Here is a 72,089-nt window from a genome sequence, read left to right on the forward strand (position 1 = left end):
TTATTATAAGATGCTGAAAACACATTTGACAAAATCTAACACCACTTCATGGTAAAATTCTTGGAAAGATCAGGGATCTAAGGTGCATACTTAGTCATAATCAAAGGAATATACTGAAGGCAATAGCAAATATTAAATTAAATGTGGAAAAACTTAAAGAAATTCCACTAAACTCAGGGACATGATAATGCTACCCACTCTCTCGCTACATAATAATACAACACTTAAATTTCTATCTATAGCAATAAGTCAATTAAAACATACAAAGTGGAAACATATTGGAAAGAAAGGAGTCAAAATACCTTTATTTATGTGTTGTAAAAATATTATTTTAAAAGAAATATCATTGTCTTTTTTACCCCGCTGGGTCCTGCTACCTCGGTGCTCCAAGGTGCCTAGATACCTTGGCGGAAACACATTCCAGCCGCACACTTTCCTACACTCAAACCCTCACATAAAAGAACACACAACACAATAATCTTAGATCCAACTGATAAGATAAACTTGCCCACTTAAACATACAAAGCCCGGTACCATCCATCCCTTAGGAACATTGATAACAACCTGTAAATACACAGAACAGAATCTTAACGTCACCTGCCACATTGTCCTGCCACGGCTTCTCTGCCTCTTCTCCTCCTGTCACTCCTCTCTCCTAGACGAGACTAGGAGTCTCCTCCTCCTCCTTCAAACTTCTCTCCCGCCCATCCTTCCTTCTCCTCCAGTGACAGGCCTCCTTCTATCCTGTACCTGCCTCACCTGTGACATCATCCTACATTTCACCCTTTTTGTCTAATTAAAAAAAACTTTTCTCTCAAATATAAGCTGAGCACAACTATTATCATTTTGTAATTAAGAGCATAAAATATATCTAACACCTAGTCCAACACTCTATCAGTTGATCAGAACATTTAGTTATCCATTCCAGCTTAAGAAAGGCTTAAAATCTGTATTATATCTTGGCTAGCTTGTATATTACCTGATAACTATCAAATAAAATATGTATATTCAGAGTCAAACAGCCTGATAAGCTATGAGACTATAATGTATTCAACCCCGTCAGAAATCTGGGAATGACCAAATATCTATACACATAGGAAGCCACTAGCGCAGTCCCCTGTTAGCAACATGTGAGCGCAAGTCTTCAGCCTTCTGGCCCAAAATCAACTGACAGACTCTTGAAATGCAGATTTTGAAGGGCTGATCACCCTGTCTTGGCAGAGTTTATCAGTCAACTTTTCTGCATAATTTGTCCTTTTCTGGACAGTATTAGTCTGCAGATGTAACAAGCAGTTTTGTCCAGTGGCTGCCTAGCCACAAAGTATTGTCTCACCTGGAGGTAGAGATGTTCAAATCCTTCGTTAAATCCACCAAAGGGGAACTGTTAGGAGCAGATATGTCTCAACAAAAGATAAATAACTTTAAATCTCAAATTTTGTGGATTTCTGATGTTTTTGAAAATCATCTATCTATATAAGACAATCTGAACTGTTGTCTTTATATCTTAATAATATCTTGAAAGTTCTCACACAAAGTCAGTAATATGTTTGCTATTTGGCCCTTAATTCACATGTGTAATCAACTCAGAAGTTTGTAATGACATCAATAGAGGTACTGGCTCTAAACCTTGTACTTTTAAACTTTTAACAAATAAATTCTATATCAAAGCAAAGATATGATTTTAGCTTAGTTACCAAATGAGATTATGACTGTACAATTCAATCTAGCTAATTCCTCCCTGTTAAACTACAACCAATTTTAAATTCCTCATAAAAACAACTTTAGAATAACCACTTTCAACCCCCCAAAGTCCAGGGAATTGGGATGATGAGTCCTCCATAACTTCGTCAAGCTGTTCATGGGTGTTGAGATATCCTTGGGGGTAGGGGGTAGGAAGAATGAAGCAAATGTTGTAGCCGATGTGTCCTGACGACCCACCTGAAAGTCCTTGAGACCAGGATTCCAAGTAGGCACACTGTAAAATACAACTCTCAAGACGAAAGTTTAGAATCGAGATATCTTTTTGTTTGATTCTCCTGAATAAATTTTTCAGGCGGTCTACCTCTATCAAATCTGATCAGTATGACTCTGTGAGGTTTCCAGAGCCTAATCACACTTTTTAAAAACACAAAGACAAAATCTTTCTCCCAAAATACTGTGTTCCTTAATCTGTAACCAGAAAAGCTTCTATCTTGCACTCTCTCCCAGAGTAATAATATAACCATAAAACTCAGTCACACCCATTATGAAGATTAAACAATTTTTTAAAAAAGGAAGCAAGGTAAACACTGAGCCTGAAAGGCTTTTGTACTCTATGATAGCAGGAAATGAACCCAAAATTCCTATGGAGCCCATGTTAAGAGAATTCAAACTTCCTGTTGTGGTAAATATCAAAAGTAACCACAAACCCTCGCTAGCCAGTGTCAACGAGCCACATGGCCTTTAGCGGGGTAATTCATAAAACAAACCAAATACCTTCTATCAATTCCAATATCAATAAGCAACATATCAAACCAGGACTTTTGTCCAAAATATCTCAATCTGTTAAGCTCTCTACCCAGAGCCACAGATTTTTATTTAACCTCAATAACTTCTACAGTATATGCCTGCATTCACTCTCCCTGGTGTTACAGACATTCAATCACAACTCTCTACTTGGAGGTAGTGACTATTTTTTCCCTATCTAAGTTCTGAACCGTAGATGAAAATCCCCACCTGATTCAAGTAATCTCTTTACTTTCTTCTTTCTAAAAACAAACTTATTCACCTTTTAATAATACCTGTAATAAAGAAATAGCTCGTCTAACTAGGATTTCAACCCAAAATTCCCGTGGAGCCCACGTTAAAAAGAATATGAGTATCCTGAAAGACTTTCTAAACAACTTTCTTTAAAAAGCAGCTTTTAATCTCTAACTCTCTGAGCTGCCATTACTTATCACACAGTAGGGGACCTACAGCCTGTCAGTCCAGGCTACTTCCCCATTTCTTCGTTTGAATTCCCGCCCCTATAATATAACATGACTTAACATGGCGCTAGCCTCCTCTTAGAAAATAAAAACTTTCTCTCAACTCTTAAGATTACTAGTGGATTCTTGCCCATCATATTGGTTCACCATCTGTTGTTGTAAATATATTATTTTAAAAGAAGTATTGAAAGAATAAAAAATGCAGCTAAGAAGTCAGAAGTTTAAAAAAATGCTATCTCACCCCTAAGAAGCCCTAAATACCTCAAATTCCAGAACCTGAAAGTAGATAAAAGGTCACATTTCTTGAGTCTGCACTCCCAGGAACTAGATAAAAGGACTTAAGATAAGGCCCTTAGATATGCGATTCCTGACCTAGTAAAGATAATAGAAAGCTTCTCCCAGGAACTAGCTGACCATAAAGTTAAATTAGAATCTTATGAGAATGACCTAGAAAAGCAGGAAGCTTCTCCTAGGAACTTAAGGGAACACAAAGTTAAGCAATCTTGAGAGCTGGGAAGCTCCTCCTAGTGATTTTTCACTGGTATTCTCCACAACTTTCCAATGAAGCCATCCTTGCCCCCTCGCCCCCTCGGGTTGTGGTTTCTCCCTTTAAATACCCTTTCTCCCAGCCTCTCGGGGTCGAACTCCACTGCCCCTGCGTGGGATATGAGTCTCGACCCCAGTGCACTGGTTCCTAGCGATAAACCTCATGTGATTACAGCAAGGAGAGCCTTGTGTGAGTTTTTTTGGGGGGTCACGTCATCCTGTTCCTTGAGTGAGAGTCTCCCCGCTCTGGGGGTGTTTTATTATCATTGTCTTTTACCCCGCTGGGTCCTGCTACCGCTGTGCCCCAAGATATCTGCTAGATAACCTTGGCGGAAACACATCCCAGCCACACACATTCCTACACTCAAACCCTCACATAAAAGAACACACAATACAATAATCTTAGATCCAACTGATAAGATATACTTGCCCACTTAAACATATAAAGCCCGGTACCATCCATCCCTTAGGAACATCGATAACAACCTGTAAATACACAGAACAGAATCTTAACGTCACCTGCCACATTGTCCTGCCACGGATTCTCTGCCTCTCCTCCTCCTGTCTCTCCTCTCTCCTAGTCTCCTCCTCCTCCTTCAAACTTCTCTCCTGCTCATCCTTCCTTCTCCTCCAATGACAGGCCTCCTTCTATCCTGTACCTGCCTCGCCTGTGACATCATCCTACATTCATGGGTGATAAGATAGAAGATGTGAATGACCTCAAAGAATCTCCCAGAGAAATCCTACTGCTGATAGACATCTTCAGAAATGTGACGATAAAAAAAAATTGACTCAAAAATTAATAGCCCTCCTTCATACAAGTGATAAATGGGCTAGGAAAGAAATAAGGGAAACAGCACCCATTACTCTAACCACAAATAAAGAAAAATACCTTTGTTTAATTTTAACCAAGAAAGTGAAAGATCTGTATGACAAGAACTTCCATTCTCTGAAACAAGAAACTGAGAAAGATATTAGAAGATGGAAAGACCTCCCATGCTCAGGAATAGGTAGAGATAACACAATAAAAATGACCATCTTACCAAATGTAACCTACAGATTCAGTGCTAATTCCTATCAAAATTGCAACAGAAATTGCAACAGAAATTTTTTATAGATTTTGAAAGAGCAATTCTCAACTTCATAAGGAAAAACTAAAATCCCAAGATAGCTAAAACAATCCTGTATAGAGTAGCAAGTTCTGGAAATATCACCGTACCTGGCTTCATGCTATACTACAAAGTACCAGTAATACATTTACAGAGCACAATTCCTGAGTTCAAGATATACTTGGTCTTCCCATAAAAACAGACATGTTGGTTAACAAAGTAGAATTGAAGACCCAGAAATAAACTCAGACAACTATGAATTCTTGATTTTTGAAAACAAAGTAAAAAAATAACACAATGAAAAAAATCATCTTCAATAAATGGTACTGATCTTATTTGGATGTCTACATATAGAAGAATGGAAATAGAACCATATTCATCAACCTTGCACTAATCTCAAGTACAAGTAGAACAAAGACCTAAACATAAAGTAGATACATTAAACCTAATAGGAAAGAATTGGGGAATGCCTTTGAATAGGAGACAAATTAATGAACAGAACACAGTGGCTCAGGCACTAAGATCATCAATTAATAAATAGCATGTCATGAAACTGAACAGCTTTAGAAAGACTAATTATACCATCAACAGGAAAAAATGGCAGACTATGGAATGGGCAAAATCTTCACCAACTCTACATACAAAAGAAAACTAATATCCACAGTAATTTTAAAACTCAAGTAATTAGACACCATCAAAGCAAATAACCCAATTAAAAATGGAGTACAGAGCTAAGTAGAGAATTCCAAATAGAGAAATTGCCAAGAAACACTTAAAGAAATGTTCAAGATCCTTAGTCATCAGGGAATTGTAATTCAAAACAACTGTTTTATTCTACCTTCTACACATCAGAATGGCTAAGATCAAATACTCACATGCTAGCACTTGGTGGTAAGGACTTAAACAAGGGGAATACCCATCCATTGCTTGTAGGTGTGAAAACTTGTACAACCACTTTGAAAATCCACTTAATGATTATGAGAAAATGGTAATAGTAATAGGTAATACCCAAAACCTAGGTATACAACTCCTGGGCATATACCCAAAAGGTGCTTCAACATATAACAAGGGCTCTACTAGGTTCATATCAGACTTATTTATAATACTCAGAAGCTGAAAACAACTCAGATGTCCCTCAGTGGAAGAATGAATACAGAAAATGTACATCTACACAATGGAGAGTTACACAGTTATTAAAAATAAGGATACCATGGAATTTGCAGGTAAAATGGACAGAACTAGAAAATATTGTCCTGAACAAGGTCTCCCAGAACCCAGAAAAAATGCAGGGTATGCATTCACTTTCTAAGTGTAAATTAACCATAATCTATAGGATAACCATGTAACAAAACACAAATGATCCACAGACTCAAAGAAACTCTATAAGGAGTCTACGGATGGTACAGGGAGTGGTTTGTAGAGGTATAGGCCTAGTCTCTGAAACTGAAGCTAGGAAAAATATACAGAGAATTAAAAGTTTTTGAACATTTAACAGATAAAACAAAATCTGAAATGGAAGTAGGTACTTGAATTCTTTAGATAATAAATTTTTAGAATAATCTTTTCAGACTTTAAGATTGGTTGCATTATTTTAGGAATCATGGCCAACACTGCGTTGTCTGAGTAAAATGGATACTAAAGAGTTCATGGTTTATTGCAGCATTGACATGCCAAGTACAAGTAAGCATGCATTTTTTTTTCTTGTTTTGAGTGGAATAGATCATAACCATAGTGAGGTTAATGGAATTGATGCCAGAGTTAAGGTATATATCAAGGTTAACAAGCTTTTGACTGATGGAGATCTTGTTTCCCAGAACATGAATAACTCAAGCCTTCTGAGGATCCCAAGGAAAGTACCCAGTCAATAACCGAGTGTGTTCCAAAGGAGTATCGACTTGCACTTGCTTGTAAATGACAAGGACCTGAACCAATTCACAAGGACTTTTTGGGATCCAAAATTAGAAATATATGAAGGCTTATAACTTGTAGTACAGAGAGTTATGCCTCTTGCCATGTTCCTAGATTTGTTAGTCTAGTCTCTTTGACTGTATCTAGGAAAAGATTGAGCTACTTATGCTTCTAAGTTCATAATTAGGACTGATGCCATTAGACCTGACATTAAAGGTACAGTTGGATGTGACTAAGCAGTCTGTTGGGATTATGACAATCAAATGGACCTATAATCAAGCCCACAAAAAGACAAGAACATTTTCATGTATGTAGTCAGGAACACAGTTTAGCAAGGGTTTCACTTGTATGTAAACTGTTATATTTAAATATGTATCTTTGGTCTTGGACTCCATTAATGATTCCAAAACTTTTATTTGGGCTACAGAAATTCTAAAATGACACTTTTGTCTATGGATAGAAACAAATTATTGAGGGTTTAGGGTTTCTCTTATACCACTTTCTGACTATTATAATTATGGATTAAAATGATAGTTTGCCATGACTGAGCACCTGAAGCACAATAATTTGCCAAAGGTCAATTCATTGAAGTATATTCTAGGAGAAAACAAATTTGCCAAATTACTTTTAAGTTAATAAATTTTCTGTCCTGCACATTGGTACTTTATATGTCACTACAGAATGATATAGACTTTTCCTTTTGACTGTATTAGATAAGGAAAGCAAAAAGTAATCCTAAACCAGGTATCACTTGTTCTTTCATTCTGCAAGGAATTTTTTTTTAGTAAATTGCTTATCAGATAACTTTCATATGAAGCAACACAGAAAAAGAGAAATATTTATTATTGGGACAAATGATTAAAATACAATTTTTACAAAACTATATAAACAGTAAGCATGGGGAAGCTGTTGTGGACAATAGTACAAAATAAAGTAGGTTTCAACAAAAGAATAATAAGTATGATGAGAGAGTCAAGGTTTTAGTAAGACCTACAAAATTATAAATAATTAATATGTAGGCCTCAAAACCAATGACAAAAATTCTTTTGTACATTTCAATTACAGAAGTGTAAAATTTATTTCATAAAGCTGAAAATAAAGCCAACTAACAATGAGGAAGACTCACTTATTATCTAGCTAAAAGAACATTCATGATTGTGTTGCACCCACATCAGCAATCTAGGGTCAGTTCTCCATGTCAAAATCCTTAACGTGGTTATATCTGCAAAACCACTGAGGCCACATAGAGTCATACTCACATACTGAAGATTATAACAGGGATATTGCTGAAAGAGAGGTGTGTTTTAGTCTGCTGAATTTTTTTATACTGCTAGCATTTTAATATTACTGTGAAAAAAACTTTCCCAAAAGAAAATCTTAAAAAGTAGATCTTGCTGAATTTTATGAAATATTCATGAGGGGAAATCATCATCGTCACCAATCTTATGCAAAACTTTTAGCAAAATTGCAAAAAGAAAGCCAGAGTCTAAGTACTCATATAAGACCAGTATAATCTCGTTGTCCAAACTCAGAGACATTTAAACATACAATCATTTCAGACCAGTATCCTTCATTACTGTAAATACAATTCAAATACATATAAGAACATAGATGTAAAGACTTTAAGTCATAAATAATTAGGGATTTGCTTTTTGCATATCAGGTTGGTTCAACATTCAAAGGCCAATTATTTCAATAATTAATAATATTAATAGAACAAATACAAAATATATTCATTAAAATTAATGTTTAAATGTCTTTGAAATAGTAAAATATTCACTCAAGTCTAAACCTTTAGCAAGTTATAAATAGCATATAATGAAAAATACAATGCTTTCTATAAAATATTTGGAGAAAGAAATTTTGAGTAATATAATTTCTTGTAATAATATCCAAACAAAGGAAGAAAATTACATCAAATTTTTCACATTTGTATGATCCTAATGCAATCTACAAATACTGAAGGAAATGATGCAGTACTGTAGGGCATCTCTTGTCACCAAATGATGCTTCCAGTGTTGGGAATAAGTTTCACCCATTTGAGTTGTTGACCAAAAGAGTTCCAGGGAAATTCCCAAACAATCCAGACTATTGTCAAGACAATAGATTTTTTTCTACTTATTAGCTAAAAGGCCCCATTGCTAAAGATAACATCCACACAACTCAGTGAACATGTAGAAGTTGAGATGGAGCCAACAACATAAAATTTTACAGCCATATTCTAGTGTCTTTGGTACAAGAAGGTACTCTTCATGACAGGATGAGAGAAATCTAAACACCAAGCTAGTCACAAATCTTTGATCTACAATGGTGTCCTTTCTGCAGTATATGCTAGGGCAAACAGTGACACAAAGCAAATAACCAATATCTGAATTGACTTAATGTCCAAAAGATGGAGCCCATCCCTTACACTGCTTGGGTGATCCAGAATCAGAAGCAAGATAGTCTAGAAACCTAGGGTAAAACCAAATCCTACTGTGTGTGTGTGTGTGTGTGTGTGTGTGTGTGTGTGAGAGAGAGAGAGAGAGAGAGAGAGAGAGAGAGAGAGAGAGAGAGAGAGAGGAATAATAAAATGACTCAAAATATTCTGTTATACTAATAGACCAGTGCCTTTCTCAGTCTCCAACCATCATCAGAGAAGGTTGCTGCTTCTTCATGTAGCAGATGAGAACAAGTACAGAGACCCATACTCAGACATCACACACACACACACACACACACACACACACACACACACACACATGCCTATACATACATACACATAGAGACACAGGAAAGAGATAGGGGGAAGAGACGGGGGCGGGGAGAAAGGGGAGTATCTTGGAACACATTGAAATCTAAATGCGGTATCTCCAACAAATCCTTTCCTTCAAAGCTCAGTAAACTACATGGAAGAGGAAGGAGAAGAAATGAGATAAAGAGAGAACTATGGAATGGAGGACACTAGGAGAACAAGCCTCTCAAAAACAAATGAGCACTGCTCATATAAACTCAGAGAGGCTGAAACAGAAAGCACAAGGCCTACATGGGTCTGCACAAGATCCTCATGTATTTACTATATATTTCAGCTTAATGTTTTCATGGAACTCCTGAATGTATAAGCAAATGGATCTAAGATTCTTGTGCCTTCTCTTGAGCTGCCTCAGTTTTCAATTGGCTTGTCTTGTCCAATTTCTTTTTTTTTTTTTTTTTGGTTCTTTTTTTTTTCGGAGCTGGGGACCGAACACAGGGCCTTGTGCTTCCTAGGCAAGCGCTCTACCACTGAGATAAATCCCCAACCCCTTCTTGTCCAATTTCAATATGAATATTTCTGCTTTATCATATTATATCTTATTATGTCATTTCTTAGTTTTTGTTTGTTTTGTTATCTCTTAGAAACCTGTTGTTTTCTAATAGAAACAGAAAGGGAGTGGATGCGGAAGGGGAGAGGAAGGGGAGAGGAACTGGGAGGAGTAGATGAAGGAAAAACTAAATTCAGTTTCTATTGTATGATAAAAGAATTTTTTTTTATAAAATCAGGGATAAAGTAAAAAAGAGTAAACAAATGAGTAGCTATGTAGTTATTTTATGATAAATAATATTGAAAATACTTTGATTTACTAATTGAACCCTATATTTCTCCATGATAAGGTGCCTGATCTTATCTGTTGTACATTGTTTAAGAATACTGCTTTTTTGGCATGAAATAATCAAACTGAGGGTTGAAATCAATCAATTAGAATCAAAGAACAATACAAAGAAAGAATCAACAAAACCAAGATCTGGTTCTTTGAGAAATTTAAGAAGATAGACAAAGCCTTAGCCAAACTAATTAAATGTCAGAAAGACAGTGTCTAACTTAACAAAATCAGAAATTAAAACATACATAATAACAAACAAAAATTCAAAGAGCCATTAAGTCTTAAAAGCCTGTAATCCCCAAAATTGTAAAATCTTAATGAAATGGATGATTTTTCATGATGGATACCACTTACCACAAACTTAAGATCAGATAAACTAAACAGTCTTTAATCCTCAAATAAATAGAAGCAGTCATTAAAAATCTCCCATCCCAAAAAAGCCCTGGAAGAGAATGATTTAGGTGCAAATTCTACCAGACCTTTAAATAAGAGCTAATATCAATACTCCTCAAACTTAGAAGGAACACTGCCAAACACATTCTATGAGGCCTCAGTCATCCTGATACCTAAAACACACAAATACTCAACAAAGAAAGAGAAGTTCAGACCTATTTCCATTATAAATATTGATGTAAAATTACTCAATAAAATAGCAACAAACTGAATCTAAGAACAGATCAAAAATATCATTCACCATGATCATGTAGACATCATCCCAAGGTTGCAGGGATGGTTCAATATAAGAAAATCCATCAATATAATCTGCCATGTAAACAAACTGAAAAAATCCTATGATCATCTTATTAGATACTGAAAACACATTTGACAACATTCAATATCCCTTTCATATTAAAAGACTTGGAGGGATCAGGGATGCAAGGTACATATCTAAACACATTAAGAGCAATATATAACAAACCAATAGTCAACATCAAATTAGATGGAGAGAACCTTAAGATAATTCTACTAAACTCTGGGATAAGACAAAGCTATCTACTCTCTATCTATTCAATATAGTACTGAAAGTTCTAGCTAGAGCCATAATACAATTAACAGAGATCAAGGAGATATAAATTAGAAAACAAGAAGTCACACTGTCTCCACAGACGATAAAATAGTATATATGAACAATCTCCAAAATTCTACCAGAAAACTCCTACAGCTGATAAACACCTGCAGTAAATTGACTGGATACAAAATCAACTAGAAAAAAATTAGTAACCATCCATCATTTTTATAAATAATAAACATGCTGAGAAAGAAACTCGAGAAACAATCCCCTTCTTAATAGCCACAAATAATAGAAAATAATGTAGTATAACAAGTGAAAGACATATATGAAAAGAACTTCAAATCACTGAAGAAAGAAATCAAAGAAGATATCAGAAAATGTAAAGATTTCCCATGTTCATGGACAGTAGGGTTAACATAGTGAAAATGGCTTCTTGCTAAAAGCAATCTACAGATTTAATGTAATTCCCATCAAAATTCCAACACAACTTTCACAGACCTTTAAAGAGCAATTCTCAACTTCATGTGGAAAACAACAAACCCAGGATAGCTAAAATAATCCTGAACAACAAAAGAAACTCTGATGTTATAACTATCCCTTACTTCAATCTGTACCACAGAGTGTCCCCGCCAGCGGGGACCCAGTTATTCAGGGTCCCGAAGAGGCTTTCTACCTGTGGGCCAAAATGGGGGTGAAGAGAAGAAGGAGACCAAGCAAAAGTTCTGTTGTCAAGGCCTCGTTTATTGGGATGAACATTACAGCTTTTAAGGCTTTCAGGTAGGGGGAGTGACCTTTGTGAAACATGAAGGAGGGGGAGATGAGGGTATAGGCAGTGATAGCTGGAGGCAAAGAGGTCAGGCGATGAGGTCAGGTGGTGGAGACACCGGGTGTAGACTGAGGAGATAACTGGTATCTGTTCGAGCTGAGGCATCCCTTCAATGTTATCTTCCTGTGCTGTAAATTCATGGGAGAGGCTTTGTCCAACAATCTTAAGACTTATGGCAGTCATCTTAGGGGTGAGTCTCTGTGGCCAAACAGCCCAGAGTCACCTAGTCACTTTGAACCATGCAGTTCAAAAAGTGGCTAGGCCCAAATCCAATATGGCTCCATGCAACAGAGAAATAGTAATAAAAACTGCATGATATTGATATAGGAGCACATCAATTGGAATGATATCAAAGACCCAGAAATAAACTCACACACCTAGGGACACTTGACTTTTGACAAAGAAGCAAAAACTATCCAGTGGAAAAAGAATGCATTTTCAACAAATAGTGCTGGTCTAACTGGATGTCTATATGTTGAGGAATGCAAATATATCCATATTTATCACCCTGTATAAAACTCCAAGTTATATGGATCAAAGACCTCAACATAAACATTTCCCCAATATACCACAGTGATCCTTGTTCAACTATGCTTATATGAAGTTTATTTCTAATAGTCAGAAACTGGAAACAACCAGGGTGTAACCCAGCTGAAAAATCAGTAAAGAAAATGTGGTACATATGTATGATGGAATACCATTAAGCTATTAATAAAGCTATTAATAAAGTCACAATGAATTTTGCAGGCAAATGGGTGGAACTTAAGAAATGTCATCCTGAGTGAGTTAGCCCAGAGTCAGAATGGCACTTATGATAGTTACTTACTTATAAGTGGACATTTTCCATAAAGTGCAGAACATCTATGCTACAATCCACAGACCTAAAGAAACTGGGTAATAAATTGGGCCCAAGGGAAAATGTGCAAATCTCACTCAAGCTGAAACTAAATTGTCACTGGAGGTAGATAAAGAGAACTGGGTAGAAGAGCAGTTAAGAACAGCAAGCAGGATGCATGTCAGGTATAGGGAGGGGGAACAAGAGAGGGATGAGAGTGAGAGGAGAGAACTGATAGTAAAATTGGAAATTGCCAGCAGGGGCATCTCTGGAGATGAGCTGGAAGCTCTGGGAGTTGCCTACCTTAAATTCCTACCAGAGGGAGGTACAGAAGTTGAAGTGGCCACCTCCTGTAGCCAAGCAGTGCTTCCAAGGGAAGGAATGTACATCAATCCACCCACAAAACTTTCAACCCAAAGTAGGATCCAGCTCAAGGGGAGACCCCAAGACCTGACACCATTACTGAGGCTATGGGACGCTCACAAAATGGGACCTGTCATGACAGCCCTCCAAAAGACCCAACAAGCAGCTGAAGGTATCAGATGAAGACAACCAATGAACAGAAGCTGCTGACCCCTCTGTTGAATTAGGGAAAATCTGGAGGAAGCTGAGGAGGAAGGAAACCCTGTGAGGAGAACCATCAATCTCAATTAACCTGGACCACTGAGATCTCTCAGATACTAGATCACCAACCAGGCAGCATACATCAGATTATATGAGGCCACCAATACATATACAGCAGTGGACTTCCAGGTCTGGGTTCAGTCAGAGAAGATGCATCTAACCCTCAAGGGACTGGAGGCCCAGGAAGTTTAGAGGTCTGGTGAGGTGGGTGGAGTGGGGACATCTTCGTGTAGCCCTGGGTGTTGCAGGGATGTGAAACAGTCAGAGGGTGGACCTAGAGGGGGATAAAGTCTGGGGTGTAAAATAAATGTTTTTTTTTTTTTACAATTTTCACCTCAAAATATTTTCTTGCCTACAAAATTTGCAGATATAAGGATGGAACAGAGTCTGAAGAAGTCACCCAGTGACTGCTCATGAGTGCCAACTCATGGGAGAGAGCCAACCCTTGACACTATTAATAATATATGTTATTCTTGCACAAAGAAACCTAGCATAACTGTTTCCTGAGAGGCTTCTTCCAACAGCTGATGGACGTAGACAGAGATACCCAAACTAACTATCAAGAGGAGGTGGGGAATTCATGAGGAAGAGTTGGGGAGATAAGTGAGCAAGTCAAAGGGCTCAAGGATACCACAAGAAGACCCACAGTGTCAACTAACTTGGGACCATGGAGGGGGGATATTTACAGAGCCTAGGCCACCAACCAGGAGTTGGAGCAGGCCCTAGAACTTACACATTTGTACCAAATATGAGGCTTGGTCTTCATGTGGACCTCCTAACAAATGGAGGAGGGGCTGTCTTGGTTTCTGTTCCCTGCCACAGTATTACCTTCTCCCCTACTTGGACTACCTGGTTGGCCTCAGTACGAGAGGATATGGCTAGACCTACTGGGATTGCATGTTCCAAGGGGACCCAAGGAGGGTTTTGGTTTTCTGAGGAGAAGGGGAAGGAATGATGGTGGCTGTGATTAGGGTGGAAAGAGAATGAAAAGTTAAATTTTTTAAAAAATGGGGTACAGAGCAAAACAGAATTCTCAGTACAGGAACCTCGAATTTCTGAAAAAACATTCAAAGAAATGTTCAACATCCTTAATACTCAGAAAAATGCAAATCAAGATTGGCCCCTGAGATTTCATCTTACAACCATGAAAATGGCTTAAGACCAAAACCTTACGCAACAATACATTTGCTGGCAAGGATGTGGGGAAACACTGCTCCATTTCCAATGGAGATCAAACTTTGTACCACCCTCTGGAAATCAATCTGGTGATTTCTCAGAAAATGGAAAATAATTTTTCCTGAAGACCCAGCTATAGCGGTCCTGGAAATATACCAAAAGATACTCCAGCATACCACAATGGCACATTCTCCACTATGTTCATAGTAGATTTATTGGTAATAGCCAGAGAGTGGAAATAACCCAGATGTCCCTCAACTGAACAAATGGATCCAGAAAATGTGTTTTATTTACACAATGGAATACTACTCAGTTATTAAAAACAAGAATATTATGAATTTTGCAGGCAAATATATGGGACTAGAAAACATCATCCTGAGTGATGTAATCCAGACCCAAAAGGACTAATTGTATGTACTGACTTATAAGTGCATATTATCCATAAAAAACAGGATACCCAGGCAACACTACACAGAACCAAAGAAGCTAAACAAGAAATATGTTCCAAGAGAGGATGCTTGAATCTCGCTCACAAGGGTGAATAAAACAGTCATAGGAGGCAGATGGAGGGAAGCCACTAGTAAAGGAAGGGATAGCAAGGGACATGGGGGCGGGGGAGGCAATTCAGGTCAGGTGTAGGGAGAAACATTAGAGAGAGCTGGGGGCAGGAGAATCAATATAAATCTGAAGCTGGTAGGGGCAATTGGTGACATCTCAAAGAAGTGGCAGAGACCTCGGATGGGTCAGCCTCCTAAGAATCTTTGAAGATGGCCTTAGCTGAGACTCATAGCAGTGGGAATATGAAACCTGAAGAGTCCCCTTCTCTAGCCAGGGAGGAACTCTAGTAGAAGGATAAGGTCAACAACCTAACCTCAAAACTTTAGACCCCAAATTTTGATGTTTCTACAAGAAATGCAGCTCTAAAAATGGAGCAGAGATCAACAAATAACTGGCCCAATTTGAGACCCATCCCATAGGCAAGCACCAACCCTGATGTTGCAGTAAATATAAAAGCTGAGTGACCAGTTCCTGTACATACTGCTCCGTGCTTTTTTCCTGGGCTCCCTCTTACCTGGGCAGTAGCTCTCTCACTAGCTCTGGCTCCGTTGGGCCATAAGAACTAGCGTTAATTTATCTCAGAGGCTCCAAACTGCCCCCAAATACTTTCTGAACCAGTCATTCAATGGCATGTTCAGGCATGGCACCTTGCCACTTTAGTCTCTAGAGTTAGTTCTGGCACCCATGGGGCCAAATGGAACTAACCATAATTTATCTCTAATTAGTATCTCTCCTGGTGGCTCTCTGCTAGCAGCCAACTCTCTGCTTCCAGCTCCCCTGTAAAACCAGGACTCTAGAAGTCCAGCATGGATTTGCCTATCACAGCTCCCTGTCACTGACTCTGCTCACATTCCCAATAACCCAGTAAAATCATGACTCAATAAACTGTAATTTATCAATCAGATTTATATATTAAATTCCCAGTCCACAATACACCCTCACAATTAACTCACAATCAATTTAAAAGGATACATACTGCCTACCCAGATAAATTTGCCTACAGAAATCCATCCCAACTATCTTGGCAATTCATGACCACCCAGATCTGGGTAATCCTTCTCTGTCTACATCTTGATTCTCCTAGCTCCTTCTCTCCTGCTTCTCCATTTTCTTCCAAAAACTCTGTTCCCACCTCCCTTCTTTCTCATACAATGACAGGCCTCATTTTATCTTCTCTGCCTTCACCTGCATAAAGACATCAACCTACACTCTGACACTATTAATGGTCCTCTGTGATGCTTGAAGAAAGAAGTTTGAGAGCCTCCATCTAGTGGCTGACAGGAACAGATACAGAGACCCACAGCCAAACATCGCATGGAGCCTAGGAGTCATATGGATGAGTTGGGGAAGGATTGTGGGCCCAGAATGGGATAGGAACTCCACAGGAAGACTAGCAGAGTCAAATAACCTAGATCCTGGGAAACTCTGAGAGAGTAAATCACCAACCAATGAACATACAGGGGCTAGACATAGTTCTTCCTGCACATATGTAGCAGATGTGCAGCTTGACTTTCATTTGGGTTCTGAACAACTGGAACAAGGTATCCCAAAAGGTGTTGTCTGTATGTAGCATATGTTCTTCTAGCTGGCCTGCCTTGTCTGGCCTCACTGGGAGAAGGTGTGCCTAGCCTTGAAGAGAATTGCTGTGCCTGGATGGGAGTATATCCAGGGGGCCCACCACCTTCTCAGATGAGAAGGGGAAGTAGGCATGGGGAGGGACTGTGTGAAGGTGGACAAGGAAAAGAATGTAGCAATAGGAATGTAAAATGAATAAATAAGTTAATTAATGAGAAAAAAGAAAAGTGAAAAAATACTGCCTTTTCCTTTGCGTTCATTTCAAGGTTTATTAATATATGAATATATTTTATGTTTCATTCTAGATGGTTGCTTAATTTTTTTTTATAGTCACATTGCATCATACAGCAGACAATCAACAGAAAATGAGCTCAGTGGCATCTTTGAGGGTTTGTTTTTTGTTTGTTTTTTGTTTTTATATACTTTACAGGTCCTTTACATTATATTTATGTTCTGGTTTTGTGTTTGTATGGAATTTTTGTATGTATGAACATGTATGTCTCTGTGTCTGTATGTGTTTCTTGTGGATTTTCTTCGGCCCTTTATTTTTCTGATTGTTATTAGTGTTGTGTTTTATCTTATCATATTTTATTATTGTTCCTTAGATACCTGTTTATTTTCTAAAGAGAGAAGAAAGAAGGTAGGATTCTGAATAGAAGGGGAGATAGAAAGATGTTTTTTATCACTACATTGCACTTACTATAATGCATTGTTTTGTCAAAAATATTCTCAAATGAGCATTTTAAGAAGGGGAGGGGGAGGGATTAGGGGGATGATTGCCCGGAAACCGGGAAAAGGAATAACACTCGAAATGTAAATAAGAAATACTCAAGGTAATAAAACAAGATATTATTTGGAAAAGAAGTTGTAAATACTTTCAATTCAACAGCTTCATTTTTTGTTTTCCATTAAAATGTGTGGTAAATACATAGCCGTATGTAGAGTAGTATTTATCATATAATAAATCCTGCTGTATACATCAGACCTTCAGTGGGACTTTGGCACACAAAGCAAATCAGAATCTGATATTGAGAATTTTTCCAGTTTTTCCTCAAAAGCAAGATTTCAAATTATATTCATTTTGTGAATAATACCCAACTAGTAGCTACAAAGTGGTCCATTCATTGCAGTTAACTGTTAATTTGTTCATATCAATCAAAGGGCATGCTAGGCTGTTAGCCATCTTTTTGAAAATTCAATTGCCATGCATGTTATATAGACTATCAAGAATTATACTTAGAAATTTACCTTTTCCATACATTTTATACCACTCAGCATCATCTACCTGTGTTTTTTCTTTCTTCTCTTCTATTTTTTGTTTCTTTTCTTTGTTTCTTTGTTTTCAATTTATGGCCCTATCATACTTATGCCATAAGTGTTCTGGGAGACAACAATAAAATAAAATATATATGTTTATTTTGACTTTCAGGAAAAATGAGAGGACTTGCAGTGTTTGTGATATTTTTTTCAAGAAAATGAAGCTGAGCCACAAATCTAGTGGTCATTTAAAAATTCATATTCCAGAATAACCACCTGCCTTTGTTCCCTTATGTATGCTGACACTCCAGAATGATCAAGCAGAGGCAAAGTACTGGCAATTATCAGATGAAATAATTTTCTACATGCTCCATATATCAGTTTGTAAATTTAAAATAGCTATTTAAAATACCTATTGGGATAGAATATTAAAAGTTTTTGAATACCCAGAATAAAGAGAAACTTTGTGGTTGGAATGTTTTAGAATGGTACGAAGGTAATTCTCATTTAAACCAGATAAAGCAATAGCCCAGTTAATTATCTTACTAAATAAAAGATAGCCTAGAAGTGCACTAGAGTCTGTAACAGTATGGTAAGAATACAATGTGATGAAGAAGCTCATTTCTATATGCCTCTTCCTTCTACCTCTCTATCCTTCTAAGTCTGCTTGCTTGCTTTAATTATCACAAGCTGCCTAATGGTGACAATGAAGCCTACAGGTTTGGTAAATCACTTCCAGATGGAAGAAGCCCAGAAGATAAAGCAGCCTGAAATTACATTTTGAAAACAGTTAAAAGAAAATAATTTCTCCTATTAAATTCTTTATTTTCTGGCATCATAAAAAGAGACATTAAAATAAACAATTTTCCAATATTTGATGTCTTAAACTTTGCCTCCTAGGTATAATTCTCTTGAATTTAAGAATATGTTCAACAAAATTAAATGATACAACAAAAATACAGATGACTACTTGTACCCCACTATTTCCCCTCAAGTTATCTGATATGATTGGGAAATGTGACAATTTGGGGATATATAATTTGAAAGGGGAAGTCTAAAAATTAGAGAAGAAGGAAGGCAGAAGGCAAAAACAAAATGTGTATAAAAGAAAGATTAGATACATAACATATATATGCAAATTAAATTATCTCATCTTGTCTGGCAATGTACCCTCCAAGAGCCAAAGACCACTAAAACAGACCCCAAGACCAGATATTATTAAGTCTTCTTTTGAACTATTGATAGGGTTGTCAAACAGATTATGAAACCAAGAGTCTATTTCTATTTCCCTTGGTTACAAAGTTAGCCGTGTTTGCTGAAGACAGCATACACTTCAGAATCAGAGCTCAAAAGCCCCCAAGCAATAATGAACTGACCTGAATGCCTCATCTTTGAAGACTAACCTATACAGCTTCCAAGCCATATAAGCTTCCAAAGGAAGGAAGCCAGCAACAGTCATACTCAGTTATGGTGCCTATGAACCACAATTACCATCAGAATTGTATGATGGTTTTAAGGTGCAATGGTGGGAAGCATACATTGGTAATAACTCAACTACTCTCTAATTGGATTTTAGGCTATCTCAACAAAAAGGGAATCACACCTCATTTGGAAGCCTATCGAATTACGCAGGGCTGGAAAAGTCAGAAATCCTGAAAGAGGGCCTAAACCCACTGTTTTGCTAGATCGGTACCATCCCTACTGTCTAAATATTATTCTTTACACCCACAAATAAGTATTGTCCTCTTCTCATATCAAGGAAACCTCTCTTCAACAAATAGAGACCACTAGAGAAAAGCATAACCAATCAAAATGTATGGCTGTTAGCCTAGTACAAAAGGATACATCTACAAAACAACTCTACATTTAAGGCTTAGGAAACATTGTGAGATGCAAGGACTGGGGGAAAGATTGTAAGATTGAAAAACCTAGAGGAGTAGAGTTTGGTGTAAGACTGTGTCTCTTACTACTTTCAGAAGCAAAACCCATAAATTCTCACCGTGACTGCCAAAATATGAATTGAACAAGAAAAATAGCAATAGACATGACAAAGTGGATAGGTGAAAGACCGGAGGGCCACAGCCCTACACAGGCTACAGTCAATTAAGGAGTGCTAAAAGTGGGATAGTCTTCCCCAGAGAAGAGCAAACCAACTGCTTATGCAATACCAAGTGGTCATCCCTGAAAACCTATAAATGCAAGTAACATTATATAGACTGAGCAGGTTATATTTGGAAATGTATATGAATATGTATACATATATTATACATAATGTATCCATATATGCATGCAACAACATTTAATGAGAAAAGGTCATGAATTTTAAAGAGAGAAGGAAGGGGTATATGGTAGCATTTGGAGGGAGAGAAGAAAAGAAGAAATTATATAACTGTATTATAACATAAAACATAAAAAACATTTTCATAGTATGAGTGAAATTAGATAAAACAAAACAACATCAACAACAATAATAACAAAAACAAAATGGAAACGTCAGGGATTTTTACACTGGGAAAACATTAAAGTCCACATTGGTGTCTATGCAGGTATATAGCTATTTTGGAAGAAAACCAAACTTGAAATCATGAATATATGGGACTTTAATTTTTTTCCTGAATTTTCAAATAAACTACTTGCCTTCTTTGCATGGAGTCAGAAAGAAAGAACAAATATAGAACAGAAAAGAGATATCTGAGGACCTAGCCTACTCTGTCTGAATTTTGCAACAAATGGATTGAACTTGAAATTATCATCTTGAGTAAGGTAATCCAGCCCCCAAAAGACATGCATGGCATGTACTCACTTATAAGTGGATATTAGTCATAAAATACAGGTACCATATTATGTTGCACAGATCCAAAGAAACTAAACAAGAAGGAAGGCCCAAGTGAGGAAGCTTAAATCTCACTTAGAAGGGGGAAAATAGTCGTAAGAGGCAAATGGAGGGAGGAAACTGGGAAAGAGGGCAAGGGGGAGGGGAATGGAGAGTTCAGGATCAGGTATGGGGAAGGATAGGAGAGATGGCTAGATGGCCACAGAAATGAATGGAAATCTTTAATTGGTCAGGGTGAGGAGACTGGGGCATCTCCAGGAGGAAGCATAGCCTGGGACAAGGGGCGTGTCCAAGAATCAATTGGGGGTGACCAGAGTTTTGACTCACTTCATTAGTGATATGGAACCTGAAGAGGCCACTGATGTTTCTAGACAGGAATACCAGTAGTGCAACAGAGACATCAACCTACCCACAAAACTTTCAACCCAAATTTTATGCTGTCTACAAGAAGTACAGGCACAGGAAATGGAGCAGAGACTGAGGGAATTCCAATAACCAGCCCAACTTGAGACCCATCCCATATGCATTCAAAAATCCCTAACACTATCGATGATAACCTGTTATGCTTGCAGACAAGAACATGTTTTCCACTGATAGGCTCCACTTAGCAGCTGACTCAGACAGATACAGACTCCCACAGCCAAACAGTGGATTGAATTTCGGGCTTCTTATGGAAGAATAGGAGAAACGATTGAGGGCCCTGAAGGGGATAGAAACTCCACAGGAAGATCAACGATCAACAGAGTAAACTAACCTGGACACTTGGGGGCTCTCAGAGACTGAACACCAAAGCAAATAGTTTAAATGGGATGGACCTAGACCTTCCTATTCATATGTAGTAGATGGGCAACTTGAGTTTCATGTGTGTCCTAAACAACTGGACCAGGGCCTATCCCAAAAGCTGTTGCCTCTATGTGGAATATATTCTATTAGCTGGGCTCCCTTATCTTGCCTCAATGGGAGAGGAAGGGCCTAGCCTTGTATACACTTGAAGGGCCTGGGTGGAGGGATACCCAGGGAGTCTCCCACTTGCCCATAGAAGAAGAGGAGATATTGTGGGTAGGGATGGCTGTAGGGAGGTAGTGCATGGAATATAAAGTGAATAAATAAAAAAATAAGTTAAATTAAATTAAAAAATATAAAAGTAGACACAAAATATAAAAAGGAAAACCTCACTTCTCAATGGACATTCTACAACAAGTATCTTTCAGAGTCTGAGAGATCACAATTGCAATCCTAGATTTCTATATCTAGCAAATTTTTCAACCACCATAGATTAGATAGAGAAAACAAGATATTTGATTATAAAGTCAAATCCAAAGTAAACCCAATTTAAGAAGGTTAACTAGACACATGAAAAACTATACTCAGGAAACATTAATCTCACACCAGCCCCCCAACAAAGGAACACACACACACACACACACACACACACACACACACACACAAAACAGGAAATAACAATCACTGGTTATTGACATCTCTCAATATTGATGGACTAATTTTCTAATGGAGTACTATTCAGCTATCAAAAACAATGACCTCATGAAATTCATAGACCCAAAATCTCAAATTACCCAAGATATAATCCACAGACCACATAAAGCTCAAGAAGAAGGATGACTAATGTGTGGATGCTTTAGTCCTTCTTAAAAGGGGGAACAAAATTTTTCATAGGAGGGCATATGGAGGCAAAGTTTGGAGCAGGAATGAAGGAATAGGCATTGAGAGCCTGCCCCACCTGGCAATACAGCCCATTTATGTACAGCCATCAAAACTAGATAAGATTGAGGAAGCAAAGAAATGCATGCTGACAGGAGCCTGATATAGCAGTCTCCCGAAAGGCTCAGCCAGAGCATGACAAATATAGAGGCAAAGGCTAGCAGCAAACCATTGAACTGAGAAAGGGGTCCCCATGGGAGAAATTAGAGAAAGGATTGAAGGAGCTGAAGTTGCTTGTAACCCCATAAGAACAACAATACCAACCAACCAAAGCTCCCAGGGACTAAACCACTACCCAAAGAGTACACATGGACAGACCCATGGCTCCAGCTGCATATGTAGCAGAGGATAGCCTGTTGGGCACCAATGGAAGGAGTAGCCCTTGATCCTGCCTAGGCTGGAACCCCCAGTGCTGGGTAATATCAGGGGGAGAAGGGTAGGTGGGTGGTTTGGGAGGGGGAACACCCTCATAGAAGAAGGGAAAGGGAATAGGATAGGGGGCTTATGGCCGGGAATCTGAGACAGGGAATAAAATTTGAAATGTAAATAAAAATGTCCAATTAAAAAAATTAAATTAAATTTAAAAAAAGACATAGACTAACAGAATGAATGTGGAAACAGAATCCACCCTTCTTTTCTCAGACACTCATAGTTGGAGTGTTGAATACCCTACTGTCATCAATGGCCTGATTGTTCAGACAAAAACTTAATAGCAAAAGACTGGAGCTAACAATCATAAATCAAATGGACACAATGTATATCAACAAAACCCAAACACTAAAGAATATTCCTCCTTCTTGAAACACTCCTCCAATCACTGGTGGGATTGCACGCTGGTTCAACCACTGTGGAAATCAGTCTGGCAGTTCCTCAGATAATTGGACAAAGTATTAACTGAGGACCCAGCTATACCATTCCTGTGCATACACCCAAAACATGCTCCAACATATAACAAGGACACATCCTCTACTATGTTTATAGCAGGCTTATTTATAATAGCCAGAAGCTGGAAAGAATCCAGATGTCATACAACAGAGGAATGGAAAATGTGATACTTTACACAATGGAGTACTACTCAGCTATTAAAAACAATGACTTCATGAAATTCATAGGCAAATGGATGGAACTAGAAAATATCATCCTGAGTGAGGTAACCCAATCACAGAAAAACACACATGGTATGCATTCATTGAAAAGTCCAAATTATCCAAGGTACAACCCACAGACCACATGAAGCTCAAGAAGAAGGATGACCAAAGTACAGATGCTTCAGTCCTTAGAAGGGGAAACAAACATATTGATAGGAGGAGATATGGAGACAAACTTTGGAGCAGAGACTGAAGCAATGGCCATCCAGAGACTTCCACACCTGGGTATCCATACTGTATATATACAGCCACCAAACGCTGTCACTATTGCAGATGCCAAAAAGTGCGTGCTGACAGGAGCCTGATATAGCTGTCTCCTGTTGGGCCTTGCCAGCGCCTGACAAATACAGAGGTGGATGCTCACAGCCAACCATTGGACTGAGAACAGGGTCCCCAATGTAGGAGAATGCCAGGGTGAGGAGGCAGGAGTGAGTGAGTGGGTTGGTGAGGGAGCACCCTCATAGAAGCAGGGAGATGGGGGATGGGATAGGGGATTTTCAGGAAAGTGGATAACATTTGAATTATAAATAAAGAAAAATTAATAAAAAGTTAAAAGAAGAAAGAAAATATGAATGGTAAGAGCAGCATTTAGGATAGGATTTTTTTTAAACACAGCCTTTTGGTGAGTAATGAGCTGTGGGATTCTCAGTTGCTGGAGAATGTAAAATATGTGCCATTATGCATACTCTTCACACACTTTTGAAAACTTCTGTTCTGTTGTGTAACAATCAAATCTTTCTGCACATGCTATGACTTGTTAGGTAATGTATACAATTGTCCTAAGTTTAGAATTACTAAGTTAACATATACAGGAATTATTCAGACACCTGTTATTCTAATTTTACATATATATAATTAGGAAAATGTTTCATAGAACTTTCTATAATGTGTGTAAGGACAAATAAAGTAACACCTTATTCTGAAAAAAAAAAAGAATATTCCTCCTTCTCAACAACTCAGGGAACTTGATTCAAAATTGTTCACATACTGAGTCACAAACCAAATTTCAACAAATACAAGAAATTGAAATAACACCTTGTATCCCTATTAGAGTACATTGAATTAATGCTAGACACCAGAAATAGGTTGCTGAAGACATTAGAAGATGGAGAGATCTCCAGTACTTATGGTTCAGTAGTACTAATATAGTAAAAAAAAATCACCATTGTACCAAAGGCAATCTATAGATTTAATGAAATTCCCACCAAAATTCCAACATGATTTTTGCAGATTCTGAAAGAACAATACTCAACTTCATATGGAAAAAAAGAAAATTGCTAAAAAAAAACTCTATACTTCTATAGGTAACAACATCCCTGATCTCAAGAACTACTACAGACCCATAGTAATAAAATCACAAGGTGTTGGAAAAACCAAAAAACAGACCGGTTGATCAATAAAATTTAGTAAAGGACATAAATCTAAACACATATGGACAGTTGATTTTTTATAAAGAATTCATAATACAATGGTAAAAATAAAGCATTTTCCACAAATAATGCTGGTCTAACTGGATGTTGGCATGTAGAAAAATGCAAGTAGATCTGTATCTATCAATCTGCACAAATCTCAAGTCCATGTGGATCAAAAACCTCAACATAAATCCAGACACACTGAAGATGATAGAGGAGAAAGTCGGGAGTCGTCTTGGACTCACTGGTACAGGAGACAACTTCGTGAACAGAACACCAATAGTACAGCCACTCAGACTAACAACTAATAAATGTGACTTCTTGAAGCAGAAAAGATTCTGTAAGGGAAAGGACACCATTAGTAGGACAACATGGCAATCTACGGAATGAGAAAAGTTCTTCAACAACCCCACATCTGACAAAGCATTAATTTCCAAAATATATAAATAACTCAAGAAGCTAAACATCAAAAACCAAGTAGTCTAATTTTAAAAGTGGTCACAGTACTAATCAGAGAATTGTCAGTAGAGGAATCACAAATGGTTGAGAAACATCCTTTTCCATCAGCAAAATGACTCTATGTGTCCATTATATGCTTGATAGAACAGCTAATATAAAACATACATATGACAGAACATACTGGAAAGATGTGGGGCAAGAGGAATATGTCTCCATTATTGGCAGGAGTGCAAATTTTACAGACACTTTGGAAATCAATATGGTAGAGCCTCAGAAATATGTGAATAGTTCTACCCCAAGACCCAGCTAGCTATACCACTTTTGAGAGGCCTACTAGTTTATGAAGAGAAGCTGAGAAGCTGTGGTTCTAGGAGAGATGGGAGGTAAAAGTGGTACCTAGGAGAAGTTAAGGAGGACACGATGTATTCAGGATATGTATTGTATAAGAAAGAATAAATGAGACAGGGAGACAGACACACAGACAGAGACAGAGAGATAGAGAACAAATATATCCATTAAGTGGCTCAATCCATGTAGAAATAAGAGTATATAAAATAACAAATGCAGAAAAAAATTTTAGAGTATAGTAGTCTAAGGATATAGTGGTCTAAGGATTTTGCTCATTAGTAGACAACTTGTCTAAGCTGTACGGGTCATGGATACTATTACCAGTATCATGGAAATAAAGAATCAAACTATAATTAGTATTTGATGCTTTTTGACACAACTGACAAAGATAATGTAAAATGCAAAAAGTTCCTAGCCCAAAACATCTAGGAAATCCAAGAACCAATGAGAAGATCAAACCTAAAGATAATGGGTAGAGAAGAGAGTGAAGACTCCCAAATAAAAGGGCCAGTAAATATCTTCAACAAAATTATAACATAAAACTTACATAACCTGGCCGCCGCGAGAGCTCCTAGGCAGCACCCCACGAACAAACTTGAGCCTCTGGACCACAGGTAAGACCAACTTTTCTGATGCAAGCGACCTGCCTGGTGAACTCAGGACACACAGAGGAAAATTCCTCTAGGACCAGGCACTTCCAGAATTTAGCGGGTCCCCAAAACCCAAACCAGTAGATCCCTGCCTGCAGCAGCTCTCTGCTCCTAAACTCCGTGGGAGAGAGACCTCACCACCTGGTCAGGTGGGCACTCCTGAGGCTGCAGAGCGGAAGAGACCACCAACACTGCCCACCACTGCTCACATCCCTGGCCTAAGAGGAAACTGTATACGGCCTCTGGGTTCTGGTAGAGGAGGGCCCAGGAGCAGCAGGTCAGCTGCATCTGAGACACCACCAGAACCTGAAGGGACCGACTGGATAAACAGTTCTCTGCACCCAAATCCCGTGGGAGGGAGAGCTAAACCTTCAGAGAGGCAGACATGCCTGGGAAACCAGAAGAGACTGCACTCTGCACACATCTCTGACGCAGGAGGAAAACACCAAACGCCATCTGGAACCCTGGTGCACAGAAGCTCCCGGAAGGGGCGACGCAGATATTCCTGGTTGCTGCTGCCGCTGAGAGCTAGTAGGCAGCACCCCATGAGTAAACTTGAGCCTCAGAACCACAGGTAAGACCAACTTTTCTGCTGAAAGTGACCTGCCTGGTGAACTCAAGACACAGGCCCACAGGAACAGCTGAAGACCTGTAGATAGGAAAAACTACACGCCCGAAAGCAAAACACTCTGTCCCCATAACTGGCTGAAAGAAAACAGGAAAACAGGTCTACAGCACTCCTGACACACAGGCTTATAGGACAGTCTAGCCACTGTCAGAAATAGCAGAACAATGTAACACTAGAGATAATTTGATGGCGAGAGGCAAGCGCAGAAACCCAAGCAACAGAAATCAAGACTACATGGCATCATCAGAGTCCAATTCTCCCACCAAAGCAAACATAGAATATCCAAACACACCAGAAAAGCAAGGTCTAGTTTCAAAATCTTATTTGATCATGATGCTGGAGGACTTCAAGAAAGACGTGAAGAACTCCCTTAGAGAACAAGTAGAAGCCTACAGAGAGGAATCGCAAAAACCCCTGAAAGAATTCCAGGAAAACATAAATAAACAAGTAGAAGCCCATAGAAAGGAGACACAAAAATCCCTGAAAAAATTCCAGGAAAACACAATCAAACAGTTGAAGGAATTAAAAATGGAAATAGAAGCAATCAAGAAAGAACACATGGAAACAACCCTGGATATAGAAAACCAAAAGAAGAGACAAGGAGCTGTACATATGAGCTTCAACAACAGAATAAACGAGATGGAAGAGAGAATCTCAGGAGCAGAAGATTCAATAGAAATCATTGACTCAGCTGTCAAAGATAATGTAAAGCAGAAAAAGCTACTGGTCCAAAACATACAGGAAATCCAGGACTCAATGAGAAGATCAAACCTAAGGATAATAGGTATAGAAGAGAGTGAAGACTCCCAGCTCAAAGGACCAGTAAATATCTTCAACAAAATCATAGAAGAAAACTTCCCTAACCTAAAAAAAGAGATACCCATAGGCATACAAGAAGCCTACAGAACTCCAAATAGATTGGACCAGAAAAGAAACACCTCCTGTCACATAATAGTCAAAACACCAAACGCACAAAATGAAGAAAGAATATTAAAAGCAGTAAGGGAAAAAGGTCAAGTAACATATAAAGGCAGACACATCAGAATCACACCAGAATTTTCGCCAGAAACTATGAAAGCCAGAAGATCCTGAACAGATGTCATACAGACCCTAAGAGAACACAAATGCCAGCCCAGGTTACTGTATCCTGCAAAACTCTCAATTAACATAGATGGAGAAACCAAGATATTCCATGACAAAACCAAATTTACACAATATCTTTCTACGAATTCAGCACTACAAAGGATAATAAATGGTAAAGCCCAACATAAGGAGGCAAGCTATACACTAAAAGAAGCAAGAAACTAATCATCTTGGGAACAAAACATAGAGAAGACAAGCACACAAACATAACCTCATATCCTAATATGAATATAACAGGAAGCAATAATCACTATTCCTAAATATCTCTCACCATCAATGGCCTCAACTCCCCAATAAAAATACATAGATTAACAAACTGGATAAGCAACGAGAACCCTGCATTCTGCTGCCTACAGGAAACACACCTCAGAGACAAAGACAGACACTACTTCAGAGTGAAAGGCTGGAAAACAACTTTCCAAGCAAATGGTCAGAAGAAGCAAGCTAGAGTAGCCATTCTAATATCAAATAAAATCAATTTTCAACTAAAAGTCATCAAAAAAGATAAGGAAGGACACTTCATATTCATCAAAGGAAAAATCCACCAAGATGAACTCTCAATCCTAAATATTTATGCCCCAAATACAAGGGCACCTACATACGTAAAAGAAACCTTATTAAAGCTCAAAACACACATTGCACCTCACACAATAACAGTAGGAGATCTCAACACCCCACTCTCATCAATGGACAGATCATGGAAACAGAAATTACACAGAGACGTAGACAGACTAAGAGAAGTCATGAGCCAAATGGACTTAACAGATATTTATAGAACATTCTATCCTAAAGCAAAAGAATATACCTTCTTCTCAGCTCCTCATGGTACTTTCTCCAAAATTGATCATATAATTGGTCAAAAAACAGGCCTCACCAGGTACAGAAAGATAGAAATAATCCCATGTGTGCTATCAGACCACCACGGCCTGAAACTGGTCTTCAATAACAATAAGGGAAGAATTCCCACATATACGTGGAAATTGAACAATGCTCTACTCAAGGATAACCTGGTCAAGGAAGAAATGAAGAAAGGAAGTAAAGACTTTTTAGAATTTAATGAAAATGAAGGTACAACATACCCAAACTTATGGGACACAATGAAAGCTGTGCTAAGAGGAAAACTCATAGCACTGAGTGCCTGCAGAAAGAAACAGGAAAGAGCATATGTCAGCAGCTTGACAGCACACCTGAAAGCTCTAAAACAAAATGAAGCAAATACACCCAGGAGGAGTAGAAGGCAGGAAATAATCAAACTCAGAGCTGAAATCAACCAAGTAGAAACAAAAAGGACCATAGAAAGAATCAACAGAACCAAAAGTTGGTTCTTTGAGAAAATCAACAAGATAGATAAACCCTTAGCCAGACAAATGAGAGGACACAGAGAGTGCGTCCAAATTAACAAAATCAGAAGTCAAAAGGGAGACATAACTACAGATTCAGAGGAAATTCAAAAAATGATCAGATCTTACTATAAAAGCCTTTATTCAACAAAACTTGAAAATCTGCAGGAAATGGACAATTTCCTAGACAGATACCAGGTACTGAAGTTAAATGAGGAACAGATAAACCAGTTAAACAACCCCATAACTCCTAAGGAAATAGAAGCAGTCATTAAAGGTCTCCCAACCAAAAAGAGCCCAGGTCCAGATGGGTTTAGTGCAGAATTCTATCAGACCTTCATAGAAGACCTCATACCAATATTATCCAAACTATTCCACAAAATTGAAACAGATGGAGCACTGCCGAATTCCTTATATGAAGCCACAATTACTCTTATACCTAAACCACACAAAGATCCAACAAAGAAAGAGAACTTCAGACCAACTTCCCTTATGAATATCGACGCAAAAACACTCAATAAAATTCTTGCAAACCGAATCCAAGAGCACATCAAAACAATCATCCACCATGATCAAGTAGGCTTCATCCCAGGCATTCAGGGGTGGTTTAATATATGGAAAACCATCAACATGATCCATTATATAAACAAACTGAAAGAATAAAACCACATGACCATTTCATTAGATGCTGCGAAAGCATTTGACAAAATTCAACACCCCTTCATGATAAAAGTCCTGGAAAGAATAGGAATTCAAGGCCCATACCTAAACATAGTAAAAGCCATATACAGCAAACCAGTTGCTAACATTAAACTATATGGAGAGAAACTTGAAGCAATCCCACTAAAATCAGGGACTAGACAAGGCTGCCCACTCTCTCCCTACTTATTCAATATAGTTCTTGAAGTTCTAGCCAGAGCAATCAGACAACAAAAGGAGATCAAGGGGATACAGATCGGAAAAGAAGAGGTCAAAATATCACTATTTGCAGATGACATGATAGTATATTTAAGTGATCCCAAAAGTTCCACCAGAGAACTACTGAAGCTGATAAACAACTTCAGCAAAGTGGCAGGGTATAAAATTAAATCAAATAAATCAGTAGCCTTCCTCTACACAAAAGAGAAACAAGCCGAGAAAGAAATTAGGGAGACGACACCCTTCATAATAGACCCAAATAATATAAAGTACCTCGGTGTGACTTTAACCAAGCAAGTAAAAGATCTGTACAATAAGAACTTCAAGACTCTGGAGAAAGAAATTGAAGAAGACCTCAGAAGATTGAAAGATGCTCCCATGCTCATGGATTGGCAGGATTAATATAGTAAAAATGGCCATTTTACCAAAAGCGATCTACAGATTCAATGCAATCCCCATCAAAATACCAATCCAATTCTTCAAAGAGTTAGACAGAACAATTTGCAAATTCATCTGGAATAACAAAAAACCCAGGATAGCTAAAACTATCCTCAACAATAAAAGGACTTCAGGGGGAATCACTATCCCTGAAATCAAGCAGTATTACAGAGCAATAGTGATAAAAACCGCATGGTATTGGTACAGAGACAGACAGATAGACCAATGGAATAGAATTGAAGACCCAGAAATGAACCCACACACCTATGGTCACTTGATTTTTCACAAAGGAGCCAAAACCATCAAATGGAAAAAAGATAGCATTTTCAGCAAATGGTGCTGGTTCAATTGGAGGTCAACATGTAGAAGAATGCAGATCGATCCATGCTTATCACCCTGTACAAAGCTTAAGTCCAAGTGGATCAAGGACCTCCACATCAAACCAGACACACTCAAACTAATAGAAGAAAAACTGGGGAGGCATCTGGAACACATGGGCACTGGAAAAAATTTCCTAAACAAAACACCAATGGCTTATGCTCTAAGATCAAGAATCGACAAATGGGATCTCATAAAACTACAAAGCTTCTGTAAGGCAAAGGACACGGTGGTTAGGACAAAACGGCAACCAACAGATTGGGAAAAGATCTTTACCAATCCTACAACAGATAGAGGCCTTATATCCAAAATATACAAAGAACTCAAGAAGTTAGACCGCAGGGAAACAAATAACCCTATTAAAAAATGGGGTTCAGAGCTAAACAAAGAATTCACAGCTGAGGAATGCCGAATGGCTGAGAAACACCTAAAGAAATGTTCAACATCTTTAGTCATAAGGGAAATGCAAATCAAAACAACCCTGAGATTTCACCTCACACAAGTGAGAATGGCTAAGATCAAAAACTCAGGGGACAACAGATGCTGGCGAGGATGTGGAGGAAGAGGAACACTCCTCCATTGTTGGTGGGATTGCAAACTGGTACAACCATTCTGGAAATCAGTCTGGAGGTTCCTCAGAAAATTGGACATTGAACTGCCTGAGGATCCAGCTATACCTCTCTTGGGCATATACCCAAAAGATGCCCCAACATATAAAAAAGACACGTGCTCCACTATGTTCATCGCAGCCTTATTTATAATAGCCAGAAAATGGAAAGAACCCAGATGCCCTTCCACAGAGGAATGGATACAGAAAATGTGGTACATCTACACAATGGAATATTACTCAGCTATCAAAAACAACGACTTTATGAAATTCGTAGGCAAATGGTTGGAACTGGAAAACATCATCCTGAGTGAGCTAACCCAATCACAGAAAGACATACATGGTATGCACTCATTGATAAGTGGCTATTAGCCCAAATGCTTGAATTACCCTATATGCCTAGAGCAAATGAAACTCAAGACGGATGATCAAAATGTGAATGCTTCACTCCTTCTTTAAAAGGGGAACAAGAATACCCTTGGCAGGGAAGAGAGAGGCAAAGGAAGAGAGTGAAGGAACACCCATTCAGAGTCTGCCCCACATGTGGCCCATACATAAATAGCCACCCAATTAGACAAAATGGATGAATCAAAGAAGTGCAGACCGACAGGAGCCGGATGTAGATCGCTCCTAAGAAACACAGCCAGAATACAGCAAATACAGAGGCGAATGCCAGCAGCAAACCACTGAACTGAGAATAGGACCCCCGTTGAAGGAATCAGAGAAAGAACTGGAAGAGCTTGAAGGGGCTCGAGACTCCATATGTACAACAATGCCAAGCAACCTGAGCTTCCAGGGACTAAGCCCCTACCCAAAGACTATACATGGACTGACCCTGGACTCTGACCTCATAGGTAGCAATGCATATCCTAGTAAGAGCACCAGTGGAAGGGGAAGCCCTGGGTCCTGCTAAGACTGAACCCCCAGTGAACTAGACTGGTGTGGGGAGGGCGGCAATGGGGGGAGGGTTGGGAGGGGAACACCCATAAGGAAGGGGAGGGGGGAGGGGGATGTTTGCCCGGATACCGGGAAAGGGAATAACACTTGAAATGTATATAAGAAATACTCAAGTTAATTAAAAAAAATGGGGTTCAGAGCTAAACAAAGAATTCACAGCTGAGGAATGCCGAATGGCTGAGAAACACCTAAAGAAATGTTCATAATCTTTAGTCATAAGGGAAATGCAAATCAAAACAACCCTGAGATTTCACCTCACACCAGTGAGAATGGCTAAGATCAAAAACTCAGGTGACAGCAGATGCTGGCGAGGATGCGGATAAAGGGGAACACTCCTCCATTGTTGGTGGGATTGCAGACTGGTACAACCATTCTGGAAATCAGTCTGGAGTTTCCTCAGAAAATTGGACATTGAACTGCCTGAGGATCCAGCTATACCTCTCTTGGGCATATACCCAAAAGATGCACCAACATATAAAAAAGACACGTGCTCCACTATGTTCATAGCAGCCTTATTTATAATAGCCAGAAGCTGGAAAGAACCCAGTTGCCCTTCAACAGAGGAATGGATACAGAAAATGTGGTACATCTACACAATGAAATATTACTCAGCTATCAAAAACAATGACTTTATGAAATTCGTAGGTAAATGGTTCGAACTGGAAAATATCATCCTGAGTGAGGTAACCCAATCACAGAAAAACACACATGGTATGCACTCATTGATAAGTGGCTATTAGCCCAAATGCTTGAATTACCCTAGATGCCTACAACAAATGAAACTCAAGACGGATGATCAAAATGTGAACGCTTCACTCCTTCTTAAAAAGGGGAATAAGAATACCCTTGGCAGGGAATCGAGAGGCAAAGATTAAAACAGACACAGAAGGAACACCCATTCAGAGCCTGCCCCACATGTGGCCCATACATATACAGCCATCCAATTAGACAAGATGTATGAAGCAAAGAAGTGCAGGCAGACAGGAGCTGGATGTAGATCGCTCCCGAGAGACACAGCCAGAATACAGCAAATACAGAGGCGAATGCCAGCAGCAAACCATTGAACTGAGAATAGGACCCCCGTTGAAGGAATCAGAGAAAGAACTGGAAGAGCTTGAAGGGGCTCGAGACCCCATATGTACAACAATGCCAAGCAACCAGAGCTTCCAGGTACTAAGCCCCTACCCAAAGACTATACATGGACTGACCCTGGACTCTGACCTCATAGGTAGCAATGAATATTCTAGTAAGATCACCAGTGGAAGGGGAAGCCCTGGGTCCTGCTAAGACTGAACCCCCAGTGAACTAGATTGTTGGGGGGAGGGCGGCAATGGGGGGAGGATGGGGAGGGGAACACCCATAAAGAAGGGGAGGGGGAGGGTTTAGGGGGATGTTTGCCCGGAAACCGGGAAAGGGAATAACACTCGAAATGTATATAACAAATACTCGTTAATAATAAAAAAAAAAAAAAAAAAAAAAAGGAACCATGAAAGCCTAAAGATCCTGGCCAGATGTCATGCAGACCCCAAGAAAACAAAAATGCCAGACCAGGCTACTATATTCAGCAAAACTCTCAGTTAACATACATGAAGAAACAAAGATGACAAAACCAAATTTATACAATATCTTTCTAAAAATCAAGCCCTAAAAAGGATAATAGATGGAAAACTCCAACACAAGGAGGGAAACTACACCATAGAAAAAACAAAAAAGTAATCCCTTTGCAAAGGAAGGAAAAGAAGAAGAGAGACACAGAAACATAATTCCACCTCTCAATATGAAAATAAAAGGAAGCAACAATCACTATACCTTAATATCTATAAACAGCAATGGACTCAATTCCTCAATAAAAAAACATAGACTAACAGACTGAATACATAAAGACCACCCAGCATTTTGCTACATGCAGGAAACACACCTCAGTGACAAATCTGTCTTTGTCACTCTCTCAGAATAAAAGACTGGAAAACAAATTTACTAGCAATTGGTCTGAAGAAACATGTGTGTGTGTGTGTGTGTGTGTGTGTGTGTGTGTGTGTGTGTATGTGTGTGTGTGTGTGTGTGTAGTGGCATACTAGTATACTAGTATATAACCCAATAACAAATATTTGTGTTTGGGATTTGAACCATAAACATTATTTTGGTAAAATACTGTTTTGGGTTTTTTGTTGTTGTTTTGTTTTGCTTTGTTTTTATGAGAGTTATAAAAAGTAAGACCCTGTAATAAAAAATAGTGCCTTGTATATGTCAATCTTAAAATTTAAATTAAATGGTTTTTAAATTAAAGACAATGTACAATTTTAAACAATGAAGAAGCATTCAAATATAATGCAAACCTATGTCTGCATATGTTTGTATTGAGACAGTTTCACACTGCGGTACAGATCGGCTAGGAACTCACTACAATTTTTCTCCATCAGACTTGCATGTTCTAGGATTTCAGACAGGAAACATAATATTTTTCTTACAACTTTTCCTTTGTTTCATTTTGTTTTGACTTTTATATTTTATATGTGTATGTATGATGTGTATGTATGTGTGCCTGCTTGTTTATATATGCCCTATGTGCCTACGGAGGCCAGAAAAGAGCATTGGATCAGATTCCATGGAATGGGCGTTAAAAATGGTTCTAGATTTCCATTTGTTTGCTTAGTGTCAAACCAAAATTATTAGGAACAACAGAAAATGCTAACCACAAAGTAATCTAGACAGTCCCACTCAAATTTATTATGTGCTGTACTATTTTGGAATTTCATCTAAATATATATATATATTTCATATAAGTTCTCATTTGTTCATAAAAGTTTACATGCTTTATATTACATGTAATCAAGTGTTTATCTTAAAAAAATCTGTGTTCTCGAAATTGATGAATACAACAAAACTAAAACTAGTTTCTCATTTCATGCATGCCTACTATGGGTTACTCTTGAGAAAATGAGAAAATTATTTTTAATTTTCAACAGGCATGTACAGCTGTTTATTGTATAGAAATACACTAGCTGATTCCTTAGGTGTGAGTATGCCTGAGAAGGAAGAATTTAATCTCATGAACTATCAGTATAATATTTGTTTATAAAATAATTTTTCAATGTAATAAAAATCAGAATTAGTATTCTATTCATGGATTTATTTCAATTAAAATGCCAATTTTATTATTGTTGCTGTTGTTGTTTGATTACTGTTCACACTTTCAAATACTGATTGTTCTGATCTGAATGCTAAGGAGCAGAGACCCTGTCTGCAGTTGGAGAATAACTATTAGTTATGGTGGAAGCAATATCTGCACATTTCCAGAAATAGGGAGGTGCAAAGCAGACAATGGCAGAAGGACAGAACAAGAACAGATGGTATGTAGACACTCAGAGCCCTAAAACTTGTTTTAATGAATAGCTTTCATGACATGAAATAGAATGCCAGTGAGACATTGTGTGTGTGTGTGTGTGTGTGTGTGTGTGTGTGTGTGTGTGTGTGTGTGAGCGCACATAGTGTATAATTTGATGGCTGACACTCCAGGATAAAGTCAGCAGCTACAAAGATAAAGCTCTGTCTAGAAAAAGACACACGGCATTGCTCAGTGTGCAGTATTTAATCATTTACAGATATCAGGAGTGACACTTCAAAAAAGCAAAAATCAATACGGCTCAGTTTAGCCATGTGTAGCAACTTCCACATGCTGGGAGGGACCTGTCCAGTATAAGTGAGAGAGATGTAGACTGTGAGTAGCTTTGTAAAATGTGGATACTTTATTGTGATAACAAATGCAGAACATAATACAATGATACATTTTCTAAAAATTTTCAAGTATTCCACATATGTTACTTTTGAAACACCTTTAATGACATGGGCCTTGAATTATTGAAAATGTTCATTTTTTCATTATTGATGTGGTCTAATTACTGTAGTCAAGGGAAGCAAGAAATGTGTAGTTAAATTAACTTTCGGGCTGGAGAGATGGCTCAGTGGTTAAGAGCACTGACTGCTCTTCCAGAGGTCCTGAGTTCAAATCCCAGCAACCACATGGTGGCTCACAACCATCTGTAAAGGGATCCGATGCCTTCTTCTGGTGTGTCTGAAGACAGCAACAGTGTACTCAAATACAAAATAAATAAATAAATCTTTAAATTAACTTTCACTTTTTATATGTTCATAAGAATATTCATATATTTAAACATATGCTATTTTTGTGTATGCATGTGTATCATCCATGTTCATAGTGGGTAGGTGTATATAGGAAAAGTACATGTTTATGCATATACGTATATTTGAAGTTCAAAGAAAAATATTAAGTGTTCTTTCTCAGGAAACATCTATATATCTTTAAAATGTTTTTCTGAGCAATGTATCTGACCAGAAATTTTACAAATAGACTGTTGACTGACTGGCCCGCCCCAGAGATCCACTATTGTCTACCTCGTCAGGATTGAGATTGCAAGCAGGTACCAGGACACTCATTAATTTTGATATGGGTTCTGGATATTACACTCATGTCTTTGTATGTCAAAGTAAGCATGTTTCATTGACTGAGCTATCTTTCGAGCAATCCCATTATAATGTGTGCATACCCATTTTAAGTCCTACAACATAATTTTTCTCACTTCAAGTTAAGATTGCTTTAGACTTAGCCCATGACTTCTGTTCCATGCAATTTAACAATAACTTTTAATGTTCTTTTTCTCTGTAAATTAGTTTATTCAGTTCACTTTTGTACTTTACTCAAATGTCTTAATACATTAACAAGCCAACTGACTTACCATTTACTCACTTGTTTTCTAGCACAGTTCTAAGCACCACGAATAAGTGAGCAAAAGTAAGACTACATTCTTGGAGCTTATATTCAAATAAGGAAACAGAACATAAAAAAGGATGGTTAGTAAAATTTAACAATATTAGGAGAAACATATTTCCATCTACTTTTTCTATATAAAAACTTCTGAAAAACAAAGAAGACTAAAGTTTCTATATCTTGAAAGTCACTTGCTTTATAATTTATCTTGGAGGAAATCAAATTATGCCTGCTTATTGCCCCAAGTATTGCTTTGTGGAGAGGCTATGTGAGGTGAGTTTAGGGTCAGGAAACAATTATAGACCTTAGAGAAAAGAAACAGTGCTTTTAAAAAAGGATGTCTCCATCATATTCTTCCCCTCAGGCCTTAGGGAGCACTGTGAAGAAGGAGGAGGAAAGAATGTAAGAACCAGAAGTAGTGAAGGACACCAAGGAATCAAAGCCTTCTAAACATAGCCCAGCCTATGTGCAAATAAACTCACAGAGACTGGTAGTATGCATAGGGCCTGCATAAGCCTGCATTAAATGTTCTCCTAGAAATGAAAGAACACATGGACACATGCCATCATCCCTAGTCCAGACGCTAGCTCCAATTAATAGCCAATTTCAAATGAATTTTTTCTTTTGTCTAAGTGAATGGTCACTTAGAAAACCACTCTTAAGGTAAAACAAACCATTCTTAAGGGTAGGCCCCATGCCCAACAGTAGATCACCAACAGAAAATGAATCCACTGCCATTTTTTGGAGTTCTTAGTCTCATAAAGTTCAGTCAGGGCATTTGTCATTGTTTTGTTGTGTTTTGTATTGTTTTTCCCCTACCTTATTCATCCTCTGTGTGTGTGTGTGTATGTGTGTGTGTGTGTGTGTGTGTGTGTGTGTGTGTGTGTAATGGATATACAAATGTATTTGCCTTTGCATGTATATGTACTTCCTGTCTTTTGTCTTTGGCTCTTTTTCTTCGTTGGTTGTTGTGTCTGATTCTGTTTTGTTTGCTTTTGTTTTAAATTGTATATGTTATGATCTTTGCTATTGTATCTTATATCCCTTTGTTTTCTAAGGAGAGAAAGGGTTCAAATCCAGATGAAATGGGAGGATGGAAGAGCTAAGAGGATAGGGGAAATGGAAAACATAGTCAAACTATATTATATAAATTTTTTTCAATAAAGAAAAATTGCAGTTTAAAAATAAATGTTCTTGTTTTTAGAAAATTTTCTATGCAGTCTTAATAAAAAGTACTGAAGTTTTAAATATATATGACAGATATATAGATATATAAATGTTTAAAAATGTTACTAATTAATCATATTTTTCTGACACTCTGATTTCTCTTCTAGCATTGAGCCATACAGTCTTGCTTTTCACATATCTGGTGTTTTATTTTTACTATTAAATCAGACATTGTGAATTTTCTGTTGTTTATGACTGGACTTTGTTGTACTCCTTTGTTTTACTGTTATGTTTTTAATATATTTTTATATTTTATTTTATTTTTGATTTAAATTATGTATATTTCCATTTGATTCTAAATCTTTCGTTATGTTTTGCTATAAATGATTCAACATTGCCTCCAGTACTAGCTTAATCATTTTATTTTATTGTTAAATTAATCATCCTTGTTCTTTAAGGACATAGGGCTTGTGAAGATTCTTTTTATGTCTCACATATTACAAGTGTCTTCCTTTGTAAATGACAGAAAAGCAAGCACTATAAGCCTGAGCAATTATTCAAGCAACTCTTCTCTGTTTTTTTTTTTCTTGCGTTTTGAATTTTCACTTATGTATCTACAAATTAACTCTTAAAGGTAATGAATCTTTTCATCAATTCCTCTAAAGATTTCTCACTGTGAAAATCCTTTCTCTCAATATTCTACCCACAGTATATAGTAGTTTCCTTGTGTTACTCAAAAGGCGATAGATGTCTGTTTCATTTAGAAGGACCACATAGCTACTGGTTTCCTATGCATCTATTGTGACACTGAATATGTCTTTAAGAAGTGCCCTGTCTGCAAGCATAACAGAGTATCATTGATAGTGATAGTGTTAGGGATGGACACTTGCCCATGGGATGGGTCTCAGGTTGGGCCAGTTATTGGTTGGCCATTCCCTCAGTCTTTGTTCCCTCCCCATGGCCTGCATTTCTTATAGTATGAATTCATTTTGGGCTGAAAGTTTTGTTGATGAGTTGGTATCTCTATCACTCCACTGGAGTTCCTGCCTAGCTATAGGAGGTAGCCTCTTCAGGTTCCATATCCCCAATGTTGTGAACCATAACCTATCATGGTAATCCTCTGAGAGACTCTGATCATCAGCTGACTCAGACAGATGCAGATACACAAACAGTGGACTGAGTTTAGGGACTCTTATGGAAGAATAAGAGGAGGGACTGAAGGCCCAAAAGGGATAGGAACCCTGGAATGTCAACAGATTCAACTAATCTGGACCCTTGGGCCTCACAGAGTCTAAATCACCATACAAGGCCTGAACTTAGGCCTTCCTGCATATATGTAGCAGATATGTAGCTTGATCTTCACGTAGACCCTGAACAACTGAAGCAGGGGATATGTCAAAGTTTTTATCTGTCTATGAAATATGTTCTTCCAGCTAGGCTGCCTTGCCGGGCCTCAATGGGAGAGGAAGTACCTAGACTCAGAAACTTGATGTGCCAGGTATTCTCTCAGAGAAGGTGTGGGGGATGGGTGAAGGATTATGGAAGGGGTGGCCAGTGATCAGGATGTAAAAGAAATAATTTTAAAATTAAATAAAAAATTTAAAAATGAGGTATCCTACAGATCTTGCATGTCCAGGGACCAGAGATTGGATAGCTCAGAGGAAAATATAAAAGAAAAAAGGAAAGAAACAATTACTAATGATAATCTGTATAGGGAAAAGCAGTGGTTTTAGTGTTTTATACTTATAAAATACATTCTATATTACATATTACCATGTTATAGATTTTTCTTATAAGAGGGCATGGTTGCTTATAATTTATATAGAAAAAGACAATTATTTTCAGAATTATATTGTCATAGCATTTTCTAATAGAATGATGGATGATACACAATGGTTATAATATAGGAATACTGAGAAACATGTTTATTTGATACCTTTAAAATTGCATTATAAAAGGTCCCCTGTGGTCCACACTGGGCCCTGATATGAATGGACCCTCTCAACAGATACCTGTATCCAAATCCCATAGGAGGGAGAGCTAAACCTTCAGAGGGGCAGACACGAGTGGGAAGCCAGAAGAGACTACACTCTGCCCACATTTCTGACACCAGAGAAAAACACCTAATGCCATCTGGGACCCCTGTGCACAGGGGCCCGGGGAAAAGGCAGGGGAGGCCTTTCTGGCTGCCACCTTCACGGGAGCTCAAACTTAGTCCCCCAGTGGCAACTTCAGCCCTGGGACCAGAGGTAAGACCAACTTTTCTGCTCCAAGTGACCTGCCTGGTGGACTCAGGACACAGGCCCACAGGAACAGCTGAAGACCAATAGACAGGAAAGACTACACGCCCGAAAGCAGAACACTCTGTTCCCATAACTGGCTGAAAGAAAACAGGAAAACAGGTCTATAGCACTCCTAAGACACAGGCCTATAGGACGGTCAGTCAGCCACTGTCGGAAATAGCAGAACAAGTTAAAACCTGAGAAAACCTGATGGGGAGAGGCAAGCACAGGAAGCCAAACAACAGAACCCAAGACTACATGGCATCTTCAGAGCCCAATTCTCCCACCAAAGCAAACACTGAATACCCAAACACACAAGAAAAGCAAGATCTTGATTTTAAATCACATTTGTTCATGATGATAGAGAACTTCATGAAAGACATAAAGAACTCCCTTAGAGAAAAGCAGGAACACATAAATAAACAAGTAGAAGCCTTAGAGAGGAATCACAAAAGTCCCAGAAAGAATTACAGGAAAACACAATCAAACAGGTGAAGGAATTAAAAAATGGACATAGAAGCAATAAAGAAAGCACAAAAGGAGACAACCCTGGATAAAGAAAACCAAAGGAAGAGACAAGGAGCCGTAGATACAAGCATCACCAACAGAATACGAGAGATAGAAGAGAGAATCTCAGGAGCAGAAGATTCCATAGAAATCATCAACACAACTGTCAAAGATAATGTAAAATGGAAAAAGCTACTGGTCCAAAACATACAGGAAATCCAGGACTCAATGAGAATATCAAACCTAAGGATAATAGGTATAGAAGAGAATGAAGACTCCCAACTCAAAGGACCAGGAAATATCTTCAACAAAATCATAGAAGAAAATTTCCCTAACCTAAAGAAAGAGATGCCCATAAACATACAAAAAGCCTACAGAACTCCAAATAGATTGGATCAGAAAAACAAACAAACGAACAAACAAAAAAAAAACAAAAAAAAAACAAAAAAGAAAACCCTCCTCCTGTCACATAGTAGTCAAAACACCAATTGCACAAAACAAAGAAAGAATATTAAAAGCAGTAAGGGAAAAAGGTCAAGTAACATATAAAGGCAGACCTATCAGAATTACACCAGACTTCTCACCAGAGACTATGAAAGCCAGCAGATCCTGGAAAGATGTCATACAGACACTAAGAGAACACAAATGCCAGCCCAGGTTACTGTACCCAGCAAAACTCTCAATTAACATAGATGAAGAAACCAAGATATTCCATGACAAAACCAAATTTACACAATGTCTTTCTACAAATCCAGGCCTGCAAAGGATAATAAATGGTAAAGCCCAACACAAGCAGGCAAGCTACTCCCTAGAAAAAGCAAGAAATTAATCGTCTTGGCAACAAGGACCTCCATATCAAACCAGATACACTCAAACTGAAAGAAGAAAAAGTGGGGAAGAATCTCGAACACATGGGCACTGGAGAAAATTTCCTAAAAAAAAACACCAGTGGCTTATGCTCTAAGATCAAGAATTGAAAAATTAACAAAACTACAAAGCTTCTGTAAGGCAAAGGGCACACTTGTTAGGACAAAACGACAATGTTCATAGCAGCATTATTTATAATAGCCAGAAGCTGGAAAGAACCCAGATGCCCTTCAACAGAGGAATGGATACAGAAAATGTGGTCCATCTACACGATGGAATATTACTCAGCTATCAAAAACAATGACTTTATGAAATTCATAGGCAAATGGAGGGAACTGGAAAATATCATCCTGAGACGGGTAACCCAATCACCGAAAAACACACAGGGTATGCAGTCATTGATAAGTGGATATTAGCCCAAATGCTCAAGTTACCCTAGATGCACAGAACACATAAAACTCAAGAAGGATGACCAAAATTCGAATGCTTCACTCCTTCTTTAAAAGGGGGACAAAAATACTCTTGGGAGGAAATAAGTAGGCAAAGTTTAGAACAGAGGCATAAGTAACACCCATTCAGAGCCTGCCTCACATGTGACCCATACATATACAGCCACCAAACTAGATATGATGGATGAAGCAAGGAAGTGCAAGCTGACAGGAACCGGATGTAGATCTCTCCTGAGAGACACAGCCAGAATACAGAGGCGAATGCCAGCAGCAAGCCATTGAACTGAGAACGGGATCCCCGTTGAGAACGGGACCCCGTTGAAGGAATCAGAGAAAGGACTGAAAGAGCTTGAAGGGGCTTGAGACCCTATATGAACAACAATGCCAACCAACCAGAGCTTCCGAGGACTAAGCCACTACCCAAAGACTATAAATGGACTGACCCTGGGCTCCAACCTCATAGGTAGCAATGAATAGCCTAGTAAGAGCACCAGTGGAAAGGGAAGCCCTTGGTCCTGCCAAGACTGAACCCCCACTGATCGTCATTGTTGGGGGGAGGGTGGTAATGCATGGAGGATGGGGAGGCGAACACCCATATAGAAGGGGAGGCAGAAGGGTTAGGGTGATGTTGGCCCGGGAACCGGGAAAGGGAATAACAATCGAAATGTAAATAAGAAACATCCAAGTTATTAAAGATGAAAAAAATGAATAAAAAATTAAAAAAATTGCATTGTAAAACTGTGGTCAAAACTTGAAGCACTGCAATCAAATGATTTAAAATATTTAACCCTCTGCTTACAAATAATCTTGAAAGTCAAGATCGTATTAACGTTGTTATATGATCTTATGCAGATCAAAAAGAACATCTATATAAAAATTTAGTATAGAGAAAGTCACCCATGAAATTGAACTTTATTAATAGTCCTGAGTCTTCATTCATAGATGAACATTAATGTTTCCTTATTTGATAGTGAACATCATTATCCTGCAGAAAATGAAAGGGGAGAATATAGAAGAATAATAGAATTAACCAGGTCCAAATCAGTAGGAAATATGTTTAAGATAGCAATAGATTACTCACCTAACTTTAATCCTGACATATTTTTCAAACATTCATACATAGCGATGTGATATTATTTATAATGCTATTTGATCTTTAAATTTGGAAATAATTCAAATGACTGTTAATTTTTAAATTGCTATGAGTTTTCATCTTTGAGCCTTTACTTTTATATATTTAAAATGTTATAGTTTTCATTACTACAATTTTCACAGTGCACTTTTAAAAATTTGTAATTGTTAATTCTGTTGAAATTTGAATTAGTTATTTCTCTTGTCCTTGGCTACTTTGACTTAGCGAGGCAACTTCTCATTTTAATATCCATCTTCTAACAAATGTCATTTGAACATTTTAAGTTAGACGTTCTTCTCAATCTTTGATAGAATTACAAGTAATTAAATATATCTGTCAATATCTGATAATTTATCTTCTAAAATAATTTAATAATTATGATTCTAGTTTTCATAATTTATTATGTTTCTGAAAATATTTTGAATATTATTTTGTAATAATAATGCTTATTCCTTTATCCCTGTGTTTTTAAATAAGGCACTATAATTTAGAAGTTCATGTGACTCCACTGAAACAAGATATCTTTTAGCCCAAGGACATCTGTTATTAATCCAAGTATTTCAAATAAAAATTACCAGTATCTGCTAAATTGCCAGTGATGGACATTATGGGTGTAACTATTTTAAGCATTATTATAATGCCATTAAAACCAGAATCAAAGTCAAATAAATATATTCTGATTTTTTAGAACTATGTTCATGAATTTGAAGATACTAGAATTTCTTCCTAAAAGACAAATGCAAGAAATTATTGAAGACAAGAAAAACAATTTGATCACATTCGATGAATAAATTAAAATGTAATTACTCATTACTAAAATGCATTAGCTTCTATGACTCTTGATGTTGATTTTTACTAACATTCAATATTTGTTATTCAAGTAAACAATGGGCATCGGTTTTGTAAATAACCACTGGTTTGAGCAATAGCCTGACTTCAGTACAGAAGACTTTGTTAAAAATATATTTAGAATGGCCTCAGTCATAGCTGCAGTTGGAAAATAACAAGTAGCTTTAGTGTGCTGTTTGCACAGTGAGGTGACTATAGATAGCAATAATGTAGAATAATATTCAAACAGCTAGAAAAATAGGATTTACATTTTGAACCATGAAGAAGTAATATTTGATCACACAGAAAGATTTAAGATCACTTAAATATTATATAATTTTACAAGCATGAAAAATTGCTTGATACTGCATTCATATTCTACATTTTCGTGTCTCTTAAAGGGAGATATTTTGTTCAAGTTACTTGTAGAAAATACATAAAATTCTATTACAGCAAGGGGCTCTAAGGGATAAATAACTAAAATTTGTTGACATTGAATTATGTAAAAGAAAGATTAAATATGAGAGTGTTTGAATGAATAATGGACCTCAAGTGATAAGACTACCACTAAAGATCAAGGAGGAAACATAAAAGTTAAAATATCCAGTGCATATTCCCTTATTTCTAAATCTAGGACAAATCTATGTAACTGTATAGGGTATGTTTAAACTCTAGCGATAAGCTGGTTATGTCTGCTTTTAAAGATATTAGCCATAAAATATGTTTGCAAGCAACTTACAAATATTCAGAAATAATGTACATCATACAAAGAGAGACAGGCATGTTTTTTTTTATTTACAGGAATCTGTTTAGCTAATATTTATTATAAATTAATCACAATTTTCTTATTCTTAGAGGATGTGAGTGTAAGGTTATATAATATGTTCCAAAAATGAGAAAATAGTAAAATATTGTAGACATATATGGTACACCAGGATGGGTACTTTTAATAAAAACTTAATATGCAATATGAAAGGACTTGAAAATTCTGAAGGTTTTCAACACAAAGAAATGATAAGTATTTAAGAATAGTAAAATGTTAATTACTCTGATTTTATTACATAAATTATTAAACTGCCATATTGTATATTAATATATAGAAAAATTTTATGGCAATTAAAATGCAAAATTTAAAAATAAAATTAGGAATCATGAAAGACATAACTATATGACCCATCCAGCAGGTCCAGTTATTCAGTGTCCCAAAGAGGTGCTACCTGAGGGTCAAGTTGGGGAGAAAAGGAGACCAAGCAAGGTTCTGTTGTCAAGATCTTGTTTATTGAGAGGAATGTACAGCATTTAAAGCTCTGAAGCAGGAATTGAAGCAGGAACTGAAGCTTAGGGTGGGGGAGTACTGGGAAGTGCCCAAGGATATAAGGTGAATCACTAAACTGCAAGATATCCTCCTTAAATAAAGAGGCAATAGTCTTCTGGGGACATGTTCTTTGAAAAGGTCAAGCCCTTCTCAGGAATCTGCTCAGGGACATCCGGTGTTTGCTCAGGCAGAAACATCCTGTGATTGTTCCCGGAATCTTTCTGGGAGAGGCTTTTGTCCAACAATCTCATAATCTTACAGCAGCCACTTAGGGCTGAGCGCCCTGTGACTGCATAGCTCAGAATGGCTCCCTACAACTATAAAAATAACAAATATATTTCCAACATATTAAAAAAGCCTCTACAAGTTTCAGGCAAAAGAGCAATTCGCCATTCCCAAAGATATCTCTGTGCTTTTGAAAAGAAAGGGGGTTACTCAGGTTCTAACCTATCGTTTCAAGATAATAACAAAGTTGTTAAAAATAGTCAAACCAATGTTTAATAGAAATGATTTGTCCGCCTACTGTATTATGAAAATAATTAGTATAACTACATCTTTATCACTAACAAGTGTAACTTGAAATTGCATAAAAAATTACCTAAAATCCTAACATTGCCCCCCTGCCTTGTGTAACATAATCGGTCACCATCAAATACGATAGAAGGAGAGGCAAACATTTTTTGGTGTGGGAAAATTGAGTTTAAAATATTTAAAATAAAAAAAATTACTCTGTATTTTCAAACACATATAAAACCAGTCTCTTACCTAAGACACTCCTTTGCTTCCATTGATTTAATTGATATTGATTTTCAATGCTATTAGTCCAATGCACAAACTTCTAAATAAATGTTTCTAAACTTGGGATATATTTGTATTTCAAAGATAGAAATATTTTACATGACATATGTTGGGTTGTCATCCTTCATAATACAAAATATGTGCACCTTGGTTTAGATGACACACATGAGAGCAGAGGTAAAACTAACTATTCTGCTCAAAGTAACCTGCCTGGAAGCTTCAGGACACACAAACCCAGGAACAGATCTCTGTTCCCAGATTTGGGTAAGAAAAACAAAAACAAAAACAAAAACAAAAAAAAACCACCAACAACAAAACAGGTTTACCTAAGTACTGACACACAGGCTTACAGGAGGGTCAAGCTACTGTCAGAGTCAAAGTTAACACCAGAAAAAATCTGATGGCAAGAGGCAAGCACAGGAAATTAAGCAAGAGAAACCAAGACTACTAGGCAACATCAGAGCCCAGTTCCCCACCAAAGCAAATACAGGAAAACAAACACACAGGAAAAGCAAGATTTGGTTTAAAGTCACAACTCATGCTGATGATAGAGGACTTTAAGGAGGACATAAATAACTCCATTAAAGAAATATAAGATAACACAGGTAAACATGTAGAGCCCTTTTAAAGGAAACACAGAAATCCCTTAAAGAATTACAGGAAAACACAACCAAACAGGTGAAGAAATTGGACAAAACCATTCAGGATTTAAAAATGGAAATCAAAACAATAAAGAAAGCACAAAGGGAGACACCCTGGAGATAGAAAACCTAGGAGAGAGATCAGGAGCCACAGATGCAAGCATCACCAAGAAAATACAAGAGATAGAAGAGAGAATCTCATGGGCAGAAGATACCATGGAAAACACTGACACAACCATCAAACATAATACAAAACGCAAAAAGCTCCTAACTCAAAACAGCCAGAAATCCAGGACACAATGAGAAGATCAAACCTAAGGATAATAGGTATAGAAAAGAGTGAAGACTCCCAACTTACAAGGCCAGTAAATACTTCCAACAAAATTTTAGAAGAAAACTTCCCTAACGTAAAGAAAGAGATGCCCATAAACATACAAGAATGCTACAGAACTCCAAATAGATTGAACCAGAAAAGAAATTCCTCCCATCACATAATATTCAAAACACCAAATGCACAAAACAAAGAAAGAATTTTAAAAGCAGTACGGAAAACCTGTCTAGTAACATATAAAGGCAGACATATCAGAATTACACCAGGCTTCTCACCAGAGACTATGAAAGCCAGAAGATTCTGGGCAGATGTCCTACAGACCCTACAAAAACACAAATACCAGCCCAGGCTACTATATCTGGCAAAACTTTCCATTAATATAGATGGAGAAACCAAGATATTACGTGACAAAACCAAATATACACTATATCTTTCTACAAATTCAGCCCTACAAAGCATAATAGATGGAAAATTCCAATACAAGGAGGGAAACTACATGCTAGAAAAGCAAAAAAGTAACCTCATTGCAAGGAACCCAAAGAAGAAAGCCACACAATCATAATTCCACCTCTAACAACAAAAATAACAGAAATCAACAATCATTATGCATTAATATCTTTTAACAACAATAGACACAATCCCTCAAGAAAAAGACATAGACTAACAGACTGGACATGTAAACAGAACCCAGCATTTTGCTGCATACAGGAAACATACCTCACTGACAAAAGACAAACACTACCTCAGAGTAAAGGGCCAGAAAAAATGTTTCCAAGCAAGCGATCCCAAGAAACAAGTTGGCATAGCCATTCGAATATCAAATAAAATCGACTTTCAACCAAAATTCTCAAAAAAGATAAGGAGCTACACTTCATATACATCAAAGGAAAAATCCACCAAGATGAACTCTTTTTTTTTTTCTTTTTTTCAGAGCTGGAGACCGAACCCAGGGCCTTGAGCTTGCTAGGCAAAAGCTCTACCACTGAGCTAAATCCCCAATCCCCCAAAATGAACTCTTAATCCTGAATATCTATGCTCCTAATGCAAGGGTACCTACATAAATTAAAGAAACCTTCTTAAAGCTCAAAGCACACATTGGCCCTTACACAATAATAGTAAGAGAATTCAACACCCAACTCTCATTAATGGGCAGATCACTGAAACAGAAATTAAACAGAGACATATAGAAACTAACAGAAGTTATGAAGCAAATGGATTTAACAGATATCTACAGAACATTTCATCCTAAAACAAAAGAATATACCGTCTTCTTAGAAAGTCATGGTACCTTCTGTAAAATTAACCATATAATTGGTTGTCACTGACTGCACTGACATAGCACAGAGAATCAGGCATACGCCTGTGGGATTAAAGAACACACATGCAGGTTATTTGTGTTAAGCAAGAAAAGGCAATTCTGTAGCTTTATTCACCAAATATATACCCAAAGTTGACCAGGTGGAAAAATCTGGGAAGCACAGTAGGAAACCGGGCTTAAGGCTTCTGTAACTAAAGACCAAATACTGCCCCCAGTTTACTGGGGAGAAATACAGGAAGACCAGCCTAAATCTCAAAAACAAAAGACTGCAAAGACAAAAGAGAGGAAAGAATTGACCATCACCCAGGTGAGTAGTTACTAGGCCCAACTGTTCCTTTGTTAGGAACAAAAGGTTTCCACATGCATCAGCAGGGCTCAGCAGGGGTCAAACCCTGAAAGGGACCCAGAAAGGTCAGACAAGGGGGTGAAACACTGCAGGGGATCCAAGAGGCTCTGACAATTGGTCATAAACAGGCCTCTACAGATACAAGAAGATTGAAATAATCCTATGCATCCTATCAGATCACCACAGAATAAGGCTGGTCTTCAATAACAAAAAAAAGCACCAGAAAGCCCATATACACATGGAAGTTAAACAAGGCTCTACTTAATGATAATCTGGTCAAGGAAGAAATAAAGAAAGAAATAAAATACATTTTGCAATTTAGTGAAAATGAAGTAACAACATACCCAAATTTATGGGACACAAAGAAAGCTGTGCTAAAGGGAAAACTCATATCTCTGAGTGCCTCTGAAAAGAAATAGGAAAGAGCATATGTCAGCAGCTTGATGACACACGTAAAAGCTGGAGAACAAAAAGAAGCAAATACACCCAAGAGGAGTACAAGGCAGGAAATAAACTCAGGGTTGATAGCAAACAAGTAGAAACAAAATTGATCTATACAAAGAGTCAACAAAACCAGGAGCTGGCTCTTTGAAAAGATCAATAAGATAGTTAAACCATTACCCAAACTAACCAGAGGGCACAGAGAATGTATCCAAATTAACAAAATCAGAAATGAAAAGGAGACATAACAACATAATCTGAGGAAATTTAAAAAATCATCAGATTCTACTACGAAAGTCTATGTTGAACAAAACTTGAAAATCTGGATAAGATGAACAATTTTCTAGACAGATACCAGGTACCAAAGTAAAATCAGGGTCAGGTAAACCATCTAAATATTCCCATAACTCCTAAAGAAATAGAAGCAGTAATTAAAAGTCACTCAAAAACAAAAAGCCCAGGACCATATGGGTTTAGTACAGAATTCTATCAGATCCTCATAGAAGACCAATACCAATAATGTCAAATTATTCCACAAAATAGAAACAAAAGGAACACTATCCAATTCCTTCTATGAAGTCACAATTATGCATATACCTAAATCACACAAAGAACCAACAAAGAAAGAGACTTTAAGACCAATTCTCCTTATGAATATTTGTGTAGAAGTACTCAATAAAATTTCTACAAATTGAATCCAAGAAAACATCAAAATGATCATCTATCATGATCTTGTAGGCTTCATCCCAGGGATGCAGCACAGTTTCTTTGTTTTGTTTTGTTTGATATTTTTATTTACATTTCAAATGTAAATAAAACCCTTTCCAGGTTTCCGGTCCATAAGCCCCCTATCCCTTCCCCCTCCCCTTTTTCTACAAGGGTGTTCCCCTCCACATCCACCTCCCCCTTCCTGGCCCCCCTTCAAATACAGAGGCAAATGCTAGCAGCAAACCATTGAACTGAGAACAGGAACCTGGTTGGGTTGGAGGAATTAGTGAAAGGATCAAAAGAGGTATACAATAATGTCAACCAAGCAGAGCTCCCAGAGACTAAACCACTACCCCAATACTATACATGGATTGACCCATTGTACCAGATGCATATGTAGCAGAGGATAGCCTTTGTGGGCACCAAAAGCAGTAGAAGCCCTTGGTCCTACCATGGTTGGGGTAGTTCAATATATGGAAGTCCATCAATATAATTAACTATGTAAACAAACTCGAAGGAAAAAACCACGTGATCATCTCATTAGATGCTGAGAAAACATTTCACAAAATTCAACACCCCTTCATAATAAAATTTTTGGAAAGATCAGGAATTCAAGGCCCATACTTATACATAGTATAAGCACTATGCATCAAAACAGAAGCCAACATCAAAATAAATGTAGAGAATCTTGAAGCAATCCCACTAAAATAAGGGACTAGACAAGGCTACACACTCTTTTCCTTATAATTCCAGGTAGTACTCAAAGTCTTACCCAGAGCAATCAGACAACGAATGGAGGTCAAAGGGATAAAAATTGGAAAGGAAGAAGTCAAAATATCACTATTTGCAAATGATAAGATAGTATACTTGAGTGACCCCAAAATTTCCACCAGACAACAACTGAGCCAGAGAAACAACTTCACAGAGTGGTTGGGTATAAAATTAACTCAAGCAAATCAGTAGCCTTTCTCGACTCAAAGTAAAAACAGGCTGAAAAAGAAATTAGGGAAATGACCTCCTTCAAAATAGTCCCAAATAACATAAAGCACCTTGTTATGACTCTAACCAAGCAAGTGAAAGATATGTATGACAAGAACTTCAAGTCTCTGAAGAAAGAAATTGAAGAAGATCTTAGAAGATGGAAAGACCTCTCATGCTCATGGATTGGCAGGATTAATATAGTAAAAATTGCTATTTTGCCAAAAGCAATCTACAGATTCAATGCAATCGCCATCAAAATTCTAACTCAGTTCTTCATAGAGTTAGAAAGAGCAATTTGCAAATTCATTTGCAATAACAAAAACAAAAAACAAAAAACCCAGGATAGCAGAAAGTATCCTCGACATTAAAAGAACTTCTGGGGTAATCACCATCCCTGACCTCAAGCTGTGTTACACTGCAATAGTGATAAATCCATATGGTATGGGTACAGAGACAGGCAAGTAGATCAATGGAATAGAATTGAAGACCCTGAAATTAATGCACATATCTATGGTCACTTGATCTTTGACAAAGATGCTAAAACCATCCAATGGAAAAAGGATAGCATTTTCAATAAATGGTGCTGGTTCAACTGGAGGTCAACATGTAGAAGAATGCAAGTTGATCCACTTTTATAGCCCTGTACAAAGCTTAAGTCCAAGTGGATCAAGGTCATCCACATAAAACCAGATACTCTCAAACTTATAGAAGAAAAAACGGGGCAGAATTTCAAACACATGGGCACTGAGGAAAATTTCCTCAAGGAAACACAAATAACTTATGCTCTAAGATCCAGAATTGACAAATGGAATCTCATAAAACTGCAAAGCTTCTGTAAGGCAAAGGACACTGTCATTAGGATAAAATGCCAATCAACAGATTGGGTAAAGATCTTTAACAATCCTACATCTGATAGAGGTCTAATAACCAAAATACACAAAGAACTCAAGAAATTAGACTTCTGAGAATCAAATAACCCTATTAAAAATGGACTACAGAGCTAAAGAAAGAATTCTCAGATGAGGAATATCAAATGCCTGGGAAGTACCTAAAGAAATGCTCAATATCCTTAGTCATGAGGGAAATGCAAACCAAAACAACCCTGAGATTCCATCTCATACCAGTCAGAGTGGCTAAGATCAAAAACTCAGGTGACAGCAGATGCTGGTGAGGATGTGGAGAAAGAGGAACACTCCTCCATTGTTGGTGGGATTGCAAGCTGGTACAACCACTCTACAACAAAGACACATGCTCCACTATGTTCATAGCAGCCTTATTTATAATAGCCAGAAGCTGGAAAGAACCAGATGCCCTTCAACAGAGGAATTGATACAGAAAATATGGTACATCTACACAATGGAGTACTACTCAGCTGTCAAAAACAATGACTTCAGGAAGTTCATAGGTAAGTGGATAGAAAGTATCATTTTGAGTGAGGTAACCCAATCACAAAAAAAAAAAAAAACCTGCACATATTATGCACTTACTGATTAGTGGATATTAGCCCCAACACTTGAATTACCCAAGATACAATCCACAGACTACATGAAGTTCAAGAAGAAGGATGGCCAATGTGCAGATGCTTCAGTCCTTCTTAAAAGGGGGAACAAAAATATTTATAGGAGGAAATACGGAGACAAAGATTGGAGCGGAGACTGAAGCATTTGCCATTCAGATCCTGCCCCACTTGGGGATCCACCCCATACATATATACAGCCACCAAACCTAGAAAATATTAATGAAGCCAAGAAGTACATGCTGACAGGAACTTGATATAGCGGTCTCCTGAGATGCTCTGTCAGAGCATGTAGAATACAGAGGCATATGCTAGCAGCAAATCATTGAACTGAGAACGGAGTCCCTGTTAGAGGAATTAGAGAAAGGATTGAAGGAACTGAAGGGGCTTGCAACCCCATAAGAACAACAATATCAACCAACCAGAGCTCACAGGGACTAAACCACTACCAAAAGACTACACATGGACAGACCCATGGCTCCAGCTATATATGTAGTGGAGGATGGCCTTTTGGGGCACCAGTGGGTGGAGAGACCCTTGGTCATGTCAAGTCTGGACTCCACCCCATCCCAAGTGTAGGGGAATGTCAGGGCAGGGAGGCAAGAAGGGGGTATGGTTTTGGTAGGAGGAGAACCTTAGAGAAGAAAGGGGAGGGGGATTTCCTATGGGGGCTTATGCATGGGAAACCAGGAAAGAGAGTAACATTTTAAATATTAATAAAATATTCAATAAATAAATCATTACCATTTTATTACTAAATTGCAAATATTGCTGTTTTGACACACTATAATTAATACTGTCGTTACATTAACACTTTTATAATTGCATTAATTTCATTTCCCTTGGCTTAAGATATACTTCTATGGTACATTTTTAATTTTTTATGACATTATTTCTAATAATACAAACTGACCTACAAATAGGCACAAGAAAAGCCTAAAGTGACTCTATAGGTGTTAAGAATCTGTCCCTTTTATGACAGAAGACTGGAGCAGCTTCTTTAGAAAGTGAAGACCTTGGTCCTTATGCCTCAATAGATTCTGTGATCTTTATATTGTTGACCTTACATATATGAAGTAATTTTAATGTTACAGTCCTGAGCCATGTTGAATCAAACAGTGCAGGCTCTGATAGCATGTGGGCTTCATATTAGAAGGTGCTAAAAATGTCCTAGCATACCCATATACATTAGTTGTATTTCTTAAAAAGGCAAGCATTATGCACATTTAGTATATCCATTGATACTAGACAGTGTTGATGTATAATAACTTTATTAGGACCTTACTGTTCACACATTTGTCTGCAATCACAGATCAACACTCTATTCCTTAAGCCAATCTCACCCTCCCAAAAAATGTTAGGGCAAAATGGAACCATCAGAACCCAGCTCTCTTACTACAGTAAGATCTAAATATTGTAACATACCTGAATTGGAAGACAATGACCTTCAATTTTGTATGAGCATGATAGAGGCCTTAAAGATGAAATGAATGAGTCCCTTAAAGATATACAGGAAAAATACAATAAAACAGGTTCATGCATTTAAAGATGAAATAAAGATAAAAAAATACAGGAGAACTGGTCTCTGCTGTTAAAGACTAGACTAACAACCAGTACTGTATGGAATACAAGAAAATGTAATCAAATAGGAGAAGGAAATGAATAAAATTGTTCAAGACCTGAATATGGAATAAAGCAATAAATAAAACACAAACTGAGACAATTGTGGAGATTGAAAATCTAGGGAAGGGAAAATGAAATACAGATGCAAGCTTTTCCAACAGAATATACGCTATTGAAGAGAGAAACTCAGGCTCTGAAGGTACTATAGAATAAATTGATAAATTAGTCAACAAAACTGCCAAATTCAAAAAGCTTCCAACATAAAACCTTCAGAAAATTTGGGAAACTATGAAAAGACCAAACCTAAGAAAAATAGGAATAGAAGAAGATTCCCAACTCAATGGCCTAGAAATTATCTTTTAAAAAATCACAGAACATGTCCCTAATGTAAGGAATGAGATCCCTGTAAACATATAAGAAGTTTATAGAACACCAAATAGAGTAGAGCAGAAAAGAAAATCCTCCTCCCATATAATAGTTAAAGCATAAATTACAGAACAAAGAAACAATATTAAAAGCTGCAAGGAAAGGCCAAGTAACATAAGAAGGCAGAATTATATCTGACTTCTCAACAGAGGCTCTAAAAGCTAGAAGGACCTAAGGACATGTCTAAGGACTAAGAGACCACAAATGAGAGGCCAGACTATTATACACAGCAAAACTTTTAATCATCATAGATAGAGAAAACAAAATATTCAATGACAAAACCAAATTTAAACCACATCTTTTCATTAATCCACCCAGACCTGAGCTAATTGAGGGGGGTTGCAACCTTATAGGAAGAACAACAATGTCAAACAACCAGACATCCCCAAGCTCTCAGGGGCAACCCATCAACCAAAGAGTACACATTGAGGGATTCATGGCTCCAGTCACACATGTAGCAGAGGATGACCTTGTTGGCATCAATGGAAGGAAAAGCCCCTGGTCCTGTAAAGGCTCAATGCCCCAGGGTAGGGGAATGTCAGGGTGGGGAGGTGAGAGAGAGTGGGGGTAAGTTGTAAGTCGGGGAGCACCCTCATCAAGGCAGTGGGAGGGGAGGTTGTGGGGTTTCTGGAGGGGAATCCAGTAAAGGGGATTACATTTGAAATGTAAATAAAGAAAATACCCAATTAAAAAAGGAAGGAAAATTTCCACTCAATGAGGTAATGACATAAGGAAGCAAGAGAAAAGAAACACACTAAAATACAAACACACACACACACACACGCACACACACACACACACACACACACACACACACACACACACACTAACAACAACATAAAAAGACCAAAGAATTGACAGTCATTGGTCATTAATATCTCTCAAAATCAATGGACACGCCCTCCCCCAAGAAAAAGGCAGGTTAGCAGAGTGAATGCGAAAGCAGGAGCCTTCATTCTGTTGTATGCAGTACACCAGCCTCAGCAATAAATCTAGAATTTGACTCAGGTTAAAGGGCTGACAAAAGGTTTTCCAAGGAAACAAACCCAGAAAAGCTATAGTAGCCATTCTAATATCTAATAAAAAAAATTCAAGCAAAAGTAGTCAAAATACATGGGAAAGGTTTTTCATACCGATTAAAGGAAAAATCCACCAAGCAGATGTCTCATTTCAAAGTGTCTATGCACCAAAATGCAGGGGCACCCAATTCTTTTTTCTGTCCTAGCAATAGCTCTTTTTCATACCAAAAGTCTCAAATTGGTTTCATTTGAATTTCCTTGTTTTTTTTACTTATTCATTTTACATCCCCCTCACTGCTACCTCCTAGTCACCACCTTCCACAATCCTTCCTCCATTTCTCCTCCCCTTCACCTGTGACCTGAGGACCCCCTGAGTTTCCCCTCTGCCACTTCAAGTCTCTGTGAAGCTAGACCCTTCCTCTCCCACAGAGGCCAGACGTGACAGCCCAGATAAGTAGAATTATCCCACATACAGGCAACAGTTTTGAGATAGCCCCTGCTCCAGTTGTTCAGGATGTACATGAAGACCAAGCTGCAATTCTGCTACATACATGCAAGGAGGCTTAGGTCCAGTAGTATGTTCTTTGGTTGATGGTTCAGATTCGGAGAGACCAAAGGATCCAGGTTAGTTGACTCTGTTGGTCTTCCTGTCGAGTTCCTCTCCCTTTCAGGACCCACAATCCTTCCTTCTATTCTTCCATAAGAATCCCAAACCTCCACCCACTTTTTGGCTGTGTCTGAATCAGCTGCTTTGTGGAGCCTATCAGAGGACAAGATTTTCCTGCCTGCAAGCAAAACAGAATAATATTGACAGTGTTTGGCTTTTTGCTTGCCTAGTGGTCTCAAGTTGGGCTGGTTATTGGTTGGCCATTTCTTCATTCTCTGCTCCCTCAACGAGGCGTGCATTACTTATAAACAGGATAAATTTTACGTTGAAAAGTTTTGTGAGTGTGTTGGTGTCTCTATTGCTCTACTGCAGTTCCTGTCAGGATACAGGTGGTGGCCTCTTCAGGTTCTATAACCCCAATATAGTGAGTCACCACTTAGGTCAACCCAATTATTCTTGGGTGCCTCCCATATCCTAGGTCTTCCTCTTATCCTAAAGATGTCCTTCTTCTCACCCCTGTCAGTGGCAGATTTCCAATCATTTTCATGGCCATCTCTCCTGTCCTTTCCCACACCTAATCCTGAATCCTCTGTTTCCCTCCCCAACCCCACTCTCTCCTAGTTCCCTCCCTCAATCTGCCTCATATTGTAAAAGAAAAACTATTAAAGTTTAAATAAAACATTGATCACCACAGGTTAATAGTGGAAGATTTCCACACCAGACTCTCACCAATTGACAGGTTATCAAGACAGAAATTACACAGAGAAATAAGGAAATTGATATATGTTCTGAAACAAATGTATATAACAGATATCCACAGAACCTTTCACCCCAAACAAAAGAATACACATTCTTCTCAGCACCTCACAGAAACTTCTCTAAAATTGACCCTATAATTGGATACAAAGTAAGCCTCAACAGATATCAGAAGAGTGAAACAATCCCATGTATTCTATCACATTATTAAAGATTAAAGTTGGACTTCTTCAACAACAGAATTTTCAGAAAGCTCACAGACTAATGGAAATTGAGCAATTCTCTACTCAATGATCACTTGGTCAGGGAAGAAATAAAGAAATTAAAGAATTTCTAGAATTCAATGAAAATGAAGGCACAGCATATACAAACATATGGGACACAGTTGAAAGCAGAGCTAAGATGAAAATTCATATTACTAAGTGCCTTCATAAAGAAATTGGAGGTATCACATAACAACTTAACAGCACAAATGTAAGCTCTAGAACAAAAAGAAGTAAATACACAAAACAGAAGAAGACAGCAAAAAATAGTTAAACTCAGTCCTGAAATCAATCAATTAGAAAAAAATAAAAATATAAAGAATCTACACAAAAGAGAAACAAGCCAAGAAAGAAATAGTCCCAAATAATATAATGTACTTCAGTGTGATTTAACCAAGCAAGTAAGAGGTCTGAACAATAAGAACTTCAAGCCTCTGAAGAAAGAAATTGAAGAAGACATCAGAAGTTGGAAAGATCTCCCATGCTCATGGATTGGCAGGATTAATATAGTAAAAATGGCTATTTTACCAAAAGCGATCTACAGATTCAATGCAATCCCCATCAAAATACCAATCCAATTCTTCAAAGAGTTAGACAGAACAATTTGCAAATTCATCTGGAATAACTAAAAACCCAGGATAGCTAAAACTATCCTCAACAATAAAAGGACTTCAGGGGGAATCATCATCCCTGAACTCAAGCAGTATTACAGAGCAATAGTGATAAAAACTGCATGGTATTGGTACAGAGACAGACAGATAGACCAATGGAATAGAATTAAAGACCCAGAAAAGAACCCACACACCTATGGGCACTTGATTTTTGACAAAAGAGCCAAAACCATCCAATGGAAAAAAGGTAGCATTTTCAGCAAATGGTGCTGGTTCAACTGGAGGTCAACATGTAGAAGAATGCAGATCGAACCATTTTTATCACCCTGTACAAAGCTTAAGTCCAAGTGGATCAAGGTCCTCCACATCAAACCAGATACACTCAAACAAATAGAAGAAAAATTGGGGAAGAATCTAGAACACATGGGCACTGGAGAAAATTTCCCGAACAAAACACCAATGGCTTGTGCTCTAAGATCAAGAATCGACAAATGGGATCTCATAAAACTGCAAAGCTTCTGTAAGGCAAAGGACACTATGGTTAGGACAAAACGGCAACCATCAGATTGAGAAAAGATCTTTTTCCAATCCTACAACACATAGAGAGCTAATATCCAAAATATACAAAGAACTCAAGAAGTTAGACTGCAGGGAGACAAATAACCCTATTAAAAAATGAGGTTCAGAGCTAAACAAAGAATTCACAGCTGAGGAATGCCAAATAGCTGAGAAACACCTAAAGAAATGTTCAACATCTTTAGTCATAAGGGAAATGCAAAGCAAAACAACCCTGAGATTTTACCTCACACCAGTGAGAATGGCTAAGATCAAAAACTCAGGTGACAGCAGATGCTGGCCAGGATGTGGAGAAAGAGGAACACTCCTCAATTGTTGGTGGGATTGCAGACTGATACAACCATTCTGGAAATCAGTCTGGAGGTTCCTCAGAAAATTGGACATTGAACTACCTGAGGACCCAGCTATACCTCTCTTGGGCATATACACAAAATATGCCCCAGCATATAACAAAAACACATGCTCCACTATGTTCATAGCAGCCTTATTTATAATAGCCAGAAGCTGGAAAGAACCCAGATGCCCTTCAACAGAGGAATGGATACAGAAAATGTGGTACATCTACACAATGGAATACTACTGTGCTATCAAAAACAACGACTTTATGAAATTCGTAGGCAAATGGTTGGAACTGGAAAATATCATCCTGAGTGAGCTAACCCAATCACAGAAAAACACACATGGTATGCACTCACTGATAAGTGGCTATTAGCCCAAATGCTTGAATTACCCTAGATGCCTAGAACAAATGAAACTCAAGACGGATGATCAAAATTTGAATGCTTCACTTCTTCTTTAAAAGGGGAACAAGAATACCCTTGGCAGGGAAGGGAGAGGCAAAGATTAAAACAGACACAGAAGGAACACCCATTCAGAGCCTGCCCCACATGTGGCCCATACATATACAGCCACCCAATTAGACAAGATGTATGAAGCAAAGAAGTGCAGGCCGACAGGAACCGGATGTAGATCTCTCCTGAGATACACAGCAAGAATACAGCATATGCAGAGGCGAATGCCAGCAATAAACCACTGAACTGAGAACGGGACCCCCGTTGAAGGAATCAGAGAAAGAACTGGAAGAGCTTGAAGGGGCTTGAGACCCCATATGTACAACAATGCCAAGCAACCAGAGCTTCCAGGGACTAAGCCACTACCTAAAGACTATATATGGACTGACCCTGGACTCTAACCTCATAAGTAGCAATGAATAGCCTAGTAAGAGCACCATTGGAAGGGGAAGCCTTTGGTCCTGCTAAGACTGAACCCCCAGTGAACGTGATTGTTGGGGGGAGGGCGGTAATGGGGGAAGGATAGGGAGGGGAACAGCCATAAAGAAGGGAGGGGGAGGGGTTAGGGGGATGCTGGCCCGGAAAGTGGAAAAAGGAATAACATTGGAAATGTAAATAAAAAATACTCAAGTTAATAAAGAAACAATGGGAAAAAAATAAAAAAATAAAAGTTGAAAAAAAAAAGAATCACAAAACCAAGAGCTGTTTTTTTTCTTTTTGAGAAAAATGAACAAGATAGACAAACTGTTAGACAAACAAACTAAAAGCCACAGAGACAGTATTTAAATAAACAAAATCAGTAATGAAAAGGAAGGCATGACATAAAGTGAGGAAACTCAGGAAATCATTATTTTACTTCAAAAGCCTTCACAAAAAAGAAAATCTAAATGAGTTTGATGATTTTCTAGACAGATAACTCTTACCAAAATTACACCAAGATAAGGAAAGCAATTTAAAAACTCCTATAACCCCTAAGGTAGTAGAAACAGTCATTAATATCTCCCAACCAAACTAAGCCCATGATCACATGGTTTTAGTACAGAATTCTACCAGATGTTCAAAGAGGGGTCAATACAAATACCACTCAAACTATTCTATAAAGTAGAAACAGAGGAACTTTGCCAAATTCATTCTATGAGGCCACACTATCCCTGATACTTAAACCAGACAAAGATTCCAAAAAGAAAAAGAATTTCAGAACAATCTCCCTCATGAACACTAAAGCAAAAAAAAAAAAATCATCCACCATAATTAAGTGGGCTTTATGCCAGGGATGAAAGAATGGTTCAATATATGAACATTGATCCCTGCGATCCACCATATAAACAAACTGAATGCAAAATATTTGGATCATTTCATTAGATGCTGACAAAGCCTTTAAAAGAATCCAACACCCCTTCATGATAAAAGATTCAGAAAGATCAGGGATACAAGGAACTGACATAAACACAATAAAGATAATATACAGCAATCCAATAGCTAAAATCAAATTAAATGGAGAGAAACTCAAATTCCAGTAAAATCAGGGACAAGATAAGGCTTCCCACTCTCTTATTACATATTCAATATAGTACTTCAACTCCTAGCTACAGCAATAAGACAACTGAAGGAGATTAAGGGGTTACAGATTGCAAATGAAGAAATCAAAGCATAGCTTTGTGCAGATAATATGATAATATATACAAGTGATCCAAAAAATTGACCAGAGGAGTTCTATAGCTGAAAAACACTTTTAGGAAAGTGGATGGATACAAAATTAACTCAAATAAATTAGTACCAGCATACACACACACACACACACACACACACACACACACACAGAGACGCACACACATACATACATACACACATACATACATACATACATACATACATATATATACATATATATACATATATATACATATACACACACAGACACACACACAGACACACACACATACATACATACACACATACATACATACATACATATATATACATATATATACATATATATATATATACATACACACACACACACACAATAAAGGAGCTATGAAAGAAGTTAGGAAAATAGTCCCTTCACAATGACTACAAACAATATAAAATATCGTGGTATAATTCTAACCAAGCAAGTAAAAGATCTATATGACAAGAACTTCAGATCTTTGAAGAAAAGTTGAAGAAAGTATCAGAAGACGGAAAGATATCCCATGCTCATGGATTGGTAAGATTCACAAAGTAAGAATAGTGATATTACCAAAAGCAATCTAGAGATTCAGTGCACTTCCCATCAAAATTCCAACACAATTCTTTACAGACCTTGAAACAATTCTCAACTTTATATGGAAAAAAAAAAGCAAAACAGAACAGCAACAAACCCAAGATATCTAAAGCAATCCCGTACAATAAAAGAAATTCTGAGCAGATCATCATTCCTGATTTCAAGTTTTACTTCAAAACAATAGTAATAAAAATTGCATTGTATTGGTGTAAAAACAGATAAGTTGATTAATGGAACCAAATCAAGACCCAAAAACAAACCCACATACCCAAGGACACTTGATTTTTTTTTTTTTTTAACACAGAAGCCAGATCCATACAATGGGGAAAAAAAAGAAAGCTTTTTAAACAAATAGTATGGGTCTAACAGGGTGTTTACATGTAAAAGAATGCAAATAGATCCATATTTATCACCCTGCACAAAACTCAAGTCCCAGTGGATCAAAGACCTGAACATAAAACCAGATACACTAAATCTAATGCAAGAGTGGGAAATCACCTTGAATGTATTAGAGCAGGAAGCAACTTCCTTAATAGAACATGAATGGCTCAGGGTCTAAAATCAACAATTGATAAATGCAACCTCATGAAACTGAAAAGTTTCTGTAAGTCAAAGAGCATTGTCATTAAAACAAATTAAGGAGACTACAGACTAGAAAAGGATCTTTACCAACCTAATCTAACTGAGGTCTAATATCCAAAATGTACAAAGAACTCAAGAAGTTAGACATCAACAACCTAAGTAACCCAATTAAAAATAGGGTACAGAGCTAAATAGACAATTCTTAACAGAGGAACTTCCAATGGCCAAGAAGCACTTAAAGAAAATTTCCTGAAATTCCCAAGCAAATGGATGGAACTAGAAAATATCATCCTGAATGAGGTAACACAGTCACAAACGAACACACAGGCTTTGTGCTCACTGATAAGTGAATATTAGGCAAAGAGCTTGAAATAACCATGATACAATTTAAAGACCATATGAAGGTCAAGAAAAGGAAAGAGGAAAGTATGGGTGCCTCAGTCCTACTTAGAAGGGGGAATAAAATAATCACAGGAGGTTGAGGGTCAGAGGGACTTGGCAGGAAGAGAGGAGGGGAAGAGGAAAAAGGGGCGACAGGACTAGGTGTGGGAGGAGATGGGCAAGATGTACAGAGGGTCAGGAAGCTGAACAGAAATGTGTAACAATGAGTGACAGGGAACTGGGGGTAACTACTAGAAATCTCAGATGCCAGAAAAGCAAGAGGCTCCAAGGACCCCATAATGATAACATTAGCTAACATATCCAACCGAGGGGAGAGAGAACCTATAGAGATCATATCCAGAGGTTGCACATGTGCCCCAGATGAGGGATGGGGGTACACACTCTTCACACAATTTTAACTCAGAATTGTTCCTATGTAAAGAAAATACATGGACAAAGAGTAGAGCAGAGACTGAAGGAAAGGCCATCCAGAGACTGCCCCACCTGGGGATCCATCCCATTTGCAGCCACCAAACCCAGACACTTGGTGATGCCAAGAAGTGCTTGCTGACAGGAGCCTGATATGGAAGTCTCCTGAGAAACTCTGCCAAGAGCCTTACTGATACAGATGAGGATGCTTGCAGTCAACCATTGGATTGAGCAGGGGACCCTAATGGAGAAGTTAGGAGAAGGGCTGAAAGAGCTGAAGGGGATTGCAACCCCATAAGTACAACAATATCAACCAGTCAGAGTTTCCATAGTTCCCAGGGACTAAACCACCAACCAAAGAGTACACATGGAGGGACCCATGGCTCCAGCTGCATATGTAGCAGAGGGTGGCCTTGTTGAGAAGCAATGGGAAGGGAAACCCTTGGTCCTGTGAAGTCTTGATGCCCCAGTGTAGGGGAATGCTAGGGTGCTAGGTCGAGAGTGGTTGGGTGGGTGGGTGGGGAACCCTTGTGGAGGCAGGGGAGGGGAGTGTATTTGGGGACTTTCAAAGGGGAAACATGGAAGGGGGCTAACATTTGAAATGTAAGTAAGCTAAATAACCAGTAAAATTTCAAAGTCCTTACTCATCAAGGAAATTCAAATCAAAAGGAGTCACGAACTCCATCTTACAGCATCAGAACAGATTAAGACTAATAATTCACAGATAGCACGTGCTGCTGAGGAGGAAAGCAAGGAGAACATTCTACCATTACTGGTGGGGCATGTAAACTGGAACAAGCACTTTGGAAATTTGGCACAGACTCAGTAGAGCTTGGGGAATCTTGCGCAAGGATTGAGCAAACGGTCTACACAGGAAAACCAACTGAGTCAACTAACCTTGGGGCTTGGGGACTCTCGGAGGCTGAACCACCAAGCAAAGATCTTGCATGGGTTGGACTGAGCACATATACACCAGATTTCCAGCTTGGTCATCATGTGTGTCCCCCAACAACTAGAACAGAGGCTGTTCCTAAATCTGTTACCTGCCTGTGGATCACATTTCCCTCACAGGGCTGCCTTATCTGCTCTCAGTGGGAGAAAATGTACCTGCCCTGCAGAAACTTCATGTACCAGGGTGAGAGTTAGCCACGTGGAGGTCCACCCTCTCAGAAGAGGAGGGGTTACGCATTAACGTACTATGTGAGCGGGGACCAGGAAGAGTAGGGGCAATGATAGGGTAGTAAATAAGATAAATGGAAAAAACCTTTATAACTTCTATTTATGGAATTAAAATTATCGTTTGTGAATGTAGGTAATCTACAAAGTTTTCTCTATACCTTCCCACCAGCTCAATGTTTCCCACTTTTTAATACATTCAATTGATTGTATTTTCAAATTATCTTCATTAATATGTATTACTATCACAAAGTAAATAAGTGGCATCAAGATATTAGAGGAAATTGTCCAGTTAATACAAATAATGTTGTTGAAGCACATATGCAACCAAGAAAATGTCATAACTGGGTTTAATTATTCTTAGACTCTTAGAATTACCCAAATATCCCAAATAATGGCAACATGTTGATATTACAATAATGAAAAATAAATAAAGGACTTTTGATGGAATTTTATACTCATAAGGAAATTATTTCAAGATAAATACTTGAAAAATTGTCACTGTCCTATTATTCATCCTGGGAGTTTAAATTCTAGGAAAATAATTTCAATGTTATTAGAGTATATTTCTTAAATATAACTGTCAAAACTGTCCTTAATTATTTCTTTCAAAATTGGAAAATAATAGCAATCTATTAAATGTCAATTATAACAAAAATTGTAAATTTGATATTTGCTACTGAAAATGCACACGTTATTATACTCTTTCGGCTTGGATCCATGTATATCAGAGCTATTTTTCAGATGTATGAGCACATTTAAAATAAATCTCTAGATCTTAGCTTTATGATAGTCTTTTGAATTACTGTTAGTACTGAACATTGATTCAAATAAATAATAGTTCTTTATTTGATTATATTTATTTGTTTTATTTATGAAGAATCAATTGATATATTAATGTTTCTAAGCGATTTATTTCTCTCTAGTTTACAGAGTCTGTGTCTTTAAGTATTTGATGGGATACATTAGTTTTGGTTTATGTAAAAATAGGACATAGATCATACCAGTTAGTTTTTGCATCCATAGGTTGTATGGATGTGGAAATAAATTCTAATTAAACAACAAAATATGTACCAACTTGGTAAACACGTTTTCCTACAACTATCTACTAAACAATGAACTATGACTATTATTTATGTAACATTTATACTATATTAAATATAAATATAGATACTTTAATGTTTATGTATTATATGCACATATAATGACAGTTCATATAAGATACCTGAGAATTCACAGATTGTTTTGGTATATTCAGTTACTTCTGCTTCTATTATCAATGGAAACAAAGTATTTACATGTACATCTTTATTAACAAAGTGTCCTTGCCTGAACCACTATACCTTTTTTTTTTGTCCCTATTTCACACTTCTGTATTAGTAGTTCTCAACCCCTTTGACATTGTCCTCTATTCCTGTTCTCACAAAGTTTTATTTTCCTTCATAATTTGCAAAATAAAATTTTACTTGTTTTTGTTGATGATTCAGTAAAAAATATCTTAGTAATTCATATTCTCTTCAAAATCATATTCATTACTCCTATTCATATCATGATTCTTTAGGTTCCCATGTAATTCTTATTGTACCTCTGTGGTAGCTTTGTGCATAGTGATTCTTCTAAGAGCATCCACAAACCTCTTTTCTCTTTTGTGTACTTTAAGGGTTAAAGATCACATACTTTCTATATGTTTTCTTAATACATAACATAGTGACTCATATGGTATAGGCATCAAAAATATGTTGGAGTACATTTTCCCAGTGAAAATAATTAAATAAGTGACTGCCACAGCTACACTATTATGAGATGCCATAAATGTTGCATAAACTTACCCCTCTAATAATCCTGATTACATAATACTTTTCATAATCTTCTAAATCTATACTTATAAATAAACTTTTCCAAGGATTCTGGGAATTGATGACTGTAACTGGAAATATGACAAAGGCTTTATTGCAATATGACACAACACAAGAAATTGACCAGATGTTAAATACTCTGCATATGTTTCTTGTGCACCTCAGTTTTGTGTTTGCAAAATATTAACAAGGGAGTCATTCTTCAAAATTACCTATGGGATTCATGTGCACCAAGCCCATTACTTTCCCATGTGTGCCTAAAATAATGGTGGTTGAGATGGCTTTGCTTCTGTGTTCTCTACACACGTCTAAATAAGAATGTGACTATAGGGACTCATGAGACATATTCAATAGCTTTGGAGTTGTTTGTAATTCTTTCCTTCCCCAGCAGCTATTTTCCAGCATGAAAATACAAGAGTCAACTATGAGGTTCAGATATCAAATTAAGTATCTGGAGTTTTTTGTTGTTATTGTTGTTGTTGATATTGTTGTTGTTATTTTACCAATTGAATACAATATAATATTTTAGAAAATGCATGACATAAAGAACTGATATTTATTTATAAATACTAAATTGAGAGGAATTCTGTCAGCTATTGTTTATCCAGTTGTTAGGACCTAATGTGTATTGAGTGATTCATAGTTTATAAGACTTTACCAGGCTGTTAGTAGCTATAAAGCTTTCAGAAATTATATAACTGTGTCTATTTTGCTTTTCTGCTTAGCTAAGTGTAATAAGGCCTCTTTCCAATAGGTATTAAGTTATCAAAGGTAGTAAACACATTTTATTGAACACATTAAATATCATAGTTGTGTTATTAATAATAACATTTTAGCTTATATATTATAAAAGCACACTTAATTGTTTTAAATGGATTTTTATGATTCAAAATACACATACTTTTAATCTTTTAAAATTCTGTGTATGGGTAGGTGTGGACACCAGAGGTGTCAAATCTCTAGTGTAGAAGTTTACTGGAGGTTGTGAATGATCTGATTTTATAGGTTGGGTCCTATGGAAAATCAGCAAACACCCGTAACAAACAAGCAGATTATATTGTTGTCCCTCATACTGTATCTCCTCTATCTACTTCATGATTAGTAAAATTCAATAGTCATCATTTGTTTTTGGCTTTGCCATGTAAGTTTCCTAAACTAATGTAATGAAGTGATACTGTGATATTTATGTAAGTTATGAACCTATGTATCATTCATTATTCTAAAATCTCGCTTATCTCTTCAAAGATCACGAGAAAGACAAATAAAGGGTCAAATTCACCTTTACTTAAACCGGATCTACATCAAGAGATGTTTACTAAAACACAATATTGTAAGTGATAATACATGACATAGATTGTTCAGGTAGTTTAAAAGTCTAAGTAGTACTGGTAATTTATAAAGTTGGCTTGAAGTATAGCTAATCTTAATTCAAAACTCTGTGTAAAAATACTATTGCTACTTCACTTATCCTCATCATAACAATAATTTAAAATAAATTTAGAATATTAAATATATATTAAGGAATATGAAACACAAAAATCTATAAATCATTAATATAAGTACATATAAGGAGTAACATTTTCCTATAAGTAACACTCTAGCAGATGTACAATCATTTTTAAAATTTAGATCTGCCTCTTTCCACAGCTACCTATGCCATCGAATTTATAAGCTGGGCTTAAAAGTGTGTATGCTACTTTGTTATAAACTATCTTATAAATGATGTCATGAACATTTTATAAAGATATCAGATATCATAGTCTTCCAATTGTTATTATGCATTTCAACCCTTTCATTATGGTTTGTACATAAAATTTGAAGTAGCTTAACTAGGTGGCTGAGCAAATACAGATAGCTTCTTTCCAGTCCTTGAAGTGAACTACTGGAAAACACCAAACTTAAACTCATGGGTACTCATTTTTCTTTTTTGAAAAAAGAAGCTGCCTGTCCTATAAATCATTGAGTCTGGTATAACCTTAGCCTCAAAGATCACCATCTTTGGAATAGATAACCAAATAAACCAGCTTCAAATAATTAAACATAAAAGGCAGGAATGAAAAATCAAGAGAGAAGCTAATCACAAAATTCAAGAGAACAGAGCATAATAGAGCTATCATATACACATATCTTCATCCATGGCTTGTGCCTCTGATACTAGAGAAGGAGATACATGGTGGAAAGATTCTGTTATTTTCTTTAACATTTCGATTCCATTGTTATCAACTACCTCAGAAAAATCAACTGGCAGTTACTGGGTGATCAAAGTCTTTTCATCTTCCTATAGAACCACTTTTTGATTCTTCAGGGAAGAGTAGCAGATTGCCTTGGACTTTAGCAAGGGATGACATAAGGTAAGGTAAGGAGTAGAAGAAATATGGTGGAGTTTTTAACACCATCATATATACCTGGGAGAAAGAATTTAAATAAAGACTGGTTTAATTTGAATCATGGTTTCAGTATATGGCTGCTGAACCCTTGCTTTGGGCACAAGGCATAGCAGAATATCATAAAGCCTATGAATATGAATGAGAAAATAACTTTACTTCATGCTGGAAAGGAATCAGAGAAAGAGAGAGGGAACCAGGATAATAGAGCTCCAAAGACTCAGACACAGATATTTTTAACCTACTCCTAATATTTTCTACATATCTTGAATCAAAAGACTACTCCACTGATTGGCTCAGATCAATCACCCCTGAACAGTTCTTAATATAGCAAATGGGATCTTTATTATATACAAGTATATTTTAAAAAAACTGAAGAATATTAAGAAAAAAACTGGCCAATTGAACACCATCTGCAATCAAATCCTTTTCTCTAGAGAAACTATATTCTTCCAAGTTGATATTCAGTCTTGAGGATATAGAACTATTCTCTTTTCTAGTACCTTTGTTTTATTTATCCACTGTTCTATTACCTATGTCTGAGAGGTATGGTACCTTATAGCTTGGATCCTGAATGACCATTTCATAGTGAAAGTATCATGACCCATAGAACATAATCATTTTTGACTGAAATGGAACAAAATACACTGGTGATCCAAGTCATGTGCCTATTGTAGTGTGCAAAGAACACTAGACAGAACTTCCTGTTTCTCAGGGTATTTTGAGAAATAAATAAAAACAGAGAGGGTGTAGTTTTCTATTTATCTTGCTGAGAATAAAGGGTGTATCACTCAGGGATCCCCATTCTCCAGTATTTTAAATGGAAATGGAGAGGCTTTTACCTCAATCTTTAGCACATACCCTAGTCTCCAGCACATACTCCTTTGACTTTAGCTCTTCATTTATTCTCTATTTCCAGGTACTAGCATTTAACTTTCTTCTGATAGTATCAGAGTCAAAATTTCTTCAAGTTGCATGTGTGGGTAGAAGCTGAATGAACAAGTAACAATATCTGCAAGTCATGGAGGTCCCCCTTTTGTTTCACTAGGCATTGTACTACAAGCCTTTTTACAAATATAAAAGACTCTCTTGTTCTGTGATCAAATATCTGGGTTATAAAAATGTACATAGGGCAACTCTATTACAAATTATAATGACTGCTAAATGTTACTAACTGCAGATAACTGAGGCATTTGTAATTGTTCAAAACAGCAAGGGTATCAGGTACTTTATAAAATCTGTCCCGTTTATCTACCTTTATATTCCCTGCCTCCCCAGGCTCACACTTTACACTGTGAGATTGAATTGTTCATTACCTCATTTCAGATTATAACTGCCACATCACCATTTGTAGTTCTCAGATGGTGCTTCTGCAAACAGAATCAGGCAATCAGAATAAAAAAAAAACTTGAAAAAGTCTCAAATTCCAAGACAGTGGGCCTCTTATTGTCCTTTGATGAGAAAAATTATAAGTTTTAGGTTTGACAGAGCATATACTTTAATGTGTAATCTGGAAGACTCTGTATATAACCACTTATCAGTTGCAGGACTACACCATACTGGCTAACCCTGAGAAATATGGAGAATTCACACAGGAGAATAAGAGGTAATACTAACTGTTAATAGAGAAAGACCCATTTCCTGTTCCTACACCACAAAAGAGTTTCTGTGAATTGTCCAAGCTAGTATGGAGCTATTCCGAGATTTGTATTTTTTAAGGTGCAAAATTGCTGAAAACTCTCTTAGTGGTGTAGGGACTCTCCTGGGTATAGGAAGCGGGCTTTTACTTAGTCCTAACTCAAAAAGTTTACCTCAAGCCTCCTAGACAGAAATTCTGCATACTGTGGTTCAAGTCCTGTGCTTGTATCTTTAGCTCATTCTCTCTCTTCTGTAGGAAAATTGGAAAGCAAAATAGCCAGTCTGTATCCCTCTCAAATCTGACGAGTGTCCATCTGCTTCATTCCTTCCCAAGATACAGAGAGGAAGGAACAATTGAAGGGAACATAGTGTCAGGTACTCAAGTGGATATCCAGGACAATCAATCCAGTCTTGATCATGTATTGTCAATGCCCTATTTTCATATTAAACTGAAATGGCAGAATATCACACTGGTAAGCCAAGGTTTGTTTCTACTATTGTGTGCAAAAAAGAATACTAGAAATTGTTTTCATATGGGATTTGAACAAATGAAGACAGATGGGGAGTAGCTTTCCCTTTATGTGGCTGATAATAAAAGACTTCACTCAGAAATCTTTATTCTCTGATTCTCTAAAGTATAAAAGAGGGGCTGTTAACTTAGTCTTTATCATGTACTCCACTAAATTTAGTTGTTCACATATTAACCTTGTCCTCCCCATACAATGACTGCAAGTTACTAGCATTTAAAGTTCTGGATCTTCATGAAGTCAAAGTAAAAGCAAAAATACCTGCAATCTGCACATGTGGATTGAGTTAAAGTAAACAATGAAAATAAGAGCAAAAGATGGAGATGTCCCTTGGATCTTACTGAACATCAGAATACAAAGCATTTTATAAATGTAAAGGTTTGCCCCCAAGAACCTTCCATAATGTATCAGTACACAGATCTATGTTCTAGACTTCTTCCCTAAGTAATACCTCTAATGTAATAGAACAAACATCAAGTTCAACTAAAGCAATAAATAGTTAAATTCAGCCTGAAAGCAGAGCTCTGCCATTGAATTAGAGGGTGTATGAAATGCCAAGAAAGTAATGTTAAGCCCTACTAATGGTTAAATATAATTTCAAAATTAAGATATATATATAACTATATACTGCATTTTAATAATATTTTGTAATATATTTAAAAACTGCTAAAAGATTGATAAGGCATTAATAACAGCTCAAAGTAAAATAAGTTTTGTGATATTTTATAAGATTATGAAACATGTAGACTGGGTCATACTCCATAATATGTAA

The sequence above is a fragment of the Rattus norvegicus genome, chromosome X (genome assembly GCF_021556685.1).
Source record: "Rattus norvegicus strain SHRSP/BbbUtx chromosome X, alternate assembly SHRSP_T2T, whole genome shotgun sequence".
Taxonomy (NCBI): Eukaryota; Metazoa; Chordata; class Mammalia; order Rodentia; family Muridae; genus Rattus; species Rattus norvegicus.